At 42.9% G+C, this 59,214-nt stretch overlaps 2 protein-coding genes across 5 annotated transcripts; one reads left to right on the forward strand and one right to left on the reverse strand.

Annotated features, from left to right (window-relative positions):
* Positions 1 to 671: 671 nt before the first annotated feature.
* LIPM (lipase family member M) lies at positions 672 to 16,498 on the forward strand. Its single transcript, XM_025850944.2, has 9 exons — positions 672 to 971; positions 3,653 to 3,770; positions 6,765 to 6,963; positions 7,809 to 7,918; positions 10,215 to 10,351; positions 10,731 to 10,877; positions 11,929 to 12,000; positions 13,209 to 13,280; positions 16,225 to 16,498. Exons 1-9 carry the CDS (start codon positions 873 to 875, stop codon positions 16,492 to 16,494), a joined length of 1,224 nt encoding a protein of 407 aa, XP_025706729.2. The 5' UTR covers positions 672 to 872; the 3' UTR covers positions 16,495 to 16,498.
* On the reverse strand, positions 15,702 to 45,642 carry ANKRD22 (ankyrin repeat domain 22). 4 transcript variants are annotated; one of them, XM_073878958.1, is made up of 8 exons: positions 45,622 to 45,642; positions 44,104 to 44,307; positions 43,620 to 43,779; positions 27,747 to 27,938; positions 24,242 to 24,349; positions 22,014 to 22,091; positions 19,453 to 19,551; positions 15,702 to 19,174 (listed from the first exon to the last, which is right to left on the reverse strand). In XM_073878958.1, the coding sequence occupies exons 3-8, from the start codon at positions 43,638 to 43,640 to the stop codon at positions 19,097 to 19,099; spliced, it is 576 nt and encodes a 191-aa protein (XP_073735059.1). In that variant the 5' UTR covers positions 43,641 to 43,779; positions 44,104 to 44,307; positions 45,622 to 45,642; the 3' UTR covers positions 15,702 to 19,096. The 4 variants fall into 4 exon arrangements, with proteins under 4 accessions (XP_073735059.1, XP_025706732.1, XP_073735058.1 ...); XM_025850947.2 differs by lacking the exon at positions 45,622 to 45,642 and adding an exon at positions 45,229 to 45,349; XM_073878957.1 differs by lacking the exon at positions 45,622 to 45,642 and adding an exon at positions 45,224 to 45,343.
* Positions 45,643 to 59,214: the final 13,572 nt, after the last annotated feature.

Here is a 59,214-nt window from a genome sequence, read left to right on the forward strand (position 1 = left end):
CAAATAATGCAATATATGTTAAAAAAAAAGAAGAAGAAGAAGATAGCAGGAGGGGAAGAAAGAAGGGGGGAAATCAGAGGGGGAAGTGAACCATGAGAGACGATGGACTCTGAAAAACACACTGAGGGTTCTGGGGGGGCGGGGGATGGGTTAGCCTGGTGATGGGTATTAAGGAGGACACGTTCTGCGTGGGGCACTGGGTGTTATGCACAAACAATGAATCATGGAACACTACATCAAGAACTAATGATGTGATGTATGGTGATTAACATAATAAAAAAAATTTTTTTTAAGTTTTTTAAAAATCATAAAAAATAAATAAATACAATCTTAAAAAAAAAAAAAAGGACTGATCATTGAAGCCTTGGCATGTGGCTATAGAAGCTTATTTTCTCCAGACTCGGTATCTTTCCACCCTCCAAAGAAAGACAAAAACTAGGAAAAAAAGAAAAAAGATCATCCCTGTGGTTCCTATTTCCTGATGATGAAGAACAGGGGTTTTATGGGCTGTATCATATGCACATAACTCCAGATGGCATCAAAGAAAGTTCTACACAGCTAGAAGTTGAGGGTTGGTGACTGTGAGTTCTGGGAGCACTGGAAGGGGCCTGGTGACATTGGGACATCCTGGGCCACGTTTCCATTCTGCTTCGAGCTCTTTCCTTCCTGTCAACCAAGATTGTTGAATTTGTTTCTGAGTTTAGGGGAGGAATCCTGGACGGAACATATAGGAAACAGTTTTTAAAGCTGTAGATCCTTCTGACATTAGGATTAGTGGTGATACTGCCAGGAAAAAAAAATAAAATAAATGCTGATGTTGGATCTTGCCAAAAATCTTGTCAAGAGTGTGGATTGTCTCACACAGAACGGAGATGTGGCTTTTGATTCTGGTGGCGTATTTGTTCCAAAGAAATGTGAATTCAGGATGTATGCCAACTAAAGCTGCGGATCCGGAAGCATTCATGAATATTGTAAGTTGGGATTTTTCTGTGTTTGGGGGGAAATGAAGTGGTTCACATGCTAACTTGTGCATCTGTGCATTATCTGCATTATATATTATATTTCTATGTGGTGGTGATTTTTGCTAGCAGAGCATAGTTATAAATAAGCATGTTGTACTGGGAAGAATGCTAACCTCGGTCTGTGTCAACCTTTGTCCTCCTTGAACAGATTCAGTAAACTCAGGTGAATGACTTAATCCCTTTGCCCCAAGCACAAGGTAACTTTTCCTTGGATTCTTCGGTTCGTTCTACGAGCAGAGACATCATCGTGGCATCTTGAGCCACACCCAGACCCTTGGCAATTCCACTTTAGCTATGATTTTTATTCCTTTTTGACTTGCTCAGTCCTCCCTTCCTACTGTCAGGACGCCGGCTTCTAGTAGCTTCTGTTCTCCATACCCTCTTTTAGACTGGGACCTCAGTTGACTGGCCTTGGTAAAATCTAGAGGGCCTCATGTACGTAAGGCTCATGAATGATGTGGCATCTTTCTAGGTATCCCAGTGCTGGGCTTACTTTCAGGTTCTGGGTTGAGTTTAGGAATGCCCACCACGTAGTTATACTTACCACTTGGCAGACACGGTGATCGAAAGTTGTCAAGGTATGGCTCAGTGGATGGGATCAGCCCCATTTTTCAAATCAAGGACCTGAGAATAAGGGGCTATTGGCAACTTAAGTTAGGCCATGCCACTTCAGAGAGCAGAGCTGCAATTTAGATCCGGGCCTGCCTGGACACAAAGCTCATAATTGTAACCAACGTGCAATCAACCCTCCCAGGTGAGGAGAGGCTCCTGCCAGCTCACCGGCCCTGGGAAGATCCCACACACATTCCTCTGAGTTATTGCATGGAGGCGATGTCTTCGGCTATAGGCAGAACCGGTCTCCCTGAACCTCACCCACTGGGTGTGTCCAGCACTCGGCGCTGTTGGGTCTTCAGGAACCCTAATACCAAAACCCATTAAATTGGACTCTGCCATTGAGTGTTTATGCCTGGAGAAGCAAAGTAAAATAGGAAATCCATATAATTACTGGGATACATTCGATGAGGTAGAACACGAGTGGTTCAGAGCCTGGATGGGTTTGATTCTGTAGATGGATTTATATGGATATAATCTATCCTATATTTTGGGATACCACTGGCTTCTTGCTTGTTTCTTTCTAGCTAGTGTTAATTGAACACCTAACAGGCCCTTGATACTGCACTAGTCAGTGAGATTCCAGAGAGATCTACGAATACCAAAAGACCCCAGTTCATGGAACTTAGGGTCCAGCAGGGAAAATAGACCCTCAGTTACTAATTACGAAAGCAGTGAAATCGAGGAAGAAAATGTAGACAAGGGGGACACAATCCAGGGAATTCAGGGAAGTTTTTCTGGAAAAAGATCTCTTAAGCTGAAGTCTGCAAATAAATAAGAGTTACTTGAGAAGTTGGGGGTGATTTTTAATTCTAGTAGTCACTGATGCTCACCGAATGCCTACTACATTCCAGGTAACCGAGTGAGTATTATATATGTGCATTGTGTCTTCACATTCCTTGCCAGAACCCCATGGAGTAAAGACCATTGCTACACGTGACTTGCAGATGAGTGAGTTGAGGAACAGGGACAGGTTAACTATTTTCCCAAGATCACATAGCTAGTTTGTGTTAGAACCAGGATTAAAACGCAGGCAGGGAGACCTCGGGGCCTTTCTCTTAACTACTATGCCCCTTTTCCCTTGCTCTACACTGGGCATTTCACCCCTGGCTTTCTCCTCTCTCGGTCCTGTTAAAGCTGAGAGAAATGATTCCCTCCTCAGGGTGATGAGGGTGGGTGGAAATAGGGAGGCTACTGAAGAGATTTCCGAAGCTTCATATTTTACAAAGAGTTTCCACATGTAATGACTGTATAGAGTAGAGGTCCTTAAACAGGGATCCATAAATAGGCAAGCAGGAATCAGGAACCCCTGAGAGTAAATATAAAAAATGTGTCTGTGTGTCCATGTGCATGTTCATTTTTAAGGTTCTCCTCAAATTCCCTGAGGGATCCCTGACCTAAACATGTTAAGAGCTACTGCTCTTGAATCTGTGATTCTCAGAGATGAAGAGAATCGTAGGGAACGCGTGGTCTGAAGGTTCTCATAAGCTGTCCTAGGAAGAATGCCTCATTGGGTGCATTACAATTACCTGGCCCCTAACCTGAAGTGAGCCCAGGAATCTGTAGGTTTAAGTGCCCCCAGATAATTCTGGCATGCACCCAGGCTTTGGAATCAGTCTTCCGGTCTAGTGGTCCTTAAACAATACAGTGAATCAGAATTTCCAAAGGAGCTTATTAAAACACAGATTGCTGGGCCCCATCCTCAGAGTTCCCAATTCAATCAGTTTGGGTGGAAACTGATCATTTGTATCTCTAGCAAGGGCCCAAGTGATGCTGAACCTTTTGGTCCAGGGCCCACACTTTGAGAACCATTGTTCTAGTCCAGTCTCCACATTAAAGGCAAAGAAAATGAGTACTAGAGAGGGCTAGCTAGTTTTTCTAAGATAACATGAGTAACTAGGGAAAACGTGGGACCCCTTTCTATAACTTCCAGAGTCAAGGAATCTACCTGTTACTTTTGGATCATTGAGAGTATAGCCATACGGAACTGAACTCAAAAGACACTGCCTTTTCCTTAGAGCGAAATCATCCGACATCAAGGCTACCCTTGTGAAGAGTATGAGGTTGTGACAGAAGATGGGTACATCCTTTCAGTTAACAGAATTCCTCAAGGCCCAGCGCAACTTAAGAAAACAGGTATGGTTCACCCCCATGCCACCCCAACATGGCAGCCTTCTCTATAGTAATGATTTCCTTGTGGTTTGAGTGTGTAGAGGGGAGTCTGGGTTCTTGTTATAGACTGGGGCCCATTGTTTGAGCCAAAAATAGCTTCACTCCCCCTTCCTCCCCATCAACACCACCCCATTTACCCCAAATATCCGGAATGATCTCAAAGAAACATCGCGTTTGCTTTAAAACAAAAAAAGACCTTCAAGAAAGGCCCATTTCTTGACCCTTTCTAGCACTTAACCCATTCCCCAAACCCCTCTTAGATAGATATTCTAGAATATCCACTGATGGTCTCTTGAACAGACCATATCAACCCCTGCTCATGAAGAAGGCAAACTCCAGTATGGCACCTGGCGCCTACCCCTGCGTACTCTGTATTCCCCGTCCATATAGCACTTTAAGTATTTGAGATGTTGCTCAGCTTTTCACTGAAGTTTTTTTAAGAATCAGGAAATAGATGTACATTTTTAATTTTCTGATACATTTCTTCAATTCATACAATCCCATTTTTTGTATATGGGATTTTCAGCTATTGCTGGTTTTTAAAAAATATTCACATTCATTACCAATGAAAGTGTTCTGTATTCCTTTGAATACTCTAGCTCTACATTTATAGCAGCAACTACAGTATTTGTCATGAGTACAGATAATAAAATTTTATACTGTGTTCTTTCTAAAAGCCAGCTCTGATAGCTTGTGCTTTATTTGCATTAGTTTCTCTTAACTTCCACAATAATCTGAAGAAACTGCCACTCACAGAGGTTAAGTAACTTGTCCAGAAGGTCTATGCTAGCACTTGCCAGAATATTGCAAAACCCGCAGTCAAATCAAGACCTGTCTGCCACTGTAGCCCATGTTCTCAACTAGGACCAGAGACTGCTGGGCAAATGCTATCATCTTTGGCATAAGCAAACTTCAGGGTTCTATTTTATTCCAATTTACACGTGTGCAGCTTTTTGAAGACCAGCTTTTTTTTTTTTTTTTTTTTTTACCAGCTGCATAGCTGTCCCTTCTGTATGTCCAGCATGCTCCAACCTCAGTGCGTTTGAAGCAGCTCCTTGTCACCTAGTAGAGTCTGGCCCCTTATCCTGCTTACATTCCCTACAGCACTTACCACCTGGTAGGATAGGTAATATAATTTGCTAGTTTATTATCTGTCTCCCCCAACCGGAATGTAAACTCACTGGGAGCTGGGACTTTATTTTGTTGAAGGCTATACAGCCAGTGCCTAAAAAAACGCCACGCACATTCTAGGTGCTAATAAATACGTGCGGAATGAACAAATGAATGAACAAATGAACGAATGAATGAATGAATTTTATACACATAAACAGAGAGCCTGGAGACGCAGAGAGAACTCTTCAGTGAGCCCCACAAATCCTAGGAGGTAAGCAAGGCACAGCTCTCCCAAGCCATCGAGTGACTGTGGTGGTGCCTGAGCTCACAGGTCACCTGCACCCCTATTCATGGATGGAGTTTCCATTCTCACATCCTGTTCACTTACACCGTTCACTTATCAGCCCAGAGTTTGGGAGTTCAGGGTATCCATCCATCTGCCCTTTTGGTCCAGTTGGTGCAGAATACTCCCCTCTAGTGGCCAGCTCCTGCTGCCTCTGCAAGGACCCAGTAAGTTGGGTCGTATCCTGATCCCCTTCACTATAAAGAAGGATGTTCTCTTCTATCATCACAACACATTTAGCAAGAGTAGAAATTAACATTGATTGATATTAGTATCTACTGCACAGCCCATATTCAAATGTTTTCGGTTATACAAGTCCTTTGTGTTTGCTTTTCTTCCTGGTCGGTAGTCTCATCCACGGTCATATGCCACATTTAGTCTTCATGACTTTTTGTCTCCTTTATGAACTGAAACAATTTCTCAAGTTTTGCCTCTTTCGACCTCTACATTTTTAAAGAGTTTGGGGGCAGTTATTTTATAGAACGCTCTTCAATTTTGTTTGTCTGATGCTTCTCCATGATGTGATTCAGGTTATACATTTTGGCCCGAATACGGCAGAAGTGAAGTTGTGTCCTCAGCATGTCACATCATGAAGCACATGATAATGGCTTATTCCAGTATTGGTGATATTCACTTTATTTAAAAAAAATTCTTTTCATCTCAGCAAATAAAATAGTATATATTTAAAGTGTACAATGTGGGGCACCTGGACGGCTCAGTTGGTTAAGCGTCTGACTCTTGATTTTGGCTCAGGTCATGATCTCAGGGTCACGAGCAATCATGGGTCCCTGAGACCCTGACCTGAGATCACGACCTGAGCTGAAATCAAGAGTCAGACACTTAACCAACTGAGCCACCCAGGCGCCCCTAGACTCACTCATCCTTAATTTATTCACTGGGATACGATTTATAGCTATCATTACTTATTTTGAGTCTCAAATTTTCCCATATTTGGGCAGTGGGAGCTCCTTCAAGCTGGCTTGTGAATCTTTTTGACATGAAGGGCCTGTAATCATTAAACGATTATACATTATGGTATATATATATATATATATATATATATATATACGTTCATTATCTATACATTTATAATTACGTAATATTTAATTATATTTATAATCACATAATTACCTTAATAATTAGACTATACTATGTCCTGGGCATTTCCAATATCCTCAGTGGTGCCCAGACACACCAAGTGAGAGTAAGAACTACAGGAAGACAACAATGGAAGCCAAACTCTACTGATTCTTTCTCTATGCCAGGCATTGTTGCTGTCTGTTCCCTGTGCACTATATTATTTAGTCGTAACAAAAACCCTGTTTTTCTGATGAGGAAATCAAGACACAGACAGGTTAAGTGACCTACTAATATAATCGATCTAACAAGCAGCTAAATCAAAATTTGAACACGGGTCTGTTGAGCTTGAAAGCGCTTGCACACTAGAGGGTAACAAGAAAGGTGGAGAACATGTCTCATGGCTGAAATTCTCTTGCACGTAGGTCCGAGGCCAGTGGTATTACTGCAGCATGGCCTGAATGGGGACGCCAGCCACTGGATCTTCAACCTGCCCAACAGCAGCCTGGGCTTCATTCTGGCAGACGCCGGTTTTGACGTGTGGCTGGGGAATAGCAGGGGGAACACCTGGTCTCGTAAACACAAGACCCTCTCCGTAGACCAAGATGAGTTCTGGGCTTTCAGGTATACTGAGTGGAGGCAGACACAGATGTCTTTGGGAGAACCCGGTAAAGAATGTGGCTCCTAGCATTTGGATGATTTACTTTGGTTGGGTCATCAATATCCTACCAAGATAGACCCAATTGTTTTAAGTTGGGGAAGCAGAGGGAGGGACTGGGTTTCCCTAATAGGAGAATGGGTCTGGCTAATAGGGTGAGATGGTGGTTTGTGTCAGGTGGTTGAGAGAAGGTGTAGGTCCACGTCCTTGCAGATGTGTACCCTGGGGCTAACTGCCCCCCCGAGTAATGACAAGAACAGGCACCCCCAGAAAGAGATGAGATCAGGCAACATTAGAGATATTGGGGAAACTATTAAGCCTTAGGGACCATCAGTTTGGCTAATACATATCTCACGGTCTTACAAAAGGTTTTTAATGGTTTTATGTAAATTACCTATTGGCATTCAACCTGCTCTTCATCCATGTCATCGGACAAGGGCCCCTGCGGCATTTATAATCCTTTCTGTACAAATGAATCTGTATAGCCAGGTGCTGCTTTGCTAACTATATAGCAGGACACCTTCACCAGGCAGTAGATCATGTGCTCAGTAAATATTCCTTGAAGATGATTATCACTCTGTGATACTATCTGGAGAAACAGCGGGGTACAAATAGTGCAAATAGTCTGTGAGCCCAGGGGCCCCCATGTGTCACGGGTGGGAAACAAGTCCATCCTGAGGGTCTCGAGGGGCACGCTCACAAGCTGGTGGGACTGACGACTCAGGAGCTTGTTTGCAAACCCCAGGGGCTGCTTTCACTGTTTCTGATTCTAATTTTTCATGTAACTTTGTCTTTCCCCCCCCGCTTATAGTTATGATGAGATGGCTAGGTTTGACCTTCCTGCAGTCATAAACTTTATTTTGCACAAAACCGGCCAGGAAAAGATCTACTATGTCGGCTATTCACAGGGCACCACCATGGGTAAGTTCGATGGGGGCGGGTTTGTAGAGTCAGGGATGTGGGCATATGGTGCTCGGCGGTGCCTGGGGTCTGGCACCCGACCTTCTCTCAGCTCTGGCCCTGACCTCTTCAGTGACTCTGAGGGCTACGGAAGTCGGGGACGAAAGGAGCAGAAGGAGCAAGGGCTCTGGAGGCAGACAGATGTGGGATTAGATCATATGTGGCTCTACCACCTCTTGGGTGAATGTCCTTGAGTGAATTGTCCAACCCCTGTCATCTCAGTTCCCTCATCTACAAAATGAAGATAGTAACTCCCTCATAGGGGAGTTAGAGGTGTTCGAACTACTCAGGGACAATGTGGATCAGCTCTGTGAAGGCAGGGGTTTCGTCTAAGACACAAGTCTAAGAGAAGTTTCTGGCACAAAGTGCGCACTCAATTCCATAAGCAGTAAGCATGGTGGTCACATTACAGACAGGACGGCTGGCGGATTTCATTCAGGTCTTGTTCCTTCCCTTCTACGGCCAATGTCTGGAATTTCGTGCTGTTGTCCTTTTGCTTTTGGTGAATTTGTGGGAAACCTTAACTCACAGCCCCTGTAGGATACAGGTCATCACTGGGGAGACGGGAGTGGAGGCTGTGTCCTCTGGCTCTCTCTCAGACCAAAGGCAGTAGGAAAAGTGTTTGGCTTAGACCAGGACAAGGAAGGGCACAGTGTGTGTCATGGGGAGAAGGTTCTCCCTGGGAAGGCTGAGAGCACTCTTTACCTTCACCCTGAGCCGAACCCATAGGGGAAGGCCAGGGTAGAGGATGCTGAGGAGACAGGTGAGCACACCCCCCTGGAACTCAGGGCAGGAGTTCAGTGGGTTTATTTTTATCTGGTGCTTTCTGGCGAATGAAAAGAGTCTGACTTTCATATTTTCCTCTCTGGATTTTCCAACAACATTAACTGGCTCTGGGGATGCCACGTCTCACCACACACTTGACAGAGAGCAAGCTGGGGTGTTAATCCCCACGCTTGCTCTAATGGCTAGAGGCCTCTGAGAGTTTCTTGGCTCTACGCTCAAATTGTCCAGCTTGACATTAAGATAAAGGTGCTGATGATGAGGCCAAATGCTATTTCAAGAAGAAAAAGGGGGCAAAAAAGCATGGGGTTCTTCTAGTTGTCAACCATGAAGCTCTTTAGATGGAGAACCTGTACTAACTTTGCATAAAGAGAAAGAATCGCCGGGAGAAGTTAGCGAGGATTCTCAAACTTGACATTTGAGAGGAGTTCTAATAGGGTCACAATCCAGCTGGAATAGAGTTTAATGGAGTTCCCACCCAATCCTACTGATGGTACACCTGGGAGAGCAAGAGGAACAAGTCACTCTTGGGCCTGCCTTTGCATGGGGCTAGCTAGCTTAATCATGTGGAGGGAAAAGTTGATAAGGATGCATTCTTCATGAATACTCACTCACCCCCAGGAACCGGGGGGAGGGGGGGCGCGGCAGGGGAGGGAGTCACGTGATACCAGTCTTCCTCTGCCCCACTCGCCTCCCACTCAAGTTGCAGATACCGGCCTAGCTAGGGAGTGCACAGATGCAGAGTATTTCAAATACAGTGACCACGCCCTGGCTTTAAATGATAACCTTTTTTCTCGCCAAGTCTCCACAGGGATGGTCCCTACCTGGTGATAATTCAGAGACTTTCATAGGCTTAGAAACTGGGGCACAGACTGATTTAGCCAGGGCCCCAGACCTGATCTATGACAAAAATAACAGTTAGGATCCAGTTCAGTAGACAACTTGTTTTTGAGATCATGTTACAGTTTGGGTTCCAGGAAAGGTAGGAATCAATGAGACCAGCAGAAACCCTGCTATCCCAACACTCATTTTATTACAGAACCTGCTTGTTACTGATCAACAGGGCAATTTCTCTAGTTCTAAGTTCCGTTCACTGTAAAGTAGAGATCTGTTAAAAACACCTCACAAGAGTCTGCGAATTCAATGAGATAAGAACCACAAAAGTGCCCTGAAAAGTGTCTGGCACATAGTTATTCTCTGTATATATATTTTCTCAAAGTCCATACTATTGGACTCAATAGTTTAATTCAATAATGCAATGAGAAACTACTAGCTGGAAAAGATATGCCAGGTGTCGTAGGGAACACCGAGGTGTGTTGGCTACTGGTGTTTTCCTCTTCAAGGAGCTTATACTTTCCTAGGACAGTTAAGACCCAATTACACATAGTTACTGAAATAACCTGATAAAAGTGCAATCACAGCTTTGGGTTCTGGGATAGGCAATATCCACACTGACCTATCTCTTCTCTTGTAGGCTTTGTTGCTTTTTCCACCATGCCAGAACTGGCTCAGAAAATCAAAATGTATTTTGCTTTAGCGCCCATAGCCACTATTAAACATGCAACAAGCCCTGGTACCAAATTTTTGTTGCTGCCGGATATGATGATCAAGGTATGTGGCTCCTCAGATAATTCCTTATCTGCGTAGACGAGTCCTCCAACCCAATTTGCTAAGACATACAGACAGCCCCGACATACAATAGCTCAATTTCACGATCTTTCGACTTTGTGATGGTGCACAGGCGATACGCAATCAGTAGAAACCACACTCTGAATTTTAAATGTTGATCTTTTCCTGGCCTAGTGATATTTGAGACAAACCTCTCTTGCGATGCTGGGCAGCCGCCAGAGCTCCCAGGTTTTGATTTACAATATTTTCAACTTATGATGGGCTCCGTTATAAGTTTTGGAAGATCTGTATGCCTTTAAATTAGACTCACTTCTTTTCGACTCTGATGTAATGACTACAATTCCATGTCATATTTTTACAGGGACTGTTTGGCAGAAAAGAATTTCTGTACCAGACCAGATTCTTCAGACAGTTTGCTATTTACCTGTGTGGTCAGATGATTATGGATCAGATTTGTAGCAACTTCTTGTTTCTTATGGGAGGATTTAATACAAACAATATGAACATGGTAAGTGGGAGCCTAGTCAATTCTTAGTTTTCCAAAGCAAAGCGAGGAGTGAGTCTCACCTCCTGAGATGGAGCTAATGCCAGGGGAGACTTATTCCGTTTTCTTCAAATCATACTAACATGCAGAAAATACTTCAACACAGTCTGAGTCAAGGTTGACATAAGGGCATCTCTGGACACTGACGTCATAGACCGGGAGGCGGAGAAGGGTGTGCACAACGATTTGGGGTAATACCCTTAGGATGACACCAGGGAAGGGAAGGAAGCAGGATTTGGTAGATTGAAAACATCAAGCCGTGATGCAATCTCTGTGGGAATCTCAGTTGATGTGAAGATGGGGATACCCTTCTAAGCTGTCCTAAGTTACAGAGAGAGGGTTGGTCTTTATACTCACAGCTCAACCTGTCATCTGTTACAGATGTCGCCAGGGGAGACGCTGGGCAGGGCAGCTTTCTGCACCTGGGGTGGCCCCCCCAAGGAAGCCTGACAGTGGGGTGCTGTCTGCCAGCAGCACCTCCAGAAGCTGGAGGAATATATCTTTCACTTCTGAAGATTTTTTTCCTTTTTTCTTAACAAAATGATTAATCGCTACCATTTGATACACACTTATTATGTACCCGGCTAAGTGATTCCCTGTAACAATCCTATAAGACAGGTATGATCAATAGCCTCCTTTTACAGACTACTGTCCTGAGATTTAAGGCTTTCAATAACTCCCAAATCGACCTAAAAATTGAATGGCAGAGGTAGGATTTGAATACAGACCCAATTCTAGAGCCCTCATCCTTAATTATTCTGGTAAAGTTTTTTAAAAGAAGAAGTCAGATGTCTAAAGGGAAGCTCTTCTCAGATGAAAAAATACAGGTGCCCGGGGATACACTTAGTGGCATTTTTTATTTATTGTGTGTGTGTATATTACTGATGTGTGAATAATTGCTGATAACTTGATGATATTCCCATTTCTCAATCTGACACCCTGGAGATGTGGTCTTGACAAGATGCATGTCTTGTGAGTTTTCCATGCCCCACAAACCACTCGTGTTTTGTTACAGAGCCGAGCAAATGTGTATGTCGCTCACATTCTGGGCGGGACGTCCGTGCAAAATATCCTACACTGGAGCCAGGTAGGTATGCTAACTCTGTTGTCTTTGCCAAGGGTCTCTGTGTATTTTGTCTGGAGCAGTCAAAGGATGTCCTTTTGACAGCCCAGGTGTTATTTCACATTTATTCCAAGATGGACAATGATCTTGGCAATGCTGTTTTGACCGTGAATTTGATCCAGAACACTGAATCTTTTCAGGAGATGGTGGTGGGGGGAGCGTTGGCCTAAGGAATCTTTAGTGGGCCTTAAGAGTGTGACTTCAGATGAGGCTGGAGATCATGTTTCCATTCTCCTTTTCGGCTCCTCCAGCACAATGGTCAAGTGGTAATAAAAATGCGAAGAAGGCAGGACCTAATTCACAGGAGTCCTTTGTGCCGCAGATTTCACCTGCAATCACAGAAGGGACTGTCCCGATCACCAGTCACAGGAACTGTCTCTAGGGGCAGTGGGGCAGATCTCGGATCATCCAGAACTCATTCAAGGACAGTGTGGATGCTAATTATTGCCTCACCTATAAAGAGAGACTGCACCTAATATTGCTCATTATAGATGATACGGAAGAGTGGTTGATTTGCTGTGGAAATAAGGATGGAGATAAAGACAGAGAGCTAGATCATAGTTAACCGTAGATTCTCAACTGCTACAACCACAGCCTCGTTGAGAAAAAAATGGAGGGCTCCTAATTCAAACAAAAAGTTTTAAGCATACTGAGGGTGACCTTTACAAATCATAAATATCGGTTCTATCTGTTTCTCTAAGGATTTAGAGCCTAAATTGTTCCTCTAAGGTCATGGCTCTATTTGTGTGTGTGTGAGTGTGTGTGCGTGTGTATGGGGAGCGAGACTTTACAGCCAAAAGGAAAGAAGAATTCTGAATGAGGTGAAATTTTGGTCACCTTCTCCCTGAATCACCACACGGCACGGCGCTAGGGGGCGCTCTCCCGCGGCAGCCTGCGGAGACAGCCACCTACGCACAGACTACGTCGGGGATGCACTTCCTGGAGTTGTAGGACAAGGTGGCAAGTGTGTCTCCAGGGCATTTTCCTCCCCGAAGGGGCCTTACTCTTGCCCTTATGCTCTCTCGAAGATTATCCTAACACCGAGTGGATTTTTGCCCTCCAATTGGCTTTTGCCCTCCAATTGGCTTACGACTGCAGACTTGGGAGCACCTGCTCACCCCACCCTTATCCAGGGATGCATTTGAAAGCCATGTCAATTTGTTTCTTTTTAGGCAATGAATTCTGGGGAATTCCGGGCATTTGACTGGGGGAATGAGACCAAAAATCTGGAGAAAGGCAATCAGGTAAGAAAATCAAACACATCCTTTTTAAATAAATGGGAGGGAAGTTATAATGACAGTTTTTTTTGTAGAGGCAGGAATCAAATCTGAGTTCGGGCTTGACTCCATTTGAAGAGAGAGAAGTTCACAGCTTCGCCAAGACGCTTCCTGCTTTCATAACGGAGTAGGAGAACTTTCCTGATGAGTCGGCCGCCATGAACAAGGCACTTGGGCTTCTAAGGAGCAAGATGGGGTAGATATGGTGAAGGGAAGAGTGTAGACTCTGGTGGTCACTAGAAGGATCCTCTTAGGGTCAAAAGATAAAAATAAAAAACAAAACCAGGGATGAAGATGGCAGGGACTAGTTTGCTTCACAGCACATAAGAGGGCCTTTAGTGGCAAGTGAGGGTTGCTTGTGCCTGCCTCGGTCCTACCACCTGTGGGGTCATGGATAGGCTGCTTTCATTCTGCAGACCCCAATGTCTTTATCTTTAAAAATTACTGGACTGGGGCGCCTGGGTGGTTCAGTCGGTTAAGCGTCTGACTCTTGATCTCAGCTCAGGTCTTGATCTCAGGGTCATGAGTTCAAGCCCAGCATTGGGCTCCAAGCTGGGTGTGGAGCCTATTTAAAATAATAATAATAATTATTATTATTAGACTAGATAATCCTTAAGAGTTCTGCTGGTCACACTTTTAATGCATCTGTCATTTGCAAGGGAAAAATGTGAAAAGGTATTACATTATCTAAGAAAATGCACAGCCGCTGCCCTAGAATAAAATGAACAGTTGTGGAGAGTCAGAAGTGGGTGCTAAACTCTTCTGAGCATAAAATCCCCACTGAAGATTATTGGTTAGCTTGTATATGAATACAAACAAATACTGACCATACAAACATAAAGCCAGAGGGAGCCCGACAAACAGAGGCCAACCCCTGAGAGTCTTGGATCATATGTAACATCCACTCCAGTACATCAGTCTAGATATAAAAGCCTAGGAAGTCGGACAGACTGGGGAGTGCCCTGACCAACAAACTCTAGGTCACGGGCATCACCTACTTTTTATTAGGTCCTTCTTCAATGTTTCCTAATACATGTCTTTGGAGAAAACATTCCAGCTCCAAGATGGTTTTAATTTATCAGCATTAATGTTTTAAATTCTAGAGAAAGCAGCTCAGGCAACGTAGGCCGCAGGAAAGAAAAAGAAAACACGCAGGCCAAAAAGGCATTCTAGAATCACAGCTCCTTAGAGTTAGACCTGAATTCAGTTCACCTGTAAAATGAGAAAAATACATGACTGGCGCCGTAGAATATTCCAACCTTTCCTATCTAAGTTAGACCATGAAAGGTGACTCTGATCACCAACTTCCTACGTGTGTGTGGGCACAGGGAGATTCCCCACCACCAACAGGCAGGTCTCCAGACCCCAGCCGGGTGTCCTACGATCTAACTCGATTCTGACACTATCTGGAGATAGCATCAGAGTAAGGGCTTGGTTCGCGAAGACTGCCCTCCAGTTCATATGCCAATCTCAAGCCCAGGTACTTCCTATGCTTCTGGACCCACTGGCTCTACTCAAAGATTCTAACAGCCCTCTCCTTGGGTTCTATTAATTTGCCAGATTGGCTCACAGAACTCAGAGAGACATTTTACTTACTAGATCATCCATTATTACAAAAGACTGTAACTCAGGAACAGCCAGAAGGAAGAGATGCAGAGGGAAGTGTATGGGTGAAGGTCAAGGAGCTTCCAGCCCTCTCCTAGCCAGCCGCTTTCCCCAAATCTCCACGTGTTCACCAGCCTGGAAGCTCCCCAACCTTGTTTAGGGTTTTTATGGGCTTCATCACATAGGCATGATTGATTCAATTGTTGGCCATCGGCGACTGAACTCAATCTCCAGCCCCCTCACCTCCCTGGAGGTCGGGGGCAGCACTTAAAGTTCCAACCCTCTAACCACAGGCTTGGCTCCACTGGCGACCAGACCCCATCCTTCAGTCAAGTCCAAAAGTCACCTCTTTAACTTAACAAAAGACACTTTATTGGCTCTTGTCACTGAGTAAGTTCCAAGGGTAAAGAGGAGGTCTGTGCCAGAAATGGGGATGAAGACCCATTTCTCCTTATTGTAAATCACAGTCTCAGGCTTGAACTCTAAATTCTTAGAAAGCCACAGAGTCAACCAAGACTCCTGGGTTGAAGCCTTGGCTCCACGGTGGATTTTCTGAGAAGAATCGGGGCTCAGCATTACTGTGGAGAGTTCTAGGTGCTTGATTAACCTCAGGGCTCAGCCAGCCAGTCTGATCTAGAAGCACTGCTTGAATAAGGGAGATCGTCAGTTCGGAATCCTAGATGCCTTTCTTCGGGTGATGGGGGACTGGAACAGGGGTCTAATTGTTACCCCACCCCACCCCACCCCCACCCCCCCGCTCAAATGACCCGAGTTCTAGGGCCTCTGGCTTCCCCAGGTTTTGAGCTTGGACTGCCTCAAGGCCTTTCTGTTCTCCCAGAAAGTCTCTGGGAAGACCCCCTACCTTTCTCAGGGGACTCCAATCTCTCGCCTTTCCCTCGAGAATCTCTCTCCCTCTGGCCTCATGAAATTTGTGAAATCAGCCTTGAAAAGGACAGGAACATTCTCTTCCAAAGGCAACGTATGTTTTAAATGTTTATTAATAGGGAGAAAAAGAATTGAAAATTTATGCTCAAGGTGGAAAGCCACTTACATGGTTGGTCACTTGGCCTCGTAAGTTGGTACAAGCGTCATCCCCATTTCCCAGATGAAGAAACTGAGGCTAACCGACTGTACCTTCAAGTAGGGGCTGAAGAGACAACTCTGGATGGGGTCCTGTTTGGCTGCGGTGCCCGTGCACTTTTCTTCACAACACATGACATATTTTGACTCTGTTGACTTGAAATATAAACCGTGAGTTTGGAAATCCAAATGTTACTGACAGTTAAAAATGATTCCTTTTTTCTAGCCAACTCCCGTAAGGTACAAGGTCAGAGATATGATGGTCCCCACCGCAGTGTGGACTGGGGGTCAGGACTGGCTTTCAAATCCAGAGGACGTGAAGACGCTGCTCTCCGAGGTGACCAATCTCATCTACCATAAGAACATTCCTGAGTGGGCACATGTGGATTTCATCTGGGGCTTGGATGCTCCTCACCGTATGTACAATGAGATCATACATCTGATGAAGCAGGAGGAGACCAGCTTCTCCCAGGGAAAGTGCGAGATCAGGCTGTGAAGCATCCGATACTGATGAGTCTTAGGATTTTTCAGGATTTCCAGAAACTGGAAACCTCTCCTATCAGTAGAAGGGGGTGGGGAAGGGAGGGCAGAGATATAATACGCATTCCTTCAGAGTTCCTGTATTTGACACTAAAACGGACATTTAAATTTTTTTTAGCTCATTAAAATACTCATTGGGTGAACATAGGTTTCCTGTGTTATATATTCTGCCATCCTGAAGGGCAGGTTTTGCCTGACAGCCGGAAATTAACCAGGACTCTTTATATCATTCAGGTAGACCCCTTTACAATGTTAACTTTTTTTCTAGAAGCCATATTTTTGGAACAGTCAAGTAAAATGATGGATGGGGACAGCGACAGAGGTCTTGAATCTCTGGATTTGTTGTAACTACGACAAAATAAGCTAGACATTTTCACCTTATTGCCATAGAGACATCACGCTACCTCAGGAAGCTGAGCTGTTTTAGGAAAGAAAGAGAGAGAGAGAGAGATGGAAAGAGAACAGTATGGACGAAATACATTTTAAGCATCATTAAAAAGGGCCAAGTTTTATAGTTGAGTCTCAGAGGAAATAATTTGGTAAGATATTTAGTCACTTTTCCAGTAAGTACGTTATGCCCTGCATGGAGCACGTCTATCTGTCAGTACCTAGTGCCAAGTCCAAGTTCATATGAGAGTTTACTGCCTGAGGCTACCAACGTCTGGCCCCGTTTTCCCCCTTCAAAAATTAAAAACTGGGAAAAAAGCTTTAGAAATTCATGAGCATAGTGACACAAACTGTCATGTATTCTGTCCCTTGATCTTGACAAGTACCCAAACTCATCCACAAATCTGGATTTATTTCTTTAGAAAAATGTTCACAGTTCACACAGTTTCCAAGATGACAGTTATAAGTTACGTGAGTGAGAGTGTAATTTTGCAAACCAGATTGAAGGTATACTGGTGCGTGAAGTTCGCTTCTTTATTCAATCCCCCAGAGTCACCTGCTAACTTCATTCAATGCAAATGTATCTTAAATAATTTAAGAGACACTTAAAGGCTTCAGAATCTATATATACACTCTACTACTTCCCTCACAAAACATGTACTGTAAGGTTCTGTACATAGTTCAATAAATACTCCTGGATTGGATTTTCATTAAACCCTTATTCTGTTCAAGGACGGTAAATCATTCTTTCTTAGACTGTTTATTTGTTACCACATATAGTGTGGCTTAGTCCATGTCTGAAGATATGATTGACTCAGTCTTGCTTTGCAAAATTCAACCATCTTTAAATGTGTTTATTTCTATTCTGTCTCATTGACAAAGGACTTGAGAAATATTATTTTGATATTCTCTCTCTCCTCTAGAAGTATAATCCAGATACCACCACGTCCTGTTGCTCTATTTCTTGTAAAGAAATCCTTTGTCTAGATGGATTCTAAAAACAAACTGAGGGTTCTAGAGGGGAGGTGGGTGGGGGGACGGGTTAGCCTGGTGATGGGTATTAAAGAGGGCACGTTCTGCGTGGAGCACTGGGTGTTGTGCACAAACAATGAATCATGGAACACTACATCAAGAGCTAATGATGTGATGTATGGTGATTAACATAACATAATAAAAAAAAGAAATCCTTTGTCTAATAATTAACAATACTATTTTAAATTTTACCAGTGAATATAAACAGAATGAACAACCTTAGCAGCTACCTTGCATTCACAAGAGAATCAGAAAGGTATTTTTGAACAAACATCTTGATTGTTTCATAATTTTGTTCAAAGTCAAAAGCAAAATGTCTAGAGGTCTGCTGGTTAAATTGGCTCTCTGGAGGGATGCGTGGGTGGCTCAGTAGGTTAAGTGTCTGCCTTCGGCTCAGGTCATGATCTCAGGGTCCTGGGATTGAGTCCCGCATGGGGCTCCTTGCTCAGTGGGGCATCTGCTTCTCCCTCTTCCTCTGCCCCTCCCTCTGGCTGTTCTCTCTCTCTCTCTCTCAAATAAATTAAAAAAAAAAAAAGAAATTGGCTCTCTGGAAAGAAAAAGAAAAAGAAAAAGCCCTGACTTGTAGCATTTGCTAATTACTGTGGCATAAATACTCCCTCCCCTGACGACTGATGGATGATTTTATTGACGTTGTTTCACCAAGTAAATATTTACATATGAAGCTCACCTCCCAACCCCCTAACATATCAGTCTATACAAATATGGATACTTTGAATCTTCTTCTTTCTATTCAAAAAGGACGGAGAGAAAGAGTTGTCTTCTGGGCATGATATCCACAGGACAGCCTCTTGTTAAGAGCCACACAGCTGAGAAAACCGAACCAGGTAACTCCGATCCTCTTCTTCGGAAGAGCCTGAATTTGAAACGTCACCCTTTTTTGGACCAAAATGGAGGCTCCAAGAGCTTTAGTGTTTCTCCGAGAAGGATCGTGACCATGATGAACTCCAAAGAAAATTCTAAATACAAAGCTCTTCCAGAATGTTAACTATGGAAACCACCATTATGGTTACCAAAAAATCATAGCATCCAGGTTCAACGGTCCATAGACCAATTGTCCCAAAAGGAGATAGAATCCAGTCCTTTAACTTTTTCTACTTCTCCATGCAAGGCCACAAAGATTATGATGCTTTCCTTAGCATTAATTCAATCTGGGAAAACTTTAATCTCCGCACAATATCCAGGGAACTCTCACCACGCTGAGGAGAAAAAGAAACTAGAGTTATTTATCTCCGATACAGTCCAACATCAAAGCAAAAGGTCTATCAAAGAGTCCAGACTGACTGACTCACAGGCTTGGTAAGGGCTTTAAATGTCATTCGGCTCCCACAGTAATAGGATAACTTAATTGCTTAATGAGGACAATTAGTTTTGCTGTTAACAACATCAGAGGCAATTAATTCACTTCAATACAAAGTCGAAATCAGAAGATGCTACTGCTGGAAGAGACTTGGGACAATGGCCCACAGATGCTTACCTTGTTCTTGATCATGGGGTCGGCACGAGCTTCCAGCAGCAGAGGAATGAGGGTCTGGTTTTTCATTTGGCAAGCGTAATGGAGGGCCGTGCAGCCATCCTGAAACAGAAGACAGACACTGCGGCTCATCGGCGGGCTCCACCGACCCTAGCAGGTGTCGCGTCACATCTCACAGCCTACAACTAAGCAAACCAGTCTGCAAACCATCTATGCACAACTACATTTCTCATACTTAACATGCCTTTCCTACCTCAACGTGCATATAATTCATGTCCTATAAGCCATTAAGATCTTCCTCTCTCATTTTGTGTTCCCAACTTAAACAACGCTACTGCCGAACTATCTCAGGGATTCTTGGTAGGATCCCATATGTCTGGGCAATGACCCCCTTGATCATCTTGCCATCTTTTCTCCTAATGGGGCCCCACATGGGCCTTTTTGCAAATATCATCCTCTGTGGTTGTTGGTTAAAATCCCCACAAGCTGAAGAAGGTGGCTTGTGCTCACACTGTTCTATCCTCAGTGAGAGGATCAGTGCAGCTCTATGGAGAAGCCTCCCATACGGGTTTGCTGGAGCTTGTATTCTGCGTTCTAAAATAGTGAATCTGCTCTGTTGGTACTAATTTAAAACACTAACTCCAAGTGATAAGAAATGTATAGCTAAGGTGTTGGTGCCCCCCAATTTTGTTTTTCAAAAAGCAGCCAAGCAACTGTGGCTTTAGTATGTGGACGAAATAATATCAGACCTTATTAACCCTTCTGAGACCATAGCAAATGATGTTGCGATTACTTATTTTTATTAAGTGGTGAGATGGTAAGTGGAAGATCTGGCTCTGAACGTTCCCATGTGAAATAAAGAGTCTAATTCCCTAAAAATACAATGCACCACATCACTTAAAGGTGGAAAAACGATCTGAATATTCAGTTTTAGAAAAATGGCAGGAAAAGTGTGTCTGCGTGCATATATGTGCACACGAGTGTGCACAGGAATGTAATCATCCAGCTATAGACACATTGAGAACGAGAAAGATATCCTAGAGCAATGTTGATCACAAAGTTCTCAACCTTTTGAATTTAAATGAGAAGATCAAGAAAAATCTTCAACAAATCTTTTACCTAATCTTTAATAACATCTTACTTAATACATTTCAAAGTTATCTATGGAAATGGTGGAGCACAGTAGTCATCTACTCCAATTAATCCAAAAATCCTATTTTAAATAAAAGGAAAAACATGCATTTCATAAACTTATTCTCTTGTGTTCTCCCCCCCACACACACACACATACACACATGCACACACAGGCACATGGAGCTACCTCCATCTAAACATACAATACCAATATCACCAAAACTAAGACGATGTAAATAATGAATAGAAACAGCGATGCACACATTTTCTCCATCACAAAACAAAACGGTAACACACACGCACGCACACAGATACACAAAACATAAAATGAATTAGGGGCCACAAAGAAAATATTGGTTCTTTTCGACTGCAATTTCAACTTGCCTACTTTTTTGGTACTGACAGAATTGGGAAGCCAAAATTTCATCCAAGCAATAGAAGCAAATAAAAGTTCACACAAATAAACATTTGATCCATTTGGGATCATGTAAGCGAGGAAGAGGTGTGCAGGGGCGAAAGGTGAAAACAAAACCTGATATTTAGAAACAGGAAGAAGTTAGGGGCTGCCGCTCGGCGGTCACTGCCCTCAGCACCACCTGGGCTCTGTGACCTTGATCCTTACCGATCTAGTTTACAGATGGGGCCTCTCTTACAGGTGGGCTTGGAGCTTGGCTGCAGCGGCTGGTACTTGCTGAGCTTACTAAGCGCCGGGCACTCTGCTAAGTGCTTTACACGGTCAGCCTTGCAAGATAGGTGTTATCAACATCCTCACTTTACAGGTGAGAAAACCGGGAGTCCAGTAAGTTTATGCCTGGCCACAACACACACAGACAAAAAGTGACAGGCCTAGATTGACACATAGGCATTCGGCCTCCAGCGTCTTAACTATGGAGGATGGAAGTTTCTTGGCAGAGCCTTCATTTCTCATACCTCACTGCCTAGGGGGGGCGGTTCTTTAAAAAAAAAAAAAAAAAAAGTCCTGGGCGCCTGGGTGGCTCAGTTGGTTAGGCAACTGCCTTCGGCTCAGGTCATGGTCCTCGAGTCCCGGGATCGAGTCCCGCGTCGGGCTCCCTGCTCGGCAGGGAGTCTGCTTCTCCCTCTGACCCTCTTCCCTCTCGTGCTGTCTATCTCTCATTCTCTCTCTCTCAAATAAATAAATAAAATCTTAAAAAATAAATAAATAAATAAAATGTCCTCTCGCCAGTAAAGATTTTATTCCCTTGACTTTAGTGGCAGCGTCTAAACGACTTCAAGGTTGCCTGACTAGCAGTGAAAACGAAAAGAAAGAAAGACAATGGAATGTAAAGATAGCAAAGGAAAATGTAGAAGTGTCTAGGAAAATAAAGCAAGTAACTTTGTAGGTGACAAAGACATTGCCTGCAAAAACCATTTGGAATATTCTTTCAAAATGACTAAACACACAAACTTACACAGTCTTTGGCATTCACATCGACCCCGGCATTGAGCAACATTCGGACAAGAACCTCATTCTGCTTGGTCTTTGACACCTGTCACAAACAGCAAGTACAGAAGAGGTTCATTGACAAAATTTTTCTCCATCTTATGCCTAGACTATTCTGCTGAACAGGATTTATTTTAACCCCAACACATCTATATGTCTATGCACCTTTCTTAAAATTTCCCCCACCTCCCCGGCCCTCCAATATCAGTCAGGTGAAGCCTGGGTTCTCAGAGTGCCGTCCTGGGATAGCAGCATCAGCACCCGGGAAATTGGAAATATAAATTCGGGGGCCCCACGTTAGACCTCCCTTCTTTGCCTGGTAAATCCATCTTTAATATCCCAGCCCAAGACCCTCTTCCTCCAGGAGGCTTTCCCTGACCTACCCGGCTGGGTGAAATCTCTCTCTTCTGGGAGATCACCTCCCTGTATCACCTACTTCGTAGTAATTTTACATTCATTTCTGTGGTTATTTCATTAATGACCCATTCTGCACTACTCTCTAACACTCTCGAGGACAGGGACTACACCTGTTTGCTTCCGCATTGCATCCCTCCCACCCAGCAGTGTGTGCGCGGAGTGGGTCCACAGTATGTGCTGAATGAGCCAACGAAGGAACGAAATGAACAAGACTCCTCAGACATCCACGTTTCCAGCCCAGTCCCCTGAGATTCTGACCACAGGACGGTTTGAGCATCCACCCTACATCCCATTGCTTTAGGGAGCACAGCTCTCGAGGGGAACAGGTGGGCAAGTCCTGAAGGTCATCCCTTTCGCCTTGCAGGAAGCCCCACCCACTTTCTTTCTTTCTTTGTAATTCCCTCCCGCGTCAACGTGGAAACTGCCTGTCTCCTCCTACCTTTTTCTGAAGTAACACAGTCCTTTCTGGTCCCTTCCTCTAAAATGTTCTCTTACACCTTGTGCGTCACAAATGTGCAGTTTCCGGCCCCATGAATAAGTAGGATAAATTGCGCAATCAGAGGCGGTTATTCATTACCATCAGTATTTTGGCCAAAGCCTCCAGCTTTTAAACCTCCAACAGTCTTAGAAAGCAAGGTTGTGTGTCAACAAATTCTGAACGAGTCTTGCTCATCACCCTTGTGATCGTTTTGGAAATGAATGGTAGGTCCCTCGCCCACCCCGAAACTACAAATATACCAAAGCTCTGTACCAAATACGCAATTAATTTTCAAGAACTTTTCCAGGATAGAAGCAGATTATGTGTTTATCAGTGACTTGTGTTTTCTTTTTCCCAAAAATCCAAGCATCAAAATCGGCACCGTCATATTTAATTAGAGTTCCACAAATTCTGTGACATTTAAATGCCCAAGGAGGTAATTACACGTCCATCTGGCAGACTCTGTTCTGAAGCCTCTGGTAGCAAAAGTAACTAACGTGCACGGTCTATTTAGCTACAGAGAGAAAGGAGATGGGTCGTTTAATTGGATTAAGGACACATCTGCTGAGTCATCTCTCAACGATGGAACCGGACTCCAGGGAACAAGGTGGGGGAAAAGGGAATAAGTCAGTGCAAAGCTATCGCTCAATTTGAAAAAACAAAAATAACCAACTCAAGCTTCATCTTCTCATAAAATGAATGCATTCCTACACCAACTATATCTTTTGTTATTCAACTCTGTCAAGGTAAAAGGTTGGCTTTAAATTCTCTATAAAGATGTTCCGTGTTTCTCAACTTCTGGCTGCAAATCTCTTGGGATCTGTTTTTTTAACACGCAACAAGGGCAGGTCCAGAAAAATCAGAAACTCAAAAGATGTGTACAAAGACACAAGCTCTTTTGACCAAAAAGGAGAAAAGACATGGCAAGGGAATTTTTTTTTTTTAATATTCGGGATTTTCTGCTTTCTTTGGATGATTCTTAATCAAGATTAACTTATTTTTCTAAATAAACATGGCACAGATGATTTTACCACGGATTAATCTAGTTGGCTAGCTTTCTTCCCACTTTCCTGCAGTCCCAGCATTAAATGGATGTTGGAAATGTCTTTTTTTTTTTTAGAAATAGTTACTTTATTTCTTTTTCTTATTCTTTTTTTGTTGTTGTTATGTTAGTCACAGACTAAGAACCAGGGGTTTATTTTGTTACTGTTTCTCTAAATCTGACTGGCCCAGCAAAACTTGATGAGTCATGCTGGTGATCTCCTCCCCGATTACCCTTTGATCACACTGGTGTTACTCACCATGAGGAAATACCCAATAAGCAGAACGGGCATTAGGAGGATAATGAGTAGGTAATCAAAGAAGGTAAATTTTTTCTTCACAGCGTAATGCAAGCAGTTTCTGTCTTTCTGAAAATTAAGAAAACAAAATAGAGAAAATAAAGAAATTCTTTATTAATATTTATTTCAAATTTCATATTTTCAGATCACCATATCAAAAAGTTTCGTTTGTGGGGCGCCTGGCTGTTTCAGTTGGTAGACTTTTGATCTCAGGGTTGTGAGTTCAAGCCCCATGTTGGGCAGTAGAGCTTACTTTAAAAAAAAAAAAAAAAACTACATTATTTAAAAAAAAAAAGGTTACTTTGTGCTTTTTATTTTTATGGTACCCATGGCAACTCTTTCTGTGGAGTGTGTCTGATTAATAAGGCCACTTCTCCATTTGATGGGAATGTCAAACACAGTATAATCTAAAGATTCTCAGGGCGCCTGAGTGGCTCAGTCAGTTAGCAACCAACTCGGTTTCGGCTCAGGTCATGATCTCAGGGTTGTGGGATTGAGCCCCACGTGGGCTCCGCAGGAAGTCTGCTTGAGGTTCTCTCTCTCTCTCTCTCTCTCTCTCTCTCCCCTTCTGCCCCTCCCCCTCCCACGCACAGTCTCTCTCCAAAATCTATACATTAATATTTTTTTAAAAATAAGTTGGATTCTCACACGCATGTTAGTTTTTTGGGGAAAAAATACATTGAGATAGAAACACAGGACTGAATTCAGTGTGAAAAGCTATTGTTATCCCTGACTCATCTCTGGTATATGATTATTCATTTTGTGGTTTGTTTCTGGGAAAATCTTAACCATGTGGCATATTTTCCCTGTTCCTACATGCATACACACAGTGCTGGAAGAATGGAAATAAGTCAATTTAATTCTTCAAATAATGTGACCATTTACCAGGTGACAGACTTCAGCTTCTAGGGGCTGTGGGGGGATGTAAAGCCTCATGGCCTCATAATCAAACAAAGGTAGACAGAAACAAGCACAATAAGTATAATGCAAAACAGGCCATGATGATTGGAATACCAACCAAATCGATGGGAAGAGAGAGAAAGCCAGAGAGAAAAGAGAGGTTAATTTCCACTTGGGAGAAGAAGTTCTTAAATAAGAATACTTTTTGTTTTTTTAATATCAAGGTATATATGCTCTCTGTAAAAATTTTGTAAACTAAACAAGGATATAATGACAGAATTTAAAATCACCCATTATCATAGCCTAGAAATAATTGTTGACATTTTGGCTGTATTGTTTTCTAGTCTTTTAAAATGCATTATGTGGGGGCGCCTGGGTGGCTCAGTCGGTTAAGTGTCTGCCTCTGGCTCAGGTCATGATCCCAGGGTCCTGGGATCGAGCCCCGCATTGGGCTCCCCACTCAGCAGGGAGCTTGCTTCTCCCTATCCCTCTGCTGCTCCCCCTGCTTGCACTTTCTCTCTCTCTCTCTGTCAAATAAATAAATAAAATATTAAAATAAAATAAAATGCATTATGTAGAATTTTATAATGTGGGATCATACTGCATATGCAAAATCATATCTGCTTTTTTTCAACTCACATTTAGAATTAGTGCATTTTCCATGCCATTTAAAATTTTAAACAGCTTTATAATAGATGCATGGCTTCCTATTGAATGGAGCTATTCTAATTTATTTAACCAAACCCTATCTGTTGGACTTTTCAAGGTTTTAACTTTTTATTTTTATAAATTATACTGCTTGGACATTTGCATTCATAAAGCTTTGTCAACATTTCCAAATTTGTCCTTAGCAAAAGTTTCTAAAAGTAAAATTGCTGATGTGAAAGGTATGAATGCTTTTCATGTTGTATTGTTAAATTGTGCTCTGGTAAAATCGTAATGATTTAAACTTCCTTCATGATCAACACTCGGTTTCCTTTTTTAATCCTGGTCAATTTGACAAGCCAAAAAAAAAAAAAAAAGGTGTATTTATGTTTTAATTTAATTTGCTTTCCATAGAATTGATGTTCTCTATTAGGCGTGTGCGTATGAAGCGCCAGCAGAACAGTGTGTTTTATTTTAAGGCCTTTGTTTATTTAGTACTTCTGAAAATAAGTCCTAAACATAGATTTAAGAAATGAGAAGGCCCTGGTTAAATTATTAATGTGCCAAGATCAGCACTGGGGGGAAATTAAGAAGATTAAACATTTAAAAACCATTAAAAATATTTTAAAAACAAAATGTAAACCCAACCCTTCTTGTGATAAAAATCTCATTTTTCTAACATATCCCTCAAGTCCTTCCCAAGATGTTCCTGATTACCAGAGGATCCCAGCAGGCTGGCTCAGATTCTGTCCCCTCTCGGGCCCATCCCTGCGTTGACCAACATCTCTGGCCCGCAGCTTCCGACTAAGCATGTCTCCCGACAGAGGTCATGAACCCACAGACATCTGTCTTAGTCACTCCCGCTCACCACAAGCACACACACCTGGTTCCTCAGCTGTGAGCTAGGGAAAGTATGTCATACTCCACTAAGCTGTATCTGTGAGATTCAGTGCAGGCCTGACTTGTTTTTAAACCCAACCAAGCAAAAAAAAAAAAAACACAAAAACACAAAAAACAGTAACTAAAAAGAAGAAGGTCCAGGAGCAATCCATTTTCTGATCATATATTATTGCTCCAAATGAGCTGGTCTTGAACCAGAAGGGGTTCAAGGGGGGGCCTATAGGCTGCTTTTCTTCACTGAATATATGTGAGTGGGAACAGGGCACACATAATTATTACAAGTAATGGCTTTTTATATTTGCTCAGTGTACTTTAAAAAATGTTGCTTGTTGCTATGATGCAGACACATTCAGGCATTGGATGTTGGAAGGTGTTCTGAAAGGATGCTCACGGCAATACACACGTATTCTGCTCTTCCTTGATTCTGAAGATCCCATCAGCTAACACTGCATCTTAAGTACAATCTTTATGCCTTTCTGTGTGGCTTCAAGGAGCCTCTGGTTCATGAGCTTGTTTGTCCTTAAATGTCATACTAGCATTCTTCAATCCAAAAGCAAACTGTAGGATCTTCTGGAGAACATTGACCCAGTAGGCAAAAACCTAATGACATAACACCAGCAGGTCAAGATGTTTTTCCAGGAAATCTTTCACATTATTTCTGTGATAGTGAGGAGGAGCAGCTGAAGAGGGAAGCAGGAAGGCAGGGAACAGCATGGGAAGGAGGAGGAAAAGAAAGGAAGAAGCTCTCACTAGTCAAATGAGTGAACAATGACCTCTCCCGTCAGAAGTACGAGGACATAATTTACGACAAAATATGCCTGCTGACTGAACTGTGATTTATTTCGCTTTTTAGCCTAATAGAATAGTATTTGTCTGTCCCTCTAAAGTAAGGCAAAAAAAAAAAAAAAGTTGGTATCAGGAGCTAAGCGCAACAAGAGAATGGCATTCACTACTTCATTGCTGTGAAGAGAAAGGGTTAACATGGTCAGTGACCCTCCCCACTCATGTGTCATGGCCTCACCCGGTTTTTGAGGTTCACATCAGCATTTCTTTTTAAAAGGAAGGAAACGATTCTCAGGTGTCCTCGCCTACAAGCACAGATCAGGGGAGTGTCTCCATTCAAGCCATCTCGAACGTTGATATAGGCTCTGTCTTCTCTCACCCACTGCCACACTTGACCCAAGTCGTTCTGGTAGGCTGCCTGGCAGACAGGCTGAGACGGGAAACACAAAAGCAGATTTTGCAATATAGGTATAATGGAACCCCCCCCATAAGAGAAAAATCCTCACCCTGTCACTTAAAGCTCAAGTGTTTCCAGATTGCAATAGATTGCTTTGTAGGTGAGATCTTTGGTCTCCATCATGCCTAGGCTTAATCCAAGCCTAAAATCCATGGGGAAGCTCTTGGGATTTCCTAGATTGCCTGGCACACAGACGTGTCCACCGAATGAGGGAAAACATGGAAACAATATTGCGGACTCAGGTCAGGGAGGAAACTGTCTGGCGGGCGGGTGGATAGAAAGGCAGGATTGCACTGAAGACAAAATAGGCATATGGGAGGGATTTAGGGTCGCCCTAGGTGATGAGACAATGATGTATGGCCCCCTGTACTCAAGGAACCCGGTGCAGTGGAAAAGACCTATTTTAGACAAATAACATATAAGTAACAAATGACTTAATTAATTGGATTTGATCCTTTTTATTTCGAAAGTATTCAAAGGAGCTTTGCAAAGCACAATGGCAGCTTACCAGCAAGACCGAAGCCGACCTCCCTATGTCCACTCTGCCCCTCCTTCTGGACCTCTCTTCTGTTTTCAATACCTCATGTTCTGTTCCTTCCATCTGAGCCCCTGCCCTCACTGGTCCCTCTGCACAAACCCTTTTTTCCCCTCTCTGCCCAGCTGGATGCCTGCTGACCCGTCTGTCCTTCGTGCCATCACTGAATTTTTACTTTATCAAGCCTTCCCTGATGCCGGCACTGCTTGGCTGCAACTAGATAACTCTCATCCTTTTCTTAATGGTTTATAATCCGCGTGTCGCAGGCACGGGGAGGGGCTGCACAAGTGAGGGGAGGCGTCCAAGTTCAGGTGGCCAGAGTCCTGTGCGTCGTTCCACTCATCACTGGAATCGATTCGAGTCATATCCCCAGTACTAAGACAGCCTTGGCATATGGTAGGGAGATTCTGAATGTTCTCACACTGACTTTAATTAGAAACTTAAAAGAAAAAAAGGACTTAGAATAATAGCAGGCACAGAGATGGGGCTCAATTTATGGAAAATTATTGTTCCTGCTTATTCGGTCATTCTTTGATTTGGTAACAAAGTCAGACCTCTTCTGGGCACCAGCCACAGTTGCCAGGGGACAGGGAGGAAGATAATAGACACTACTCTTCACCCCGTGAAATATATTTACCAGTTGGGAATATAGTGCGTACACACACACACACACACACACACACACACACACACACTCACCAATGGGAATACAAAGTTAAAGAAGCACAGATTTGGGTTAATAAGCACCAGCCGAGGCAGACCTGAGTGACAAAGCTGAGTGGTACATTTGCTAATCAATTCATGTTCTAACATTGCCAAATACCACAATCAGTGAGCTTCGGAAAGGTGCTTTTAAGCCCAAGGCCCAACTCAGGAAAGAAACATCCTAACGGAAAGTCAGCTCAGTAGCAGATAAGAGGTGAGCTTCTGTACCCCAACAGGAAATGAGCACGATACAGGGGTCCGAAATGGAGTAGAAATGCGTAATTACACAGATCACTTTCCTACTACCCTGAAGTCGTCCCCTGACTAGACCTTGTTGGGCTCAGCCCCGTCCCCGGGCTTTCTGTCTGGCTGACACAGAAGTGAACAGAGCAGTTGAAAGGACGTGTATCTGCTATCAGCAAACTGGCCTGTCGTCGTGGTTCTGCTACTAATTCCCTGGTGACCTTGGACAAGTCTCTTCCTCTCGTGTGTCTCCGTGTCCTTAGTCACAAAACAAAGGAAAAAAGTAAAAATTGTTTTACGTTGTCACACCCGATGACTGTCACACCCTGGACCTCAAGTGTCTCCCCAACCAATGCATCTTCCACATCAACTATAAGATCAAGACATAGTCCTTTCTTTTTTTTTTTTTAAGATTTTATTTATTTTAGAGAAAGAGTGTGAGCAGGGAGAGAGGCAAAGGGGAAGGGAGAGGCAGAGAACCTCAAGTAGACTCCATGCTGAGCACAGAGCTCCGTGCGGGGCTCAATCCCATGACCCTGAGATCATGACCTGAGCCCAAATCAAGAGTCGGACACTTGACCAACTGAGCCACCCAGGTGCCCCAGAGGGGTAGTCCTTTTTATGCACAAATACTGCTCAAAAACTTTCATCGAGTCACCCTTATCTTAGTAGGGATGCCCTGTCATTTAAATTTAAATAACAAATAAAATGGAGCTAAATACAACAGGCAATGTTAAGTCACCAACTCTTAATTTTGCCAACTGAATACATGAGAAGCGAAATCAACATTTTGTAAAATAAAAGATACTTTAACATAAATGTACGTGCAAAACAAAACGATTTTAACAAAATATATAAGGATACAATCACAGGAGAGAAAAAAGTCATCCTTTATATTAGATGGATTTAGCTGTATGGAAAAACCTATTTCACTGTCTTTCTTTTTTAATTTCACTGTAAATCAGGGAAAATTTGCCACTAATTACTGCTAATCATTTGTAGGTCTAGCATTTGGGAACTGATAGTCCACCACACAGAACTACATAATTACACAATTGTGAATTGAAAACGGGTGGCTATAGATTTAATTTTTCTTGTCTGAACATTTTAAATTACAACATTAAAAATACCGGAATAGTTCATGTCGTCGTCGGGCTTTCCAGCGTCTCTTAAAAAGTTAAAAGCTTTGACAACACTGGTGATGCTGGGCCCACATTCCCAGAGGACACCAAATAAGCCCCCTCTGCTTGGGCTCCTCAAAAATCTTTTCAGAGAGTCCACTGAAAGGAGGAAGGGGGAAAGCAGACAGTTTGCCTTCAAGAGACACCGGGTGCCTCTGAGTGCTTTCTTAATCCCACTCGAGTGATCGTACTTAACATATTAACCCGATTTATCTAATGTTTCCTAATCTTCCTATACCCAGGCACAGAGTTCCTGTGTGTGCAAAGTAAAGTGTCCCCCTGGTTCAATTAGACAGACAAGTGGTGGGTCCCAGGAGTTGAGCGAACCCTAGAAAAGGTTCTATGTTGCTGAGAACTCCCAGTGTCCACCAGGGGGCAGCTCAGGGTCACAAAAGCGCTGACAAGGGCAGAAGGAAAGCCAACGGAAAGCTGGGGCCCAGAAAGAGGAAGAGCCTGTCCGCTGCGGTTGAGGGAAGAGTTATTATGAGTTCTGCTGACCTCTGAAGCTTCTGGAACTTGGGGGAACTCTCGGTGAAGAGGAAACCAGTGGAGAACCTGGGGAATTGTAATGATGATTCTATCCCTTAGTACTCTTCTGTCCATCCTCCGTGGCCAAAGTACTAGTTCAGATCTTTGTCATTCTCACCAGGACTGTTGCAGAACTAGCAGGTGACTGGTGTTGCTTCTCCCTGTATTGCCCTTGCAGCCCCAAGGCCACCCGTCAAAAGCAGCAGCTTCGTGTTACTTCCCTGCTGGAAACTTTGGTCACTTGGTGACCAGTTGAGTTAGGTGCTGTCTTTGAGCTGACACAGGATTCTTCAGATCTCACGAATCCTGTCTTTCCAACTTCAACTCTCTCTTTTTTTTTTTTAAAGATTTTATTTATTTGTTTGGCAGAGAGAGATACAGCGAGAGAGAGAACACAAGCTGGGGGAGTGGGAGAGGGAGAAGCAGGCTTCCCGCGGAGCAGGGAGCCCAATGCGGGGCTCGATCCCAGGACCCTGGGATCATGACCTGAGCCGAAGGCAGACACTTAATGACTGAGCCACCCAGGCGCCCCTCCAACTTCAACTCTTAACCACTGCCTTATCTGTACCCTTGATCTAAGTAAACAGAGGCATTGGGGCGCCCGAGTGGCTCAGTGAAACATCCAACTCTTGGTTTTGGCTCCGGTTATGATCTCAGGGTTGTGGGTTCAAGCCCCGCGTCAGACATCGCGCTGAGCACGGAATCTGCTTGGGATTCTCTCCCTCTCCCCTTCCCCCCATGTGTGCATGTGCTCTCGCGCACGCTCTCTCTAAAGTAATTGAATAAAATCTTTAAGTAAATAAAGGCGCGAGGGTTACTAACAGCTATCTCCCCTGCTACGCTGAAAGCTACGTGAGGGTGGGTATGGTGTCTGTAGTTCTACATTATATCCCCAGCATCCCGCATACGCCTGACACATAGTTGGCATTCAGTGTTTATTTGGTAAGTGTACGAATAAATTATAATATGAGGTAACTTTTATTGAGTACCTCGGTTAGTTCATTTAACCTTCACACAACCCTCCAAGCTAAATAGTATTATTATACCCATTTTGTATCAGTGAAACTGAGGGAGGTTGTCTTTCTTAACCTATAGTCAGCTCACAACTGGCAGGGCCAGGAATGAAATCCAGGGGAACGACTGTAGCACGCACACACTTTGGCTCTCGTTACAGCAGGCAGTTTGCAAAACAGCCTTCACGATGTCTTTTGGCTACCGGTCTTTGCATTTGAGATCATGTCTGGTTCCACCTACACCCCAGTCAAGCTACAGTCTACACACTCAGGACACTGGTCGGTCCTCTTCTGCCCTGGGCTGCTTCCTGCTTCTGTATTCAGATTCTTCTCCAAGCTGACCTAGCTGTAGCGATATCTGGCAAGAGGTAAAGAAATAGTGGTCGGGGAGGTTGCAGGAGAAACCAGAAAAAGATACGGCCCAGGTGCAAAGAAGGAAGATGGACTTAAGGGTGTGGAGTGTAAGGGGAGATTCTGGATCTGACCATGAAAGACCATCAATGTTCATAGAGCAATGGGCAGAAGGCAGACCACAGGGCCCTGAGCTCATGGTCTATGAGGAATCGGGCGATGTGACTGGAGAGGAATTGTGGCAGGTTGGGTTGAAGAATTTCGAGAAGGAAGATGGACTTAAGGGCGTGGAGTGTAAGGGGAGGTCCTGGATCTGACCATGAAGGACCATCAATGTTCGTAGAGCAATGGGCAGAAGGCAGACCACAGGGTCCTGAGCTCACGGTCTACGAGGAATCAGGCCATGTGACTGGAGAGGAATTGTGGCAGGTTGGGTTGAAGAATTTCGAGAAGGAAGATGGACTTAAGGGCGTGGAGTGTAAGGGGAGATTCTGGATCTGACCATGAAGGACCATCAATGTTCATAGAGCAATGGGCAGAAGGCAGACCACAGGGCCCTGAGCTCACGGTCTACGAGGAATCGGGCGATGTGACTGGAGAGGAATTGTGGCAGGTTGGGTTGTGAAAGCCAAGAGGGAGCCATGGTGCACAGAGGGAGGCAGCAGGGTCCCGCCCAAGTCCTGCACAGTGGCAGGCAAAGTGCTGGTGTCAAGGGGTCATAAACCCAGGCTCTGGAAGCAAACCCTCTGGGCTCCAATCTCGACCCCACCACATAAGAGTCGTGTTATTAGGACAACTTACTTAACCTCTCTGTGCTTAGTTCCCTTCTACATTTAATAATCACAACTTCTTGGGGCGCCTGGGTGATTCAGGTGTTTGAGCACCTGACTCTTGATTTCGGCTCAGGTCATGATCTCAGAGTCGTGAGATCGAGCCCCAAGTCGGGCTCCAAGCTGGGTGTAGAGTCTGCTTCAGATTCTCTCTCTCTCTCTGCACAACCCCCCTCATGCTCTCCCTCTCTCTCTCTCAAAAAAAAAAATTTTTTTTTAATTAAAAAAAATCACATCTTCTTTATCAGGTCACAGAAATGTGGACTGCACAGATAAAGCACTGAGCTCAGATCAGACCCATAAGAATAAACTCTCAATTAAGGTCAGCTTCTCTTATCATTATTAAAAAACACAAGGCGCCAGGGAAGATGGGCTGAGGTGATCGTGACAGAGAATGAAGAGCTGGTGAGATACAGAATAACAGTGGAAACATTGACCATCCCATGGATGACAATCCCGGCTCTGAGCAAAGCAAAAGAGGAAAAGCAGGTGGTTGGGATACAAAGAACTTCACACTGGCTAAAATTTTTGCCCGAAAGTCTGTAGTTTGATCTTCAGGCTTTATGCCAATATGGGTCTATCATCAATAGGGACAGGCATAGACAGATGAACTCAAGAAGCCACCGTTACGTTTAAATCGGACAAATGGGTTCATAACCAAGGAGACAGGATTGAGACAGGAAGGAAGAGGCTCTGGAACATGGTGGGGACGATTCGGGGCAGCAATCATGAAAAGTGCCGCAGGACATGAACACAAATAGGACATTGCTTGAAGCCGCCGGTTGTAGAAACCCAGGAGGAAGCTTCGGTGCGCTGAGGTGACAAGATAGGCTCGTGGGTCTTCTTCAAGCAGGGAAGGGTGGAGAAGGTGAAGGGGGCAAAGAACAAAGGTTAGGAAACAGGTCTGACTGGCAGGGGATTGGGAGGAGCCACTCATCTTGGGATTCAGACGAAATGGACAACTCACGGACAGCAGGTGGAGCCAGACGGACGTGGAAATGGAGAGACAAGCAGACAGAAACACAAAGGGGGATTAGAAGCCGAGTCAGCGCCTGTGATCTCAGGGGAAATGGGACCAGTTATGGAGTTAGAGAGGAGGCAGAGGTGCCAAATCCTAAATGTTGCTGACTGAATGTGGTCCCGATGAGAGGTCATGGGCCATCACGTTGGGTGGTTGATTTGGAGCAGAGGCAGAGAGAGGTCCAGAAAGGAGACGAAAGGCTGGTGATGTTGAGGTCACTGAGGATGACCCCGGGGAACAGAAAGAAAGGAGACGTTGTGCTCAGGAATCAAGGAAGGTAGAAGTGGGTCTTAGAGGACAGTGGGCAGAAGTGGGAAAACAGAGAAAGGGTCACAAGCAAAGACTTCAAGCCATGGTCCTAAAACAACACTGGAGGGGCGCCTGTGTGGCTCAGTCGGTGAAGCATCAAGTCCCACATGGGGCTTCCTGCTCAGCTGAGAACCTGCCCCACCCTCTCCCTCTGCCTACAACTCCCACTGCTCGTGCTTTCTCTCTCACACTCTCTCTCTCTCGAATAGAGAAACAAAATCTTTTTCAAAATTTAAAAAAATAAATAAAAAATAAATAAATAAAATCAAACAACAACGGTGAACAAGAAAGAAGTAGATGGAAGTAGAGACCACCACGAGGCTTTAGTGGGGACACAACACTCCCGCGAATTCAGGAGCATGCTGCGTTCATTTCTGTCTTCTGTCTTTGCACCTGCTTGGGAGCTGTATGGTTGCACTCTGTGTCCCTCAAAGCCCAGTTCATGGTTCACGTCCACGAAACCTCCTTGATCCATCCTACCCACAACAAGGACCACGCAGTTCCTCAAAGCTGCTCGCTGGCCTTTTTCCTGTGCTTTAAGTCTGGTCTCCCTAACCAGATTGTTGCCTTGACGTGAGAACCAGCTCAGTGTTTCAGCTCAGTGGTTCTCAAGCCTGGCGAAGCATCTCTTTTATATAGTACAGGCTCAGGTCCCACTACTAGCCACCGAATTAGAATCTCGGGAGGAGGGTATAGTGAGTAAGGTGGGGGCGTTAGTGTTATTTAAAAGTTCCCCGGCTATGTCTGAGGCACAAAGAGGGTTGAGAACCACTGCAAAGGTAAAACGAAGGAGCCCCCATAATAAAAGTAAAGCCAAAATGAAACACTGCAACCCTTACAGTAATACAAGGTGAGAAGCATCAGAAACTCTGGAAACTTGGAACATTAGGGATAACTCTTTGTGCCTTTTAGGCTTCCCGTGTGCCTGGCTTTAAAAATACCCCCAAACTTGGTGCTAGAACCCTACACCTGTCCCACTACGTATCTCACTTTCCCAGACCCTAAAATTTAAGAAGTGTCTCTCAGTAACGCATGACACATTCAGCATGTGGATATCAACTGAAATATTCGGTAGATATTACTTAACATGATCAGGTTTGCGGCACACGTGGTTAAGCGTCTGCCTTCGGCTCAGGTCATGATCTCAGGATCCTGGGATCGAGTCCCTATGGGGAGCCCTGCTCAACGGGCAGTCTGCTTCTCCTTCTCCCTCTGCCCCTCCTCCTGCTTGTGCTCTCTCGCTCTCTCTCTCAAATAAGTAAATCAAATATTTAAAAAAAAGAAGTATCTGAGCTGCTTGCACCATTACGGATGTCTCTAAGAGCCAGATGGTACCCTGAACCCCACTTTCAATGTGGTTTCTCCTAAAGAGTAATGGAACTTCTCCCCAGTCTACGGAAAGATCATGTGGAACTCCGCCTGAGCTTCAGAGGGCTTGGTAGGTTGCTCATTAACCATCCCGATGATGAAGCTCCATCCCTACAAAATGTTTCCTAACGACTTCTGAGAAAGATTTGTGCTTTTTGAAGCAAAATGATTCAGGTAATTCTGGTGCACTCATGAAAAGTCTTCTCAGAAAACAAAAGAAGATATGTTCTTCCCCTTCAGATTAAGCAATCCTAGGGAATAATATCAAAGGTTTCATTTTATTTGTACAATTAAACACAGGCCGTTCTTTCTGATGACTCATTTTGTCACATACTGGGATTTGGAAATTTCTTAGCAAATTCTTTCCTCCAGGTCAGTAAAAAGGCACAGGGATTTTTTTTTTTTAAAGGCTGCCTTAGGCCCATTTAGCCTTTATGGAACATGAAGGAAGGTCCCAGAAGTGGCTGGATTGTGAGGAATAGTAGCAGTGAGGATACATGGAGGCCGGGCACACGGTTAACTGTTTTGTGTTCTTTCTCCTACAAGGTCTGCTTGAGAGTATGTTGTCTTCACGGCTGAGAGGCCAGAGGAGCCCGGTGCTGGACTTCAGACCCTAGAAGCTCTGAGGTCAGTGATGACGACCAGGAGAGAGCAAGAAAGCTTTTCCCCACGAGGAGGAGAAAGGGTGGGTTCCAGCTGCCAGGATGGAGCAGATCAGAAGCCCAGAGATCTCCCGACCACCTCAGACCACCAAGCAGGTGAGTGCAGAGCCCGGAGGAAGCAGGAACATCACCTGCACAGCCTCCTGGGCACCCGGACCTTCTGTCAAACAATGGCTACCCAAAGGTGAGGAGGCCCAAGCTAGAATTACTGGAGCATGGGTGATACTAAGAAGCAGAACAACCTTTAGTCAGATTTATGAGTCTCTAAACTGTACAGACAGTGAACCTTGTTGCCTGCACCTGCACGAGGTGCTGTCACCAGCATGCCTTCTTACACCACTCCGTCCATCATTCCAGTAAGCTCAACCGTCCATACTTCCAATTCTCCACACATCCGTCCCCTCTGCCTGGGACTTCTCTCCCCAATAAGACTGGTGCTTATTCCTCAGAGCTCAGCTCCAGTGTCGCTACCTAAGAGGAGTTCTTCAGGTCAAAGAACATATGTGCACCCCTCCCCCCTAATGCTTCCTCAGTGTCACTTTTCATTATTTATACTTATTTTTTTATGTGTATATTCATTTTATTTATTTATTTGAGAGAGAGCAAGCTAGAGAGAGAGAGAGAGAGAGCATAAGCAGGGGGAGGGGCAGAGGGAGAAGCAGACACCCCGCTAAGCAGGGAGCCCGATGCGGGACTCAGGGACTCGATCCCAGGACCCCAAGATCATGACAAACACTCAACCAACTGAACCACCCAGCGGCCCCTGTGCATATTCATTTTTTAAACTGGTAGCTCCAAGAGGACAGGGTCCACTTTTACTTACTTGTCACTATCTTACACAGCCACTAGCATGTGTCTGGAATGCAGTGTGTGATCAACAAATATTGTGGATTTGATAAATGGATGAGTGAATGAATGAAGAAATATTAACAAATTTTTGGCCCTGGTTTCTGTTCCTGCAATCATTTCCTTTTAGAAATGTGGCTCAGTACATTATTGTTTGTAAAAATACTTCTATAAGGGAGAATTAAGAAAGAAATTAGAGTAGTGCTTTTGTTGTTGTTGTTTAATACACAGTGCCAGTACTAAGGGTTCAACACACAAAGTAGAGAGAGCTGGTAAGATTGTGGAGGAGGCACTTTGTTTCCATTGTCTCTGCCTTTCCTTTTCTTATATCACGGAATGACACGACGCTAAACCAGACCTCACCCTGCTTTTGTTTTATAGATATAAAGTCCCACAGAGTCCCCAATGCAGTCAGTACTAAATTCTACATTTTCTTGACTTTCAGTCCAATGGCTTCCTATTGCCCACGTCTCTCTTTCTGTCTCCCTGGGCTCTCCCCCTCGACTCAACCAGCTCTGCCCCAAAGCCTTGTTTGACCTCCATTGCTCTCTGTGGACATTATACTTCAATACAGTCTTTCTCCTCTTTTGTGCCTTTTTCTATAGTAACATCTGCCTCGCTGACAAATAGACCCATGCCCAAAAGATTAATGTTAACGGAGATGGTGGTGGTGGCGTGTGTATGCGTATGTGCCTCTGTTCATAGGTCACCTTATCATCAGACCTTCCCAGGTTTGAGGGATACATCATTCTGATACGATTTTCAAGATATTTCTTTTGGGGCCTTCTTCCCCAGCTGATAGAGTCAAGAGTCTACAGAAGATTCTACAGTTCTCTTCAGCATGAATTCTTGACCTCTTTGAGTTGCGTTCTCACACATCTACCTTCTTTCTAATTTTTGTAGTACTTTGCAGTACTGGCAGTAAGTAGAGTGGTTAAGACCAACTCATTCATGGAGTATGGTGTCCCTATTGAGAAAACAAGTAGACAAAGAACTCTGTGAGTTCATCAGTGGGTGTTAAGCATTATTTCCTTGAGTAGACAAACACAAGTCTCCTCTTGCAGCCTCCGGTCTCTAGCCAGGAAGTACTTTTAGCTGCATTACTCTAAGCAAGTTACTTAAACTCTCTTTGCCTCAGTTTTTCATTTGTAATAATAATAATAATAATATTATTAAGATAATAATAGTGATTCTCTTATATGGTTGCTCTAAGTATTAAATCAGTTAATGCACATGAAGTGCTTAGAACATGACCACATATATAACAAGCCTTAATTAAATGTTTGCTGTGATTGTAAATAGTGTGAACAAATATGTTTGATAAGGGCTTAAATGAGGCAGGCCTGTTTAAGAGCCCAGCTCCCCTAGCAGGGGTTGATTATTCCAATCTAGGTCCTCTCACTGAGCTCTAAGCACATCCTTTGTTGCAGATGTTAGAACCAACATGGGAATGCTTCCCTATTCTCCATTTTCTCTTAAAAAGATATCAGAAACATCCTAAATATCCACTGATGGATGAATGGATAAAGGTGTGGCATATACACACCATGGACTATTCCTCAGCCATAAGACAAATGAAACCTTGTTATTTGCAACACGGATGGACCCTGAGGGCATTATGATAACTGCGATAAGTCAGGCACAGACAGATGAGTACCATATGATCTCACTCATATGTGGAATCTAAACAACATATGTGGAATCTAAAACAACATTTTATTTTGCTACAACAGTAGCAAAGTAAAAACCACAAAAGCAAAAAATCCAGTGCATGAGAATAGATTAACGGTTGCCTAGGGTAGGGTGGGGGAGGTGAAATGTGTTTAATTGGTTAAAGGAGTCAAAAGGTACAAATTTCCAGTTATAAAATGAATATATATGTATATATATATATTTGCAGAATATACACCACAAAATATACTTCTGGCATAATAATTATTTTGAGCTGAAGTCAACTGAGAAGCAGATACAAGGAAAGCTCTCTGCCTTCCTGCTATTTAGCTAAAAGCATGACATAAATTTATGAAGGGGCTTCCCCTCCCCTCTCTGCCAGGAAGGACAAAAGTCACCTTGTCAGAGAAGTCATCAAAGGAATCGACATAATAAAATTGACTACATAGCCTTTGTCTTCCATTAGCTCCACCATATATTTGTCTTCCACAGTTTGCCACCCTAGAAACTCAAAGTCCTTCTCCTGTGTCTGATCACTTCTTGAAACTGTACGGTCCTTTTGTTGAGATGCTGTAAGAGCCCAAGTTCTAATCACCCCTGTGAGTTACTCATCGCTGGGTTTTCCCAAGCATATGCAAGATGCCCATGCTAATAAACTTCTGTTTCTCTTTCTTTTGTTAGTATTTCAGTTATCAGTCAGATTTGCAGGGCCCCAGCCAATCAACGCAAGAGGAGTAGAGGAACAAAGAATTTTTCTAAGGAAAAAATGACAAGCCTACATCCCCAGTGTAGAAGAGCTTCCCACACTCAAAGTGGGAAGTTGAACTTTACTAAACATTTTTTATTTTTTTTAATTTTTTTTAAAGATTTTATTTATTTATTTGACAGAGAGAGACGGTGAGAGCAGGAACACAAGCAGGGGGAGTGGGAGAGGGAGAAGCAGGCTTCCCGCTGAGCAGGGAGCCCGATGCGGGGCTCGATCCCAGGACCCCGGGATCATGATCTGAGCCGAAGGCAGACGCTCAAGGACTGAGCCACCCAGGCGCCCTACTAAACATTTAAAAAAAAAAATAGATGCCTGATGAAGAGTACACTTATCATGATGAGCACTGAATAACGTAGAGAATTGTTGAATCACTATATTGTATACCTGAAGCTAATATAACAATGTATGTTAACTATATTGGAATTAAAATTTTTTTAAAAGGTACCGTGAGGCAGTCTAGGCCCAAGGAATGGGGCAGGTCTGGCTGGCTCTTGCCCTGTTCTTAATTTAGTGGTTCCCATTCTTTATACCTGGGCAACGCAGAGCCATTGGCAGAGGGCAGAAGAGAGCCTTGTACATACATCACAGATGAGTAGGTTATGTTTATGTATTTGAGGGATTACTCCAGAGCGTCTCAACTTCTTTAAAATTAGAGATGGGAGAACCTCACAGAAGGTCCATCCCAGACCTTCTGCATCAGGACACCAGAGAGTAAGACTAAGATTTTTTTTTTTTTTCCATTCACAAGTAACTCCCACACTCAACTACAGTTGCAGCTAAGCTTTCTTCTGATCTAAAAGGGCCCACTTCTCTTCAGCACTTACATCCATTGCTCAAGCCAGATTATTCAAGTCCTGGGCATGGAATAACAGTGTTAGTCTACATATCAAGAAGGTGGTATCCGGGGATACTGAGTATCTTCAAGAACTTGGGCAGAATTGGTGCAGCTCTAGAATCCACTGCCCTGGGCATCATCACTCTGTCAACTGAAAATGCCAAGTGTCCAAATCCAGCACACAAGCCCCAGTCCCTGCAGCAGGGCTCAGTGAGAGCACGCTCATGCCAGCTGAGTATCTCCCAGGATCAGCTGCTGGGGAGTAACGAGACGGCAGAATAAACAGAGGCATTCCGCAAACAGCATCCTCGACGCAGCTGACAATGGGGAAGATTCAACACTTATTCCTGATACAAACCTGCCACCCAAGCTAGTCTTACCAATGTCTTTACTATCCTCAGTGGTGGCTACTTTTACCTTAAGAAAAAAACAAGTTGATATCAAGGGGGAGTTCTGCAAGTTGAGAAACTATTTGCCAAAATGGTGGTCAACTATCTTCTTTCTGGAAATGGCGGACTTCCCAGGGGCTCCTGCGTCTCACGCGGCTAACACTAGAGTTAGTTGACAAGTGTGCACAATCAGATGGAAGGGCCTAGAATCCACTTCCACTTGTGATATGGAGTGGTCTGGCCAAAGCATGTATTTCAACACTACCTTAGGCTACCTTTGGTTCCATATTAATTATGAGCTTTGAATAAATTACCTGTGAGCTTCTAGGTATGCTGGGGCATGTGTATGCATGTGTGTGGTTGTTGGAGTTGTCTTTAAATATCATAGTAAATTCCAAGTCACTTTGTCCTCCATATATTTGAAAAGTGAAACACTGATTCCACTTCTGGGGATATTCTCATTGATGCTGAAGGGGTTCAGAGTAAGTCTCCCAAAAAATATGCCACTTTGGCCTGTGAACTCTTTTGGACTAGAGGCAATCAAGATCCAGCAGTCTCAAGAGAAACTTTTTCCCTTCCCTGAACTACGGAGAAGAAGTTAAATTAGGGGTCTCTCCCAGAATGAGAGTTTTTACCAGAGATAAATTTTATCTGAGTGACCCTTCATAGGGCAGGGCGCACATCTCGTTGTCAAACATCTGCTCTTCTCTTTGCCTGTGGATTGGCCTCCGCTCCATTGAATCCTGGACTCCTACTGCATGTCTTAGCTCAGGATGGCATATTACCTTTCTGTCTTTGAACTCTTATATACATAGGGTTCCCCTATGTAATACAAAATTAAATTTGATTTTCTCCTGTTAATCTGTCTCAGGTCAATGTAGTTCTTAGACAAGCCAGAAGAAATTTTGGAGAGGAGAGGAAAATTTTCTTTTCCCCAACAATACTTCAAAACAATTCAACAGATCTTACCTCACCTTGACTCAACTCAACTACTTGCCAAATCAACACCCAATCAACAAACAATTGCACTGCGCAGGCAGAGACTTTTTTTTTTGTTTTTAACGTAATTATTCTCAGCACCTAGATTGCAACCTGGCTATTCAAAGTGTGGTCCGTGGACCAACAACATAGGCATCAAGGAATGGAAATGCATAATCTTCAGCCCTACCCAGACCTACAGAACAAAAATCTGCAGTTGAACAAGAGCCTAGGTGATCTGTACTCACATTAAAATTTGAAAAGCTCTCACCTTAGAGCAGTGTTTCTCTCCCATGGGGGGTGAACTGATCACCTATGGGAAAATCACCTGAGATGCTCCCCTAAAAGCTAAGTTTGCCAACCCTACCACAGACTGAGTGAAATGGACTATCTGGGCTGGGGGCTCTCGACATTGCATTAAACAAGTTCCTGTCTTTTAGGTTCCTCTAACTCCAGCAATCTAAAGTTTGGGCAACACCAGAGTAGTAGCATTTTAGAATATTGCATGTATTGTCGGTTTCATATATAGGATCTCTTCACCAAACTAGAGTCACTGAGCAAGACATGCCTGCAATTTTAAACTAATCAAAGAGTAGTACACTGACTATAGAAAGACACACACGCACACGCACACGCACAGGACAGGCATTAGAAATAATTGCAAATGCAGAGAAACTGCCTTTAATATGAGAAGAACCACCCAAGGAGGTCCTGCTGAGCATTTGTAGTGAAATGCAGAATAACCGGTTGTGTTAGAGAGGAAAGGGATAAATTGTGAATAAGAACATCATTACACCTCTTATACTCCTGTGTACACATTACTTGTACTCCTTTGAAACAGTATTACAAATATATTTGATTCTAATAGGTTACTTTCAATACAGGGGGAAACATTTTTTGTATTTATCAGATATGAAAAGAAAAAACTCAAAGCACCAAAAATATAGTCTGCATTTATCCCTCTTCTATATAGGGATGATCTCTATTTATAATTGCTGATAGCGAATTTCTTTTCAAATGCCAAGCTGAAAGGTGTCGCTCTGTCCATGTGGTTCCATAAAGGAGCCAGTCTCCTTTTGTATGTTTAGAAAATCCAGTTGGGTACAATTTTCACTTTTCCTCTGGAAGTTTGACATCAGAAAACATGACTCCATTACTTCCATTTTCATAAGTTCCTGCAAGATCCAAATTACCCCCACAAACATCTGGACATTGTGACATATTTATCGTATTGCTCCCTACTTAGATGTACGTGGAGTTTTAGAATTGCAAAATAATTTGCCTTAAAATATTAAGTGTATCAAAAAGATTAATACACAGCACTTTGTTTTGGCTTGACACTCTCACAGAAAGCTAAACAAGGAAAGGAAGCAAGAACAATTTTCAACACCTTTGGAATCTTACTTCCAGAAAGGTCACATACCTCAGAGTATAGGATCCCCATGCTGGTCCTTCACAGATTTGCGTCAACCTTACCGCTTCTTAAATCTTCTGGAAGTATTTCTGATGAACATAAAATCCTTCCCAGCCAAGAGAAAAGTCCCTAGAAGCTGAGGCCGGCGGCACGTCCTCTCTTCCCACACCTGTGGAATGTTTTTCCAATAACACAGGCAGCAACATACCTTCTAGAGAACCCAGCCCAATGAAACACAGACATTGGCTTACAGCATAATGACCCAAGTGTGCATCATCTAATGTTACAACCCTGAGGAACCGGTTTCTGAGTCACATTTGCTCTGCGAATAGTGACATGTGGAGAGAAGGGGCCAAAGTCAAAGGGAAAGGGAAGTTCTCAGCCTCGAAGGAAGGACTCAGGGTTCAAAATAGGGCATTGTATATAAGACATTTCCTGATTGAAATCTGGTTTTCAGTGGCTATTGAGAAAGGCTAGGGATGAGCAAACTCACTTGTTAGAACCACGGATATCTGCCACGGGCTTGACTTCCAGGAAAGATAATCCTCAAGGTGCGCCTGAGCAGCTCCGTCGGTTAAGTATCCGACTCTTGATTATGGCTCAGGGCATGATCTCAGGATCCTGAGATCGAGCCCACCGTCAGGCTCCACACTCAGCATGGAGTCTGCTCAAGATCCTCTCCCTCTGTCTCCCCACCCTACTCAAAAAAAAAAAAAAAAGAAAAGAAAAAGAGAAAAAAAATAATCTTCAAAACTCTCACTATGGATTATTTGCTATCTGTGAGCCTGGACAAAGCTATTTGTTTTTCCTTGATGGTCCTGATTAATATAAACAAATTAAAGCAATAAATTAAATAATAGATGAAGTTTTTAAGCTATTTTATTTTATATACATAAATGTGTTCACTTTCAAGGGCATTTTGAATAAAGCTTGAGCAATTCAAATTGAAAAAAACGAAAATCTTTGAAGAATCAGTCCCACTTATATCCTAGTTAATTAAATTATCTTTAAAAGTTTAAATTACACTTATAGTATCACTATATTTAATTTTCTTTAATAAGTACTTCAATTCTGAACCTAACAAGTAATACTTTCCCAGCTAAATGGTCTCGTAAATCTAATAAACTTATTAACATAATAAATATTAAGTTGTCTTAAAAATTCTAATAGTGCTTATAAATTCAGCCAAATTATTTTATAATATTCAATTTTAACATTGTAAGTCTGAAATCAATTGCCCCATTACATATTTTAAAAGGAATCACCAGGCCACTTGGTCAAACATGGTTTTATGCCAAATCTCTTCAACATTCTAAACATTTTATGTATAAATATAATACCAACCATTCACACACTGTCTCTGAACACAATCATAGCAAAGTGTGGAAATTTTCCAGAATTAGGAAATCCACACACATACCCATGAAAGAACCAGTTTCAGCCATCCCAGACAAATTGATGTGATTCTTCCAGTCACTGAAGATTCTTCAGAGGCCAAGAATAAGGGGCCAGGACCCAAGACCTGAGCCTGCATATATTCAGGGAACTTCTTCCTACCCCACTGATGGACATAATGAGCTATTTTTATAAGTTTTATAAGAAAAATTACATACTTTACCTTGGACTTGGCTTTTGGACCAACCTCCTGGGAGTTTAAGAATTAACTAATTCTTCTGTTGAAGATGGAAGTCTGCAAATAGCCACTAGGTTGCAGCTGACTTTCCTTTTGGCTTGGTTTGATTTTGTGTTTCTTGAAACACTTAAGACATTTAAGTGTCTTCCCCTTTGACATAAACATTGATGTTTTTTCCACTGGGTACTTCACGCTCTTACGCAAGTCTTCTATAACCCCTTTCAGTTTCTTTTGTGACCTCTTTTCACTAATTGGTGTGGCCAGAACTCTTCACTCTCCCTACCTCTCTGCGAAGGTTGCTGCTAGCTTCCTTCTCCAAGCTCCTTTCTCCCTGACCTCGAGAGGATTCTTCAACTTCCTGTCAGGACCAAAACTCACCTAATTGGATTCTGCGTCTCTCTCTTGACTTCATCTTGAAGGGTAGCAAAATACACCACGATAAAATATGTCTCTTTGACATAAGGATTGTTTTGATGTGGTTGTTTTTAAAAACCTTCAAACACATAAGAGAAGCTCTGAAAACAGAGTAGAAGTTACTTTTTTGGAAAGGACATTTACATATATAAAAGAAATTTCCCATTTATAAAGGTGTCTCCCTCGGGAAGAGGAGGCCGACTCTAGATCTCCATTGGAGATTAATTCTTCAATTAATGGAGAAGGCAATGACTTAAATCTGCAGGACAACTGACGCTGTTTACTGTGCTTTTCCTGCTTAGCGGTCCCATAACTGACCCTCCCCCAACTTCTTCGGTTCTTTCCAGCTGGAGATTATATTTAAGGTGTTGGTTTGGGTCATTTCAAGGGATTTTACTCAGTTTTCCTGCGTCTCCTGGGTGTACACATGAGGTACACACATTATTAAACTTCGGTTTGTTTTTCTCTTAATCTGTCTTTTGTGATGGGGGTTCTCAGCCACAGAACCTAGAAGGGTAGAGGAAAGATTCTTTTTCCTCCCCTACAGTCTGATTCTAAAGACACAATACTCATTGTAATTATGGAAGAGGAACTGTTTCAATGTAGGGTTGACTCTGAAAAACAACAATAAAAAAGCAATTGACTCATTGCAATTGGTAAAAACACTCCAGACCAGTGAGTCTGGAACAGCGATGATTTAGCCCTTAGGTAGGACTGCCAGATTTAGCGAATAAAAATACAGATGTTTAGTTAAATTTGAATTTTAGATAAATTTCTGAAATACCACATGGGGAATGCTTCTCCTAAACAATTATGCTGTTTAACTGAAAATTAAATGGGCGCCTGGGTTGTTCAGTAGGTTGAGCATCTGCCTTCTCCTGGGATCGAGCCCCACGTCGGGATCGCTGCTCAGCGGGGAGTCTGCTACTCCCTCTGCACCCCCCTGCTCTAGTGCTCTTGCTCTCTCTCTCTCCCTCTTAAATAAATAAATAAATAAATAAATAAATAAATAAATAAAATCTTCAATAAAATAAAATACTAAAGCCATCACTCTGACCACTGTGTGGAAATTGGATTTGAGGTGGGCATGAGAAAAAACAGCAAGACCAGTTAAGAGGCTATTGCATGAGGTCAGCGGGGAGGTAATGGTACGTAAGGCAGGAAAGCAGCAGTGGGGACAGAGAGAAGAGGTAGGAGGTAGAAATAATGGGCTTTTTGTTGAAAATGCACTGTTAGGCTGTGCTGAAATAAACTTCTACGTCCAAGATGGAGCCACACTTGCCCAGAACGCCATGTCAGCAAACCAAAACTGAGAGAACTTTCACGTTCCTATAAATGCTCCATTTGACCAGAAAGGCAGTATTTCCAGCCAGCCAATCCCCAACTGCCAAGAATCTGTGCTACTATCGTAGTTCTAAATAAAGTGAGATACGCAACCCTGGCCGATTAGCTCAAACCAAAGACATTAGCCTTATTCCCCGATGGACTTGCTAGCCAGCGGTGCCCCGTTTCCATATTGCTGCTTCTAATGCTCTATAAAACTTGCCTCTGCCCAACATCCCTTGAGAAGAGTGTCCCAGTGCTCGTGTGGCATTGTACTCTCCCAATCCAAAGGATATCAGACTAAATGGTTTTATTCTTGTCATTTGACAACAATTTTCTCCTGGCACCAAATACACGTCCCTATGTGTTGTTCTGTGATGCTCACATTAACTCTCTGTAAATTACATTTCTCTTTTCCCCACTGGCCTCCTGTTAGATTTCCCCCATAAGGAGCACTCAAGGAAGACTGCATGACTAAGAAGGCAGAAAGAAAGCTGCTCCTTCCTGTGTGTTTGCTGATCCCATCAGCCTAAGCCCAGCAATATAGCCCTTCATCCTGGAAACAGCGATAGGTCTGGCTTTTTCCCTGCGCCGCCTGGACCCCAGCCGAATCATGCCCTTCAGATGTACCAATTCCAACCACCTCCCTCCTCCAGCCCAACTAGGTGCGCCTCCTCCCCTGAGCTCCTATAGCAGCAAGCCGACCGTGGTCCCTCAAGAATTTCAGAGTCCTTCCCTGCAGCTCCTACATTCTGGTAACCCCAACCTCTGGTCCTCGTTCCCCCATTCCAAGAGGTGGTAGCTGCTTCTGTAGTTCTGTCACTGCAATGCTCCCCCTTTGCCTTTTCAGCCCTGCAAAACCCACTTAACTGATGCCTTATATTAAATTCTTTCAGTTAAAATAACTAGTGTGGTTGGGGCGCCCGGGTGGCTCAGTTGGTTAAGCATCCAACCCTTGACTTCAGCTCAGGTCATGATCTCAGGGTTGTGAGATCAAGCCCCGCCTCTGGCTCTGTGCTGGACATGGAGCCTGCTTAGGATTCTCTCTCTCCCTCTCCTTTGCCCCTCCCCCAAACTCACCCTGGCTCGCTCTCTTTCTCCCCAAATAAATAAATAAACAAACAAACAAATACAAGTAAAAATGAAAAATAAAAAAATAAGTTGTACGGTTTTCCTTACTGGGCTCTGGCTGATATGGTACCCTGGAGATGTGTAGAAGCTACAGGTAGCCGGCATTCTCAATCCGATATAAGCAACCTGCGGAATCACAGATCAAGGAAGGCATGCATGTTCCCGGCTCGGTACCTTTCACCCAAGTGGAAAACACCGGAAGGGGAACAAGATTAGGGAAGGGCTGGGGAGCCACGATCTGTCCCAGTTTGCAGGAGTGGTGTTTGAGAGACATCCAATATCCAATGGGAAGTTTGTCATCCGGTCCTAGAATTTTACAGTAAGAGCTGTTCTAGAGACAAAGATTTGGAGAGTGATCAGCAAATAGATCAGTAGTTCCCAAAGTAAGAAATGAGAGAGTTTAGATACCTTATTAAAGCCTTGCCCCCGCCCCTACATACAATCTGTATAAATTCCTTCACTGTATAGGGTTATTTCTTCTTTAAATAACATAACAACTTTTTCTTTTCATTTTAGCACCTTTAAATGGGAACAATGGCTATCCAAGCAAATAAGTACTTTTGCTAATCAGAATGTTTGTTTCTGAGTTTTAACCATTGGAGGCCTGTCATCTCTTTCTGCAATTCTCTTGCTTGTGAAAGCTTTTTAGATCGTTTGTTCACTTAAAATAAAGTCTAGGATTCTGAGGCCAAATTGCAATAATTGTTGTTTTGTACTAAGATAGGGTCTTTACCCCAAGCCTTAAAAAAATCTTGTCAAATTTGAAATCACTTCTGAATTTTCCAGAAAGAAATTTATGGTAATGGAAAAGGAAATGGGGTCAGCCATCCTTTTAAAAAAAAAATACATTGGCATTTTAAGTTTAAATTTAAAGTAGGTCACTTAATTGTTTAGCACTTACGCAACACTGAATTCCATGGTGGGTTCTATTTCTGTGTCATCCTCCATCATGTACTCACAGAATTAGTTATTACCATGTGCTTTAATGGAAACACGAAGAGTAAATATCATGCTCTTGATCCCACAGTCATTGGAATGCTGTGATTTGTGTTTTTCCATTTTTTAGATAACTTCACATATCTGAGATGAGAGTTTACTTTTATTTCTTGGTAAAAGCAGAAAGGAAGCTAAAAAGTAACTATATTACCGACAAACCCTGTTATGTTGGATGACTGTTTCGGGATATAACCACCTAATTTTGCAAATGTCCACTATTCTTCCAGTGACTGGGGAATCTGCTGGAAGAATTAAATTATAAGGCTCTTGCCATTTTGCAGTAAAACCAGTTTCACAGTGTAGACAAGCTATACTCTTGAGGGTGTGGATTTACTACTCTGCCCTGGGACAGAGGATGTTACTTACCTTATTTACACTTTGAACTGCAATTTTCTCTTGCGCTTGGTGCCGTTTAGGGCTTGAAAAAGAGAGGACTTATGTCTACTTTCTCGCGGGGCCTTAACGTTCATCCTATTACATTCTCTTCTGAGGTTATGAAATGCAATCTCAACTTTTTATGGCATTTGGTTTGTTTGGTTCTATTTCATCATAAAGGGTTGCTTTCTGGATTTTTTGTTTTGTTTTTTGAATTTAGCTGTTGTTAAGGTCAGACCGGTCACACTGGTGGGCCCAGATTCTGATCCTTCCTCTTTAGAACTTGACCTATTTCCCCCAGTTCTTGGTAAAGCCCAGATGTTTTTCGGCCAACCATTTCTCATAGAATAAGGCAGGGTCCCAAGGCCATTGTCTCACATACCATTCTTTCGGTTCAAGGCATTTCTTCGTTCTCTGTGTCAATCATGAATCCACCAAAACAAGTGAACCTGAGACATTCCATTATGTTGCCATTTTTAAATTGCTTTGAAAGCATTAAGAATGGCAGCATCTAAAAGGCTGAAAAACCATAGTATAACATTCAGGGCCAACCATTCTGGAAGGCACTTAGCATGCGGACTGATGAGAGTTTCTGTCTATGTTCTTAGCCTCTCTTCCCCTTTCTCCATTTTGCATTTCTCACTCTTACAATTATGTTATGAGCCAGCTGTGTGAAGCACTGCTTAAACAGACTCATGAGACTCTGATGGATAGGCATTCCACAGGCCATTTAGAGTATAAGAAACATCTCACATCCTTATTTTTTAAATCAGATTGTAAGTGGGTTGAGCCTATTTTCTGAGGCTTTGAAGAAATCCAAGATTGCTCAAGTTCCCTGGGGTTTCCCCTCTCTTGGGACTTACCAGAACCCTTGGGGTCTCAGCACATATCGCTCTATGCAAGTGAGTTACCATGGTGATTAGCATCATCCTTGTCATTATTCCATAGCATGCCTACAGAAAGCTTGGCAGCTTGCTAAAATGTAAATTCCCTACACTCACACCAGAATATGTGAGGACCTGGGGAACTGCATGTTGATAAACATTCCAGATGATTCTGAAGCTGGTGTCCATGGCCACTTTGAGAACTGGTGATTCTTGATCTTTCTGATCTAGAAGCTTGGATAGGAAGCACTTATCTGGTTCCAAAGACAGTTTTGGACTTGTATACAAATGTATCTGTGAAGCGCCTGGCTGGCTCATTGGTGAAGCATGTGACTCATGATCTTGGGGTCATGAGCTTGAGCCCCACGTTGGGTGTGGAGCCTACTTCAAAAAAATAAATAAAATATTAAAAATGAATAAATAAATGCATTTGAGTTTGAGATTCTAAGAATTCTTCACATAAAATTAATGGAGGTGTGTGGCGCCTGGGTGGCTCAGTCGTTAAGCGTCTGCCTTCGGCTCAGGTCATGACCCTGGAGTCCTGGGATCGAGCCCTGCATTGGGCTCCCCACTCAGCGGGGAGTCTGCTTGTCCCCCCCAATTCATGCTCCTTCTCTCTCTCTCTCTCCCTCTCAAATGAATAAAATCTTTAAAAAAAAAAGTAATAAGGCTGTATAGCAAATACTATTCCTGACCTTAATGACTCTACTCACTCGATGATGACGCTCATTTTTTTTAAAGATTTTATTTACTTATTTGAGAGAGGGAGAGACACAGCGAGAGCAGGAACACAAGCAGGGGGAGTGGGAGAGGGAAAAGCAGGCTTCCCGCGGAGCAGGGAGCCCGATGCGGGGCTCGATCCCAGGACCCTGGGATCATGACCTGAGCCAAAGGCAGATGCTTAACGACTGAGCCACCCAGGCGCCCCGATGACAACACTCATTTATCGATATAGGCAATTATTGGGCCAGAACTGCCTGCTCATTTCTATTCCAGACATAAAACCGAACAAAAGACCTTATGGTAAATAACCCATGAAATAGGAACAGATTCACGCATGTATCCGAATTGCTGCTACCAGGGCTTTGACCTACTACATTTTCTACCCTAGGTTTTTCTTCCTTGGGCATAAATATTGGCTTGTTTCTTTTAACTAACGTGTGCTCAACGAGAATGCTATCACTCTGCCCTCCCAGCAAAATCACTGCTTGGAGGGAGAAGAAAAACGTAGTTTTCATGAATATAGCACAGATATAAATACAGTACATAAACAGATAATCCAGTATATCTGCGGTACGACAATTTCATGGAGAAGCGTCAATTAGGGAAGGATGCCTGCAAAGCTTCCTTAAAAAGAAACAGGAAGAAAAGTTTGAGAAATACTGCTTCACCTGATTTCAATCTTAAGTTTTCTAGTTTTTAAAATAAACAACGTTTATGGGGGCGCCCGGGTGGTTCAGTAGGTTGAGCACCTGCCTTCGGCTCAGGTCATGATCCCAGGGTCCTGGGATCGAGTCCCACGTCAGGCTCCCCGCTCAGCGAGGAGTCTGCTTCTCCCTCTCCCTCTGCCCCCCCAACCCCCGCTTGTGCTCTCTCTCTCAAACAAATAAATAAAACCTTTAAAAAATAATATATAAATAAAATAAACAACTTCTAAATTTGGGAAATAGAGAAGAAACTGATTTCCAAGAATCTTGCCACACCGACATAACACATACCCATAGCATTATCAAACACATAGTTGGCACTTGGTGTTCCAGGGAGTAGTCTGAGCCGTTTATATATATTAACTCCTCTAATGTGGTCAACAATCCTTGACCACATTAAACCCAACAATGATTTAACAGATGAGGAAGCTGAGGCCCAGAGACTTTAAGTAACTTGCCAGGGTGACATGACTCTTAAATGGCAACATGATGGTCAAAACCCAGGACACTTGGCCCCAGAATCTGTCCATAGAGCCATTATATTATCTGGTCTCTCTTTTAGTATACAGCCTTCCAATCTTCCTATGGATGTGTATGCACTTGGTTAATTAACTTGCAAAAAGTGGGATTTTTGTTGCGCAATGATTTGCATCTTATATTTGCCCTTTACTGGTACTTAGTGACTCCCTTTCCTGTTACAAGAAAGTCCTCAGTATAATTTTTTTGTGACCACCTTAACATTTCTTTAGTATCGATGATAACAGCTCTCGTTTACTTAGCACTTCCCCTGGCCCACTGTCTGCCAGGTGCTTGACACATACTGTCTAGTTCAAACATTGAGGATAGGAATTCCCCGAGATAATAATAAAAAATAATGGCTAGCATTTGTTGAGTGTTTACTATTCACTGGGCACCTCTGAGGGACCTCATCCACATTAGTGCTCTTTTGCAATCACCCCATGAGGTTGACACTACTCATTACTATTATGTAATGTTACGTAACTACTACTACTGTTATCCCCATTTGTACTGAGGAGGAGACTAAGACTTTGAGAGGCAAACTTATCTGTTCAAAATCAGCAGGTGGCAAGTGGCAGAACATAGCCAAAAGCCTTCCTCTAGGTAGACTTCTTGCTGCCATGATGGTGTCTTGATTTCCAGACCTTGATTCATTTTGGCTCCCCAGACATCCCTAGACCACTGAAGCTCCAGATTGCTCATTATGAGCTTGAATTTCCGGACCTTTTTCAAGTTCAACTCACCCAGCTACTGTCCTGTTGCATTACAACTTGGGCATTATTGACTCTGACCAAATAAATGGCACAGAAAATAAATCTGTAATTCTGAGAATGTTCCCTTCTCAGAGTGGGTCTTCCTGACGTTAGCCCAGAGGCAAACAGCATCATTTGCAGCATTATTTGTAGGTGGTCAAACAAGAAAGCTGAATTAGCTAAGAGCTAGTGTCAGGTTTCCTGTGCAATTTCAACAGGAAAAATGTTAAACCTATAGGAGTCAATATTTTTCATATTTTATGTTTAAAATATTAAGTAGAAGAAAAGTTACAAAAGTATCCATATTCACTGTGGCTCTGTGATGTCTCCAAGTAGAAGATGGTAAAAAAATGCTGTTTTCCAACTGATATCCATATTTCAATGTGTCTTCGAAACTGTAAAAAAGAGAGAAATATGCAAAAGCATTTCCTTAGAGGGAAAAAAATAAACATTCCCTAAGGAAATTTATGGTGTGGGCAAGCAAGTTGAGTTGTCCATGAGCTTTTGAACATGATTTGAACCAAATATTGACTCTTAGTTTATAATTCTGATCCTTAGGGGACTATACTCAGGAATTTGTCAGTGATTCAGGAAGAAACAAAGTGTGGGTGTAGGAAAGAACTATCTGGCAAAGAAGGAGGTGACTTAGCTGGTGCTAAGAAATATGAGACATTCTTATACATACATTCAGCCCACAAACTCAGCACGGGGGCCAAGGGAGGCAGACCCCAGATGGGCCACTTGGGTATGAAGATCATTTTGAGTTAAAAAGCAATCAAAACCCAGCAGATTTGGGAAAAGCTCTTTTACCTCCTCGCTCAAAATAATTCAGACAGAGGACTTGCTCCAGTAAGAGAGCTATTAGTATTGATAACTATGTTATGATATGAACTAGGTGTGGTAACCAGGGAGGAACCTAGTAAGGGCTGTTTGATCAAAGTCCTCTACATCACGTTGTTTCTGAAGGGCCCAGAATGCATTTGTTTATAAACATTTGCTCTTTTATCTTCCTGTGAATTGCATTCCTTCCCTTTCAAGCGCCAGACCCCTACCCCCTCAGTTCTAACTCATATGTGTACTTCATTTGGCCTGACTGTCTTCGGAATTTCCATGTGCGTGTGGATTCCACATACACAAAAAATTAAATTTGATTTTCTCCTGTTAACCTGTCTCATGTCAATGTCAATTTGAGTCTTACTCCAGCTAGAAGGACCTTGAATGGCAGAGAGAATCCTTTCTTCCCAACATCGGTTAATCACACAAAGAAGTCTGAGGATCCAAGATGGAAGATTCCATTCATCTTCAGAGGTTTGATGTTCCTCAAAGTTTAATCCCAGTGCAGGCGGAGTGCAAACTGTTACAGCCACTCTGGAAAATTTTTTGGAAGTACTACTGCAATTCTACACATGAATACCTTATGACCAGAAAATTCTACTCTTAACATTATACTTAACCAAAATGTAAATACCAAAGACATAAAAAAAATTTCAAGTGGCATTTGCAATGGACAAAAGTTGGACTCCACGAGCTCTGGAATAGATAAATAAAATTTGATACAGTAATATAATGGAATACTATACAGAAATACAAATGAACAGACTACTGCTACATGCAATAATATGGATGAATCCCACAACCATAATGTTGAGTGAAGAAGCTAGACCCAAAAGAGTATGTACATACAATTCCATTTTTATAGAGTTCAAAAGAGCAAACTAATAAGATATTAGAATCAGAATAGTGGCTCTCTTTGAGGAAGAGAAGGAAATGGTCATTGGGAGGCACTTGAGAGAGTTTTTGGGTACTGGCAGAGTTCTATTTCTTGATCTGGGGTATGACTTCACAGGTACATTCACTTTAGGATAATTAATTGAGCTTATTACCTGCACATGTTTCCACATGCATGTTACTCTTAAACATACAGAATGAATAGACGAAAACCTCCAACAAATATGATTTTCTAGGACCCTCTCCCCCCAGGACTGCTTTCGCATTCCCACCAGCCCACCATCCTCTTAGAGAACGTTCCCATCTCCAGTCCTGCCTTTTCTTTGTCACCCCAGGTGGTGGTGACTGAGTCACTCTCTCTTGTCATCGTAGGCCTTGGACACCTGTAACACATGCTTCCTCCTAGCCCTGAATCACCCATGGCCAGAAAATCCATCTTATTTGAGAAATATGATAGGAACAACTGGAATCCGGCCACATAGATCTTCTTTTCCTAGAAGGATTCTGCTATGCCCTAAAAGCGCACCCAACAAAGTTAGGGGAAAGCAGAAGTACAATTACTTCTTAGAGTGCCATCTGGTGTATTTTTTGCCCAGTAGCACAGACATCTCTGCTAGGAGCCATGGAATTTCACGTCTTTCCCTGAAGCATATTATAGACCTCTGGCTTTGGATTTAACCTTTGACAAAGTCCTACGAATTTCTGTAATGTATCAATTTGGGAAATATAGAATAACAACTGATGTAGTGGACATTTGTCTGTGTTTTTTTCCCCTGTCATCCTGAACAAGCTATGTTTGGAGACTGTCCCACTATGGAAACTGTAGAAAAACAAGTATTGGATTTCCCAGACTCCCTTTACCTCAAGCATCACATGACCTAGGACCACCAATTAGAAACATCTGCCACCTGAGCTTAGAATTAGAAGCTCAGAAGAGAAAAAGCTGAGACTGCTGTTTCTGTTCTAATGACTGGCTCCCATTTCTAAAGACAACAATGGGAGCAAGTCTAGCAGCAAGTGCAAAAGCTAAAGGGTATGAGAATTTGCCCTACTTGCAGGCTAATAGGTTCTTGCGGGAGCAAAGCAGATGAGCCAGATAGATACCTGAACACACAAGAGAACATACTGGATCCTTTATAATGGGCAGTAAGCATGTCTACCCCTTTGCTCTGTAGGGAAATACTGTTCTTACTTTCCAAGACTTTTGCCATGCAAGCATCCTTTTTAAAAAATTTTTTTAATTTAAATTCAATTAATTAACATAGAATGTACTATTAGTTTCAGAGGTAGATTTCAGGGATTCATCAGCTGTGTATAACACCCAGTGCTCATTTCATCACGTTGGCAGACACATCTCCAAAGGCAAGGGAGACAAAAGCAAAAATGAACTATTGGGACTTCATCAAGATAAAAAGCTTTTGCACAGCAAAGGAAACAGTCAACAAAAAACAACCTACAGAACAGGAGAAGGTATTTGCAAATATCTTATCAGATAAAGGGCTAGTATCTAAAATCTATAAAGAACTTACCAAACTCAACACCCAAAGAACAAATAGTCTAGTCAAGAAATGGGCAGAAGACATGAGCAGACATTTCTCCCAAGAAAACATCCAAATAACCAAAAGACATATGCAATCATCCCTGACGGATAGTCTAGAAAACCAGCAACCAGGGCCTCTACTTGTAAGACATGCAGAAAAGCAAGATACCAATGGAGAAATGTCTCCTAACACAGGGTTCAACAACCAGTGTTGAGGAAATTGGAGGCGTTAATTGCAGTGACTCAACTGAACCATGGTGCCAGTGGTGTTTTCACCAGACCAGTTCTGCAGCATTATTTCCAGCATTGGCCCTGGCTACGTTGTCTACAAACCTAGTTCCTGGACCTATTTGGAGTTAGCCAGCTCTGGCCAATATTTTCTGCTTAGCTTCTTTCACTCACACCTGTCTGTCCTGACTGACACACTAATGAAGTGAAGTAGTGACTTTTCACTGGAAAATGCCTATCCATACCCATCTCTTGCCCTTTATTTTGGTTGATTCATTTAATCTCTTAGATATTGGATAAACCATCTGCCTTCTCATCCACCAAAGGCAGGTGTAAGATCTCTCCTGAGTCCAGTCTTAAAGAACAACGAAGTGGGATCTGTACCACCCGAATGTCCTAGACCTGAGGTTATATCCCCAGATCATATGCTTTCTGAAGGTGTTGGATCCCTGGCCTGCAAGTTGCGAGGACCCTGGAGATTTTGTCTTAATCTAGGCTATAAAGAAACTCAACTTCATGAGCACCACTGATGAGTTTCTACATTTGTTTAATTGTGTTCTGCAAGACAGAGCTTCCTAGCATAGTGTCTCACGGTTCTTGCAAGATACAGTTTTTCTTCATGGGTTGTTGGATAAGGACCTGAGTTCTAATATTTCTTGAAGGATTGTCTCCCAAACAGTTCGTAATTTGATATTGGTTTTCATGTCTAAAACTGTTATCATTTTTGCATTGTCCTGATAGTAAAAAATACTTTTCTAGCAGTTTTCCAAGATGGAGTGTGTATATTGCATCATCTTGCCTCTACGATCAGCTACCTTGATTGTATTTTAACTGCATATTTCATGTTAATTACATATCAAGTCCTTCTCCCTCTTATTTTAAGGACTCATAAGCTGCTGGAGTGGGAAGGGGCTGAAGGGTCGTTTTCTAGTTTACCGCTCAATTTTCAATGAAGGAAGGAAATTTCACGTGCTGTAAGTTTTGATGCCCTTTTTGTTTCTTTTAAAAACATGCCATTTGTTAGATTTATTTTGAAGCAGTAAAGTAATACTTGCTTTTATTTTTTTATTGGAAAATAAAGGAACTAGTTTTTAAAAAGTCATCCAAAGAGTATTTGCTCTCAATGCCTACATGCATTTTTTTTCCAGACACTCATTTCTCACTGCGTGCATATTTTTACGATTTAAATAAAACTATATATCTCATTTACATCTTGGTTATTTTTCCACTTAGCTGTATATCATGGCTTCTTTTTCTTAACATGCCACTGCTTCTAAAAACGTTCCCCCTTCTTTCCCTAGTGGTGAGGAAGGTTAATGGTTTTAGGAGGCAGTTTGCAGATTTTAAGTTGCCTGCAAGTTTATTTTTCATTTTCCTATACAGAGTCACATGAAGGTTTGGCTGGGATGGTAGGGAGTAAAGTGCATGCGGCTATGATGCCATGTAAAGTTAGACTTACGTGTTCTAAATGACGTAAGCAAACGCTGGGCTGGAACTTTCTAGACCAACATGGTCACTAATGCACCCAGGATCTATGTCAGCTGCAAGAAGAGAAAAGTATACAGGAATTCCTACTGGGAAATGGACCAGCCATGCAGGATCGGGATGACAGATGTCACTGAAAATTGTCAAGACAAGCATTGTTTTAAAAGATAACAATGGTGTGCCTGTGTGGCACAGTAGGTTAAGCATCTGCTTTCTACTCAGGTCATGGTCCCAGGGTCCTGGCATCGAGCCCCGCCTCGGGCTCCCTGCTCAGTGGGGAGCCTGCTTCTCCCTCTCCCTCTGCTCCTCTTCCTGCTCATGCTCACTGTCTCTCTCTCGCACTCTGTCTCTCTCTCTCTCTCTCTCGCTCTCTCTCGCAAAAGTAAATAAATAAAATCTTTTAAAAAATGATAACAATGTTATTGAATCTTGGCCGAGGGTTTATTGCATGCCATGAACCATACCTTAAATGCATTGTCTTAGTTAATCATCCCACAGACATTAAACTAGACACTGTTACCATCTGAGACTTAGAGAAGTTCAGTAGCTTATCTTAAGGAGCTTGCAAGTGACAGAGCCAGGACTCCTGTAGCATCCGCCTCAGTGCTAGGCATTTAGAAGTCACCCAGTGGAAATCTGTGGGGCTGATGCAGTTGGATGTAAAAATTATATTGTAAAAAATTATATCGTATATTTAAAGGGGTGCCTGGGTGGCTCACTTGGTTAAGCGTCTGACTCTTGGTTCAGGTGGTGATCTCAGGGTCCTGAGACTGAGCCCTGCATGGGGCTCTCCGTTCAGTGCAGAGTCTGTTTGTCCCTCTCCCTCCCTTTCTCTTACCCCACCCCACTCATGAGTGCTCTCCCAAATAAATAAGTAAAGATAAAACTTTAAAAAATAAGAATATATTTAAAGATGTGGGGAATGTTCACCACACATCAAGAGAAAAAAGGAAGGTTATTTAGGAGCATGTATACTCTAATATTTATTTAGTAAAATAAACACATAGAGCTATATATGGCATGCACACACACACATAAATACGTGTGTGTGTGTTTGCCTGTGCAGATGAATCCAACAGCAAATATGCCAAGATGTTGGTTGTCTTTGGATAGTAAGATCACGGATGGTTTTTATTTTCCTCTTCGAGATCTCTATTTTAGAGATATTC

The sequence above is a fragment of the Callorhinus ursinus genome, unplaced genomic scaffold (genome assembly GCF_003265705.2).
Source record: "Callorhinus ursinus isolate GAN/ISIS: 27379988/994484 unplaced genomic scaffold, GSC_fseal_2.0 scaffold32, whole genome shotgun sequence".
NCBI classification, from domain to species: domain Eukaryota; kingdom Metazoa; phylum Chordata; class Mammalia; order Carnivora; family Otariidae; genus Callorhinus; species Callorhinus ursinus.

What these genes read in the sequence shown, in the direction of transcription:
- ANKRD22 (XM_073878958.1), bottom strand. Translation starts at nt 43,640, where the DNA reads ATGGGGATCCTATACTCTGAG. An exon ending in TGGGGATCCTATACTCTGAG is followed by an intron (nt 27,939 to 43,619) that starts GTATGTGACCTT and finishes TTCCCGTCTCAG; the next exon opens with CCTGTCTGCCAGGCAGCCTA. An exon ending in TTATTGGGTATTTCCTCATG is followed by an intron (nt 22,092 to 24,241) that starts GTGAGTAACACC and finishes TGTTTGTGACAG; the next exon opens with GTGTCAAAGACCAAGCAGAA.
- LIPM (XM_025850944.2), top strand. Translation starts at nt 873, where the DNA reads ATGTGGCTTTTGATTCTGGTGGCGTATTTGTTCCAAAGAAATGTGAAT. An exon ending in GATGAGTTCTGGGCTTTCAG is followed by an intron (nt 6,964 to 7,808) that starts GTATACTGAGTG and finishes CCCCGCTTATAG; the next exon opens with TTATGATGAGATGGCTAGGT. An exon ending in ATACAAACAATATGAACATG is followed by an intron (nt 10,878 to 11,928) that starts GTAAGTGGGAGC and finishes GTTTTGTTACAG; the next exon opens with AGCCGAGCAAATGTGTATGT.